Source organism: Juglans microcarpa x Juglans regia, chromosome 8D, assembly GCF_004785595.1.
Source record: "Juglans microcarpa x Juglans regia isolate MS1-56 chromosome 8D, Jm3101_v1.0, whole genome shotgun sequence".
In the NCBI taxonomy this organism is placed as follows: domain Eukaryota; kingdom Viridiplantae; phylum Streptophyta; class Magnoliopsida; order Fagales; family Juglandaceae; genus Juglans; species Juglans microcarpa x Juglans regia.
Genome location: NC_054608.1, coordinates 13,303,328 through 13,375,416, shown reverse-complemented (window position 1 = coordinate 13,375,416; position 72,089 = coordinate 13,303,328). Strand labels below are relative to the sequence as shown.

At 41.0% G+C, this 72,089-nt stretch overlaps 1 long non-coding RNA gene across 1 annotated transcript; it reads left to right on the top strand.

Annotated features, from left to right (window-relative positions):
- The first annotated feature begins 16,119 nt into the window (after positions 1-16,119).
- LOC121242483 lies at positions 16,120-50,931 on the top strand. The gene is made up of 3 exons (XR_005935902.1): positions 16,120-16,231; positions 17,125-17,235; positions 50,799-50,931. It is a non-coding gene; the product is annotated as an uncharacterized LOC121242483 (long non-coding RNA).
- The last annotated feature ends 21,158 nt before the right edge of the window (positions 50,932-72,089 follow it).

The window sequence follows — 72,089 nt, the reverse complement described above, 5'->3', positions numbered from 1 at the left end:
ATCAGCTTCCTCATGGACAAGTCTTGAAAAACACAAAATGGGGAACAAAAATAAAACAACACAATTGAGGGTTGCGGTGATTTTACTAATGGACAATAAATTAAATTTAAAAAAAAACATATAGAACATTATCTAAGGAAAGATTTGGGGACAAGTGAATGGTGCCAAGTTGTGTGATAGAAATGGTATCACCAGTGGATAGTTGAATGGGGCACGGAGTATTGAGTGGGCAGACATCCACAAGATTAGAAGTTTGGGAGGGCATATGATCCTCTGCACCTGTTTCATTGACCCAATCCAATTCATGTGGGGAAGAAACAAGGTTGCATGAAGATAAGATACCAACAAAGTTGAGGAAGGTGGAGGATGTAAACAAGAGCAGATCCATGAGTTTTTGATATTAGTCTACTATGAGGCCAGGGATAGCACTGTCCATTGAAGTACTTGGAAGACTACTGACACTATTCACCATAAGAGAGGACCTGGGTTGCTCATCTAAAGACGAGGATGAGTGCTGGCATGGTCTTTGTCGATTGGTGGGATAACCAAGGAGCTTGTCACAGGTGGATTTCCAATGTCTAAGAGCATCATAGTGATCGCACTTGGGACAACCATGAAGCTTGCCTTTGGAGTAAGAATGACAGTGTTCGTTCGGAGAGCGAGTTATGAACATCGTAGTAGTATCCGAAGGAGATGTAGGCAAATGGAGAAGGCGCTTTTTTATCTTCTTGGTGAAGGATGGAGTAAACCTTGCTCATGGAAGGAAGTAGGTCCATGGCTAAAATTTGATTTCGAATGGAGGCGTTTGGAATCATGAAGGTCCATAAAAAATTGGAAGACTTGCTCGGTGTCGTGTATTTGATGAAGAGCCGAGAAAGTACAACAAAATCATGGAGGAATGGATTGTAACATGTTTAATTCATCCCAGCTTGATTTGATTTTCATGTAGTAATTAGAGATGGACATGGAATCTTGACGTAACGTGGTGATGTCTCGCTTCAATTTAAAAATTTTGGGATTGCTACTTTGAGAGAAAGAAGCTTCAAGATTAGTCCAAACAACATGTGCATTTTCATGGTAGATAAGACTAGAGACCAAAGACTTATCAATGGAGTTGAGAAGCCAAGAAAGTACCATGTAGTTGGTTTGGTGAGTGATCCAGCAATGAAATCGAGTTTCTTTTTGGCCTTGACAGCCATCTTCATGGCACGCTTCCATGTGAGGTAACTATCATAGATAAGAGGAGTAGAAATAAGAAGGGAACCATGGTGATCTCCAAAGTGAAGGGAGTCTGGCAATGAAATGTTCGTGATGGATTTGGACGTGCGGTTGAGAAGAGACGAAGAAGCCACGTTAAAAAAAGAGATGGTGAGAATGTGGGTAGGAACATCAGATCGATGTGGGTTCTGATGCCATGTGAAGATGTAAGCAAAACAGAGGCAACACCATTGAAGAAAAACTTTCTGTATATTTTCATAAAGATGTATTGTTGCCTATATAATACAGAGGAAGGATTCAAATCCCTTATGCTATGGAACATGAAGGAAGGAAATAGTTGATTAAAGCTGTCAATATAAAATGAAGATATTATATAATAGAATATAATAAAGATGGGATCCATAAGATTCATAATACTTCATATCTACGAGTCCTTTCATCATCACCATGCTTCCTTCATTCAACTCCATTTCTAGGATTAAACTTGATGACACCAACTATCTTTGCTGGATCTCACAATTTCTTCCTATTCTTTGTAGCTATGATATGTTAGGGATAATTGATGGTACAAAACTCAGTTCCTTTAAATTTCTCTCAGAAACAAATCGTGATACTGGAATGTCAATCCAGCTTATGTCCTTTCATAGAAAAAGGAACAACATCTATTAAGATGAATCATTTGTTCTCTCTCATCAACAATAGTCTATCTATGTAAGTCATTAGTACTTAACATGGGATACACTTGCTAGTCAATATGCTACTGCATCTAGATCAAGGATCTCCCATTTCAAGCTACAGTTGGACAGTCATAATCAAGGCACTAAATCTTGTTGAGAAAGCTTGTTGTTGTAGGCAAACTTGTCCTAGATGAAGATTTAATCTCATTTGTTCTTGGAGGACTCAGCCCCACATATAACTCTTTCATAACTGCATTCACATTTTCAATTCGTGAGAATGACATGTTCTTTTGTGACTTCCTAGCTAAGGTACTAAATTATGAAATCCTCCTAGAGACCCAACATCAACATGTTGCTATTGTTGTTGGTAATGGATCCTTTGCCTTTTACACCACCAAACATTCTTCAATAACTCTACTCACCAACCCTTTCGCCACCCTAAATTCTCCTAAAATAAAAAAGGTAATAAAAAACGACAATCAAATACCTTTGGCTCCAACTCACTCAAACCTCAGAACCCCTCAGCTGGTAACTAGGCAATATATCACCTTGCCAAATATGTTAAAAGTTATTTTGTGTATATTGTTTATTTTCATATATGTATAATTTTTGTCTTATACACATAAGTATGTTTGTTAAAGTTTGTTAGGATTCTTTTTGTCCTTTTGCCTCACTGTCAGTATAGAGCAGAGGCCTTGTGTATATATTGGTCATGACAGGCACCTTTCCATTGTACTGTATTTTTGTATTGCCTCCTCAATTTCAGTAGAGAAGCTTCTTTACAGCTTTTTCTTCCATTCCTGTATTCTATTTTTGTCATGGTATCAGAGAACTCTTGAGAAAAGAGTTTTCGTGTTCCTGCTTTCCTTCCTTTTCTTCGTCACCAAACAAAATTCTCATGGCTCAACCTTCACCTACTGTGAACCCACCTACAGTGAACCCAGATCATCCTTCAAACCCTTATTACCACCATTATTCGGAGAGCCCAGGTGCAATGTTTGTCTCCCAACCCTTCTCTTTTTCAGGGGACAATTATCATTCTTGGCGTCAATCTATGCTCGTTGCTTTGGAAGCCAAAAGCAAGCATGTTTTCCTTGATGGAACTCTTGCTTGTCTTGATGAGAATAACTCTCTTTTTGGAGCTTGGTGTCGTTGCAACAAGATGATTTTCTCTTGGGTTTTAAATGTTGTTTGTAAAGAAATTGCCTAAAGTGTTTTATACATTACCAATGCTAAAGAAGTTTGGGATGACTTAAGAGATCATTTCTCTCAAGCTAATGGCCCACGAATATTTCAACTTTAGAGAAAAATTTATGTTCTCTCTCGAGCGGCTCTTTCTGTTTCTGCCTATTTCACTATTCTCAAAGAGTTGGGGGATGAACTCAGAAACTACAAACCCCTCCCTGTATGTTCATGTGGTGCCCTCAATGAAGTTGTTGCTGCTCAACACTTTGAATATGTCATTCAATTTCTAGTTGGTCTTAATGAATCCTTTTTAGCTATTAGAGCTTAGATCCTTCTTATGATGCCCCTCCCACCCATTAATCAAGTTTTTTCTCTAGTCCATCAAGAGGAAAGACAATGTGAGATTCTTCCCACCCCTCCTGTGGAACCTATAGCTCATTTATCTTGACAAGACTATACAAAGCCAATAGACAGCCTTTCTCTCGTGCCAAAGAAAGACCTTTGTGTAGCCATTGTGGTATTTTAGGCCACACTGTTGGTCGTTGCTACAAACTACATGGCTTCCCACTTGGTTTTAAATTCAAAAATAAATCATTTGCAGCAACTGCCTCAGATTCAACTCATGTTTCTTATGATTCTCTATCCCAATCTAATGTTTCTTCCCCTATGGCAGCATCCACTGTCTTTCACCACTGAGCAATACTAGCAGTTGATTTCTTTGCTGAATTCAAACTCTGTGAAGCCCATAGGTTCTACTACTCAATCTACCAATCAAGCATTTTCTCACAATATCTCATGTATAGCATGCTTCTCTTCCTCTCACCCTTTATCTTGTTCTTCTACAACCTGGATCATTGATACAGGTGCCTCGGATCATATGATAAATGGTCCTCCCTTTTTTACTTCTTCTATACCTTGTTCTTCACTTGTCAAACTCCCAAATAACACATCCATACATGTTTCTCACATAGGCACAGTTCAGCTTTCCTCTGACTTGATCTTGTTTAATGTCCTTTGTGTTCTGGCTTTCCATTTTAACTTGATTTCAGCTAGTAAACTCAGAATTGATTCTAACTATTCTATTATTTTCATGCCTAATTCTTGCTTGATTCAGGACCTTACTAGCAAGAGAACGATTGGAGTGGGTGAAGAGCAAGATGGCCTATATTTCTACAAACAAGCAGCCATGAATAACTCTATTTCTAGTACTACTATTACACCATGTATTTTTTATTTATGGCATTTCAGACTTGGTCACATTTCTGCTTCTAGAATCAGTTTGTAAAATTAGACTCCAATATTACTTACTCAAACTTCTTTCATTGTAATACTTGCCCTCTAGCAAAACAGAAACGTCTCCCTTTTAATGTTAGTGATTCTATTGCTTCTCATCCCTTTGATCTCATTCACTGTGATATTTGGGGGCCATTTTCTATGCCCACTTATTCTGGTTTCAAATACTTTCTCACTATTGTGGATGATTGCACTAGATGTACTTGGACTTACTTGATGAAGCATAAATCTCATACTAGGTCCATTCTCAAATCTTTCTTTAAGCTTGTTTGCACTCAGTTTCAATATGGTATTAAAAGTATTTGAACTGATAATGGCCTAGAATTCCTTATGATAGAATTTTATCATTCTAAAGGCTACATACATCAAAGATCTTGCATTGAACCACCACAACAAATGCTAGAGTTGAAAGAAAACATCAAACACTGTTAAACATTGCGGGATCCCTCAGATTCCAATCACGTGCTCCCTTCTCTTTTTGGGGTTATTTCATAATGACAGCTACTTACCTCATAAATAGGATTCCCTCTCCAGTTATAGGTAACATTTCACCCTATGCTGCTCTTTATAAAACCAGTCCATCCCTTGATCAATTTAGAGCTTTTAGGTGTTTATGCTATGTTACAACACCCATCAGTCATAGACACAAGTTTTCGCTCCGTGCTGGACAGTGTGTTTTTATTAATTATCCATATGCTTCAAAGGGGTACAAGCTTTTTGATCTTCCCACTAAAACAATTTTTATATCAAGGGATGTAGTATTCCATGAAATAATTTTTCCCTTTATTACTTCTGTTTTGCCAGCTCCACCTTCCAATGATACCTCTCCTCTTGTATTACCCTTATCATCGCCTGATTCTTCCCATGATTTCTCCTTTCATTCACCTCATGATTCAATTTTCACCACACCTTCTCCAGACTCAGGTAACTCTCATTCACCTCCAAATATAGACCTCCTTCTTCACCTCTTAATCCTCCCATTTTCCCTACTCATGCCTCTACTAGAATTAGAAGAGTTCCTGGCTACTTGTTTGATTTTCATCGCATGCTTCTTCCCTCTCAGACTCCACTTCAGTCTTCCTCTCTTGATGGTCCTCTACAAGTAGGTACTCCCCATTCACTAGCTTCTACACTTTCTTATCATCAACTCTCACCATCTCATAAAGCTTTCACTCTCAACTTATCTATTATTTCTAAACCAATATCCTTTAATGAGACTATTTGTTATCCTCACTGGAGAAAAGCCATGGAAACTAAAATAGCTGCACTAGAAGCAAATCATACATGGGAATTAACTACTTTACCTACTAGCAAATCTGCCATTGGATGTAGATGGGTTTACAAAGTTAAACTCAAGTTAGATGGGTCAATTAAGAGGTACAAGGCTAAATTAGTGGCCAGGGGTTATGCACAATTAAAAGGTTTTGATTATTATGAAACCTTTTCTCCAGTAGCTAAAATGGTAACTGTTAAGACAGTTTTGGCCCTTGCTTCCATTTTAGTTGGCATCTAACTCAATTAGATGTCAACAATGCATTCTTGCATGGTGAACTTCATGAAGAAGTTTATATGAGCTTACCACCAAGATTTGTTAAACAAGGGGAGAATCAACAAGTGTGTAACCTTCTTAAGCCTCTTTATGGCTTGAAACAAGCCTCGAGACAATGGTTTAGCAAATTGTCAGGAACTTTGATCACACATGGCTTCATACAATCAACTGCAGACTACTCACATTTCACTAAGGTCACGGGTTCATCCTTTATAGCTCTACTTATTTATGTAGATGACATTTTGATAGCTTCCAATGACATGAATGCTATTCAAGAACTCATTATTTTTCTAAACATCAAATTCAAATTAAAGGAATTAGGACCTTTAAAATGTTTTTTGGGTATTGAGATAACTACGTTAGCTAGTGGAATCATACTCAGTCAAAGAAGATATGCACTAGAGATTCTTGAATACAGTGGAATGCCGGGAAGTAAATTGCAGAATTTTCCAATAGAGCAGAATTTGAAACTCAGCAAAATAGAGGGAAATTTGCTTAATGATCCAACACCATACAGGAGGCTAATTGGTTGATTAATTTATTCAACCATTACAAGGCCTAACAATTCATATTTAGTGCAAGTTCTTTCTCAATTCATGGACAAACCCACTCATACACACATTGCAGCAGCAAATAGAGCACTTCAATACATCAAAGGTACTCCTGCCTCTTTCTATCCTCAAAATCAAAGTTACACTTAAAGGCCTTTGCAGATGCAGACTAGGCAGGCTGTGTATACACTAGGAGAAGTGTCACTAATTTCTTGAAAATCCAAGAAACAATCAACTGTCTCTAGAAGTTTTGCAGAGGCAGTTTATAGATCTATGGCCTCAACAGTTTGTGAATTGATGTGGCTGTTCTAGTTACTCAAAGACTTACATGTCCCTCACTCACATCCAGCCTTGTTATTTTCTGACAACCAAGCGGCATTGCATATAGCAGCTAGCCCTGTCTTCCGTGAGAGGACAAATATAATACCCTACTCCTTCCTTCTTACGTACATTCTCTCTTTATGATGTAAGCAAATCCCGAGGGCAAAGATTATGATTGTCTGTCCTTGCCATCTAGCGACTGCAAGCCTCATCAGGCATGCCGAACCTCGAAGGCGTGTTTCAAAAGATATTATGTGACTTCTAAGGCACACCGAGTGTTTTAAATGTACTGAAAATAATTATATGGGGTATTTCCAGTATTATTGAATTAAGTTTGATTTTAAATACGACAATTATAATATTCTTGAAGAGCTCCAAACATATTATAATTGTCAGAAATCATTTTCATATTATTATTAAAATGATTTTAACTATTTAAAATATTATGGGATTTAAATTATGTTGAAAGCTTTAATTAATTAAATGGTTTTATCCTTTTAAATATATTAAATAAGACTTCATCATTTATTAATGATGAATAATATTATTTTATAAACTAAAGTTAGTTTAAATAATATTCTACCTTAATTCCTCTAAGTGCTTTTAATTAAGTTAACGTTTACGCATTTTCAAATCAGTATTTTAATTCTCCGTTGTTATATCATTACGTAGACCCCAAGACGAAGGGACTGGATTAAATACCCAAACCCCCTCCCCCTTTCCCTCACTTTTCCCCAGCCCTCTCTCTCTCCTCCCTCTCCTTTGGCTTACGCAGCACGCGACTCCTCTCTTCCGCCCGATTCTTCTACTGCACAGCCTGGAGCCGCAGTGCGCTATTGAGCCTCACCTCCACCACCACTGGCACCACCTCATTCCGGTGAGCTTACCCCCATCGATCTCCCCCTCTCACGCTCCCTCTCTCTCTCCGCTGGCCATGTAGTGCTCGAATGGGCTTGGTAACCATTGCGCCGCCGCGCGCCACCCAACGGCGCCACCACTCCCACTGTAGCTTCTCCTCCTGCCGGCCATCATCCTCTAGCAAGCTCAGCCTCCCTCTCCCCCTCCGTTGCACACACGCACCATACCCATGAAAATGGGTTCACACGGCTTCAAGGCCACCGATGCTCCTAGCGCCGCCGTGCGCTGCCACCTTGGCCACCAGACACCACCACAGGCACCTCCTAGCCTCCCCCTTCTTCCTCCCTTGAACCCAGGGCTAGTAGCCCCTCCTCCATCTCACGGTTTCTCCCTCTCTCACGCACGGGCTTCACACCCTCCACCGCCGTGCGTCGCCACCCACGGCATGTAACTGCCATCGTCAGCCTCCTCAAGCCACCACCGATCCATCCCAACCACCCGCAGCCCCGATCTGCCACCCATGCAGGCACACTCTCTCTCACTCTCCCTCGGCTTCTCTCCACTTCACGGCTTCAATCTGCCACCTTGGCGCCACCTCAGTGCCACCACAAGCTCCACTAGCAACCCCTAAGTCCCTCCATGGCCAGCCATGACCAGCCAAGTCTTCCGCTTCCAATTTCCATGCTTTGAGACACAAGGGTTTCCAAGGGAAACCCATGGCTCCTCCGTGTTCCACCCCTCACTACCACCTCAAGGCCACCATGAGACCACCCTCAGCCTCCCTTGGTCTAACCCTAAGCCCAAACCACCACTTTATGGGGTGGGTAGTCACTACACGTGATGGACAGCCACTGCGCGTGGTTGACCTCTACTGTACACGGCCAGATCCACCGTGTTACACTCCTTGCCACCATCACAAGACCATCACGAGCCCTTCCAAGACCACACTTAGCTATCCAAAAAGCCACCGTGTGGGTTAGCCGCCACGTACAACCCTTCCAACATCATCGACCATGACAATCAGCGAACAACGCACGGGTTATCCCGTCGATGGTATAACCCTCTATCTCTCATTATCTATGTTAGATGTTGATTAGTTGATTACGTTGTGGACTGTGCTGTTAGTATGTGTGGAGTTCGTTGTGTGGTGATGTGTTGTGTAGTGAAGTGTTGGGCATTCTGTGTAGTGAAGTGTTGGGCCTTCTATGTAGTGAAGTGTTGGGCATATCTGTGTAGTGCATTGTGAAGTGTGGAGCGTAGTTAGAAATTATACTATGGAGTGTTGTGGACTATGCGGTGTCATATAGTTGTGGAGTATGTATTGTATTGGTGACGTGGCATGTGGAGTGGGAACAGTACACGCTGAGTGTACTCTGTGTGTGTGTGTGGTGTAATGTGGAATAAGGAGAGTATATGTAAAATATACCCTCCTAGCATAATGTGTGAAGAGAGTACACGTAGAGTGTACTCTATGTGATGGAGTGATGCACCGTATGACGGATATACCATAATGGTGATGTGGCATAGTGTATATGTGAAGAAGTACACGTGGAGTGTACTCCATATGGTGGAGTGATGCACCATATGGCGGGTATGCCGTAATGGTGATGGGTTGTAGTGTGTATGAATAGAGTACACAAGAAGTGTACTCCATGTGGTGGAGAGATGCACTATATGACGAGTATGTCATAATGGTGATGGGTCGTAGTATGTATGAATAGAGTACACGAGAAGTGTACTCTATGTGGTGGAGAGATGCACCATATGGCGAGTATGCCATAATGGTGATGGGTTGTAGTGTGTATGAAGGGAGTACACGAGAAGTGTACTCCATGTGGTAGAGTGATGTACCATATGGCAAGTATGTCATAATGGTGATGTGGCATAGTGTGTGATTGGAGTACACGTGAAGTATACTCCATGTGGTGGAATGACACACCCTATGGGAGGTATGCCATAATGGTGATGTGGTGTAGTGTGGAATAAGGAGAGTATATGTAGAATATACCCTCCTGGCGTATTGTGGAATGGGAAGAGTACACATGAAGTGTGCTCTGTGAGGCATGTTGTGTATGAAGAAAGTACACGTGGAGTGTACTCTATTTGGTGGAGTGATGCACCGTATGGCAGGTATGCCATAATGATGATAGATTGTAGCGTGTGAAAATGGAGTATAAGCGGAGTGTACTCCATATAGTGGAGCAATGCACCATACGGCGGGTACACCATAGTGGTGATGTGGCATAGTATGTGTGAAGGGAGTAAATGTGGAGTGTACTCCACAAGGTAGCGACACTCCGTATGGCTTGTCGTAGGGATAAGGATGGTTGTGTGATTGATGAGCTTGGAACGTGGGGAATAATGTCGAGAACTGTGGAACAGTGTCCCAAAGTAGTTATGGTGTAGTCTGTAGTCTGAGGTGACAAGTGTCACCATGATGGACTTATGGCTAGGAGTATCCATGAAGTAGCAGAACAAGTGTAAGAGTACGTAGCGAAAGCATGACTAGACAATGTCATGAAGTGACGTGGTTACTGATAGTCGTGCTTATGATGGGTGAGGAGTTAGTGTAGAAATGGTGTAGCAAGAATGTGATGAGATGTCACGATGTGACAGGATTACGTGAGGAACCATACTCGTGGTGAGTTAAGGGTTGATGTAAGAATGATGTAGTGGGATGTCAGGTGACGTAACAAGGTCATGGTGTAGCTTGGGTGTAATCTTGGGCTACATGAAGTGACATAAGGCATAATGGTGAATGAAGTATTGTCATGTTAAGTGTTAGGATGAACTGTCAAAAGTGGCGGGTTTCATGAAGAGTTATGCTAGCCGGGTTAAGAGAAGGTTGGTATCGGAGTATGGCCCTTGTCCCTTCGAGCAGGTGATCAACATGTTATATGTTGATCTTAGATGATAAAGGGGTAAGGTACATGTGTAATCTAGTTAGACACATGTGCCATACGGATTCACCATATGTAATGGGTAATCTGTCATGAACACAGTGCTTAAGCCTTAGAGTTGGCTTAAAGCCTTATAGCTTGTATGGATGAGAATGAGGATTTAGTGTGGGCTAAGGTACATGAAGGTAGTGACGGGTGTATTGTTAGGATTGGGATACGTGATTCCATCGGTCGGAATCATGTGTCGAATGTGGTTAGTAAGAAGAGTAAGACGAATGTCTTAGTGTCTTAATCATATGGTGAATCATGGGTTCAGTTTAGTGAATGAGCACTCCAGGCAAGACTTTGAGTTGGAAGATGTGGTGACCGTAAGTGGTCCCCGAAGGGTTTAACATAGAAAAGGGCACGTAAAAGCATGGGATAGAAGGAGAGTGTTCCAAGTGATGTGTAGTTCTATTTCTAGTTAAGTTGCTTATGCATTAGATAGAGAATGGCGTTAAGGTTATGTGTATGCATGTAGGTTGCCATCTGACATGCACATGAATGGACTGTATGATATGCAAGTAGCATGGAGTCCAGGTAAGTGTTACGTTCATACTCTTCTAGAGTCTTTCTAAAATATATAAAGAAACAGAAATGAAAACGAAACGTTTTTCCTCACGATGCCTTACGAAAAGACACGAAAGACATTTTTACGAAAGAAAATGCTAAGTGTTCAATGGGATACATATGTACGAACCTCCTTGGCAGCCCCTTTTTATGCAACGAAAGTATTAATTGTACGCATGTGAATGGATGACTACACATTGTATCTATTGTTTGTATTTTCTAAGAAAATGCACGAACTGCACGAAAGGCATGAAGACAGATGCTCTTATGGATCCTACGAACCAACGCTTTCATGTGCGCCATGAAGTGATGCTTATGGTGCTACGAAAGTCGACGTTCAAGGTGATGCTTATGGATGCCATGAAAGCCGACGTTTAAGATCATGTATGTTTTTAAATGACGTTTTCCATGAATGAACTGTTAAATGAAGGATAGAGCTGAAATGAACTGAAAAGGGAAAGACGATTTTCGAGTTTACGCCCCAAACGATGTTTTCTCATGAAAAGAAATGTTTTCTCAATATTTGTTTTCATGAAAGGACTGTTAAAGGAAAGAAAGAACTGAATGAAAGCTCCAGCTCTTTTTAGAGCTGGTATGAATGAATGAAATGCAAGAAAGATATGAAAGCATGAACTGTATGAAGACACGTAACGGCCACATGTATGAATGAAAAGGGTACCAATGAATGGGCAGATTGCAATGCCGGGTAAGTAGTACTGGAAGTGCACCCAGTGCTGCCCCTTATGAAAGAGATTCCCAACTCGTGGCCACGGGCGTAGTCGGGGTCCAAAGAAAGACCGCTAATCCCAACGCACGAGGCGTAACAGTGTGTACTGGCCTATGAAAGTGATAAGAAAGAATGTATGAACACATGAATGCATGTATCGCACGAACGTACTAAACTTTTAAGAAATGAAGGCACTGACGAGGGAAATGTTTTACGAAAAGAAAGTCCCTTTCCAAAGGAAAACCTCGTCCAGTGATGTTTTCGAATGAACACACGTTCGTAAGAATCTTGCACCCTAGGTATGCAAGTAAAAAGTTTTGTTAATCGAACGGTAATTCTCGTCGTCCTTTATAAAAACATTTTACAAAATGTCCCACCACATGGATGGGCATTACAACAAAGCACATTGATATAGACTGCCATATAGTGAGAAAGAAGCTTCAAGCTGGTTTGAACAAGGCATTGCATGTTAAAAGCAATATGCAATTGGCAGATGTCTTCACCAAGGCTCTGGGACAACAACAATTCAAGGCCTTAGTTTCCAAGATGACACTATTGAATATTCATGGTCCATCTTGAGAGGGAGTGTTAAAAGTTATTTCGTGTATATTGTCTATTTTCATATATGTATATTTTTAGTCTTATACATGTCAGTAAGTTTGTTAAAGTTTGTTAGGATTCTTTTTGTCCTTTTTGCCTCACTATCAATATAGAGCAGAGACCTTGTGTATATACTGGTCATGACAGGCACCTTTCCATTGTACTGTATTTTTGTATTGCCTCCTCAATTTCAATAGAGAAGCTTCTTTACAATTTTTTTTTTCCATTCCTCTATTCTATTTTTGTCAAAATATGTGGTATAAGCAATCATTGAGCTCTTCATTGCTTCCATCACATAGACTACCCCTACCAAGGATGTCACTCACTTGCACAGCTGGTAGCCATATCATCTTTGATCAACACTTAGTTCAATAATGTATATTGGTTTGCTGATAGCGGTGCAAATGTGATTACACCTGATGCAAACAACATCATCAACTTGTAGCCTAGGGATTGAGATAGTAGGGATAAGTAATAGCCTAGGTTAGCACATCTCTCTCATACATGACTTTCCCACATAAAATCCAAAACATCTAAACTTGTTTAAAAGATTGTTCCCCATAGTCCTACTATAAAAGCTAGTCTCTTATCAATTAATCAATTTTGTGTGGATAATAATTTTCAGTTTCAATCTCTTCTCCTACACTATTGAACAATTGAAATTTGATAATGGAGGTGAATACACTTCTACACAATTTGAAACCTTTCTAAATCAATGTGGCAATTAGTTTTACGTCAAACCTACTGGGCAGACTCATTTCTTACTGTAGTACATCTCATTAATAGATTACCATCTCCATTTTTGAACTTCGAAACACCATTCTTTAGGTTGTTTGGTAAATAACCAAACTAGACTCCCCTTTGTATGCTCGGCTTTTTTTGTTATCCCTCATTAAAACCTAATAAAGATCATAAGATAATCTATTGCAACAAACCTTGCATCCTTTTTTAGTATTGCTCTAACCAAAACGGTTATAAGTGCTTTGATCTAGAATCACTAAAGTTCTAATCCTCTTGGAGTGTTGTGTTCAATGAGCCTAAATTTCCAACAAATGATTCACCTATTCTACAGGGATCCTGCCAAGTCACCACCAGCTCAAGTAGTCCTTACTTTAAAATTCCAACTCAGTTATCCACCTTCTCTCGCCTAACAACACTTCCTGCTGAGACTCCTACTCAGCCCACCTCACCTTATACACAATCACCACTTTCTGACTTCAACTCTCCCTCCATTTCACTAGACCAGCATAGTCCATCCAATGAACCAAAGTCCTCAAGCAGCTCACCTTCCCAATTAAATATCCATATAGATTTACCATCACCTATTGATACAAACCTCTCCATCCAAGATAATTTCACCTGCTTTCAAATTGGTAATATTAAACCTGAAAAATTTCCAAATTTCCACCTTTACCATACCCAATACCCTCTCCTTGCCCTCCATACCGCATCTCTACTACTTGAGCCTCCAACCTATCACCAAGCTACCTCTAAATCAAAATGGGTTGCTGCCATGACAGCTGAGTATGAACCCTTTATCTCTAACCACACTTGGACTTCATGCCCTCGACCTCTCCATCATAATGTGGTAAAAAAAAAAACAGTGGGTTTTTAAGCTTAAACAAATGCTTGGTTAAGACATTGAAAGATACAAAGCTTGGTTGGTGGCTAAAGGCTTTGAGCAGCAAAGTGGTGTGGACTACCATGAGAGACTTTTAGCCCTGTGGTGAAAAAGTAACCACTATATGCTTGGTGATGGAAATTCTTTTGATGTATGATTGAAAAATAAAGCAACTGGATTCTCAAATGCATTTCTGTATAGTGTGTTAACAAAGGAAGTCTACATGGAACAACATAAGGGGTTTGAGGACAAACCATCTTGACTTTGTGTGCCATTTACACAAGTCCATTTATAGATTAAAACAAGCTCATCTAGCCTGGTTACTTAGACTTTCTCGAGGCCTACTTGACCTTAGTTTTTTTGGCTCTTAGGCGGATCACTCTCTCTTCCTTTATAATGTTGGTAACTCACATATTTTCTCACTTGTCCATGTAGGCGACATAGTACTCACTGGCTATGATGGCAGTGTTATTTCTTCGATTATGTTAAGACTCATGGCAGATGTTTCTATGGAAGACCTAAGTCCTCTTGGTTTCTTTTTTAGTATTTAGGTCTGTAGAGATTCTCATAGTCTCCATCTTCACCAAAGCAAATACATCATAGACATACTTGGCAAAGAAAAAATGGTTGAAGCTAAGCCATATAGATCCCCTTGTATTTCAGGGTCGAAAATGTCCAAATTTGATTGTGACTTACTCCTTGATCTTGCACCCTATCGCCAGATTGTTGGTGCTCTTTAGGCCTACTATGACTCAAACTGGACTGGGAACCCAAGTGATTGACATTCCACCACAAGTTACAATATTTGCCTTACCACAAGTGAGCTATTTTGAATTTGGATGGTACTTAAAGAACTTCAAGTCCCTCTTCTTACACCACTTGCTCTCTAATGTGATAATGCCGAAGCAATTCAGCAAGCATCTAACCTTGTATTTCATGGTCAAATCAAGCATATTGAAATCTACTTTCATTTGATCTGTGGGAAGGTGACCATTCGAGACATTCAGGTGCATTTCATCTCCACTGTTGACCAAGTTGCTGCGTACAAGTGTGTAATCCTGCGTACATATCATGTACTGCATACTTTCCTATACAACTCAATCACTTATGTAGCACTATAAATAAATTTGATTACATTTGTTTTGGTATCTTGAATATCATGATTTGTGCTGTGAGACTTTTGAATATTTTCAAATACTTGAGTTTTCTGCTCGAGTTTTTTGCCGAACTATCATATCTTGCACACAACATATCCATGTAGCCTTCCAAAATTCTAGGAAGAAGAACCTTGAATAGAATAACTTTTTGGAGGTTTCACAGCTGCTATGACGAAGGCAAGTGAGTTGCTTGCCTAGCACAAGTGCGTGTCCAAAAAGGTGTTGTAAGTGTGAACAACTTGTAATCAAAGTCTTCTATAGTGGATAAGTTTTCTATAGGTTGGTTGCAACTAACCCATAATTTTTTAGATTTTTTAGGTTGGTTGAAAGGAAGGCACACAAAGTTTGGATACAAAAATAGTTATATCTTATTTCATCATTACAATTTTCTTAAATCTCCACACAAAATATAATAAACAATTTAACATTTTTAAATTTTTAAATATTAACAATATTAAAAAATAATATTATAATAATATTTTATTCAACTTTCAATTTTTATCTAAAATTATCTCATCTCATCTCACTATCCAAACGGGACCTGAATTTTTTGGATTATTAAAATCTCACTTAAAACTTCCAATCGGAACAAGAAGTTGAAGAGAATTTAAGGAAAAAAAAAAAAATGGACAAAAGGGCTAAAAAAAATAATTAAGTCACCAAAGTATTGAAAAAGACATGAAAGCCCTCCAGAATTATATGCCGCACGGACCATCCGCCAGAAAATTCCCCAAAAACTCGAATTTAAAATGTTCGAATTTAAATCGGATAGACGGTTGCATTTCGCTTCCATACAACGGTCGGATTTTCTTGAAGAATTAGGACGTTGGAGTTTTTATATTTTTCTATATAAATGTGATAATATCCCTTGTTGACGAACACAAAACAAGAACAAGAGCAGCATTTGACAAAGAGAGCTGCCATTCCTCTGCAGAAGGAGCACTTTCCATTCTCTTTTTCTTCAGGTGTAAATCCATTTCTGTTTATTCACTGATGTATTAACTCTGTGATCTAGACATTGATTTCATTACCGTTTTGCTCTATTGGGCGTAATCAGCAACTTGGTGTTCCTTTTAATATACAATCTATTTGCCGAAATTGCAATTGGTTTTGGTTTTCTTGGGAACAGATTGAATCTGGAAATGGGTTTAAATAGGTGAAAACAACCCTTTAATAAGAAAGAAATAGAAAAAAACAGGGATTTTGCCTGCATAGATGCTGGGACCAAAACAATTTCCAGACCCTTGCGAGTTCGTCTTTGTTGGCTTCTTGCTTTTATTTAAAACTCTGAGAAACCCATGGGAGTGAGTCTTTCTTGGCTTCTTGGTTTGAGTTTAGAGATAATTGACGTTGTTTGAAATCAAGATAATCTATGAACTTTATTCATGACAACATTTTCTGCTTTGCATCCAACTTTCCATTTCTGCTATATTAAAATTTTCGAATTTTGAAATGTCTGTTTTTTTATTGTTAATGATTCTTTTTTTCTTTTGTATGCTTCTTGGTGATGAAATTTTCAGCTTCTTCGTATTTTGTAACAATCAAAAATCAACCCAAGTCGTGGGTTGAAAATTTTAAAAACAGATATTGTTTTTAATTTATTACAAACGACGACTTGGGTTGATAATGGGTATTGTTACGCAGCATAAAATGCTGATGAGTCTAAAAATATATAAGGGGCAATATCTGTGTATCCTTGATCGATGGGTTCGAAGGAAATGCAGACTATATTGAGAAGGTCGTTTGCTCAAAAGACTTTGAAGAAAAGGAAGAACATATAATTAGTTTTTTAAATTTCTGGTTTGACACTAAAACATTACAATCTGGTTTTCATTTCTGATTTTGCTTTTTTGTTTAGGGATTTGATTTTGTGTAGACGTGGGAAGAATATACAAACGAGTTGATCAAGAGCATTGAAGAAATAATGGTGTAGGCAGACGTACAGGAGGGCCTGGGAATCAGGAAATAGGTATGTCAGGAATTCAAGCAAAATATATGCAATTGGTATTGATGCAGCTTTTTTTCGGTGATTAAAATATTGAATTTTGAAGGCTACAATTGGTTTTATAAACTAGGTATGTCCTGGTTCATAAAATTACCCGTAATTTCTATCAGAGCAACTTTTCTTTCATCCTACTATGCTCTACTATGTTAGGCAACAATTTTTGGTTTCCATCTCACAGGGTGTGCAACACAAAAGCCCAAATCATATTTATGTTGTTTCCTCTCCAGTTGGTATTGTAAATAAACCTTTGTTTAACAAAGTGAAAACCTTCCACGGTGAGAGTGCAGAAGTTGTTGATGCATTTTTCGGCCTTGACAATGTGGTCGGATGACCCACTCCTCTCACGTGGTGGTTCTTGCTGGTAGTGTATTTGGGGTGTTTATTCATGGTTTATTGCAAGAAATAAAGATGACCCATATTTACATGGTTCGACACTAAAGCTTTCATCTATGGGTTTAGGGTGTAAAATCCACTATAAATAGAGCTCAAGGTTCCTGAGCATGCCTCGAGGAAGAGTGGCCAAGACCCACCCAACTTCCCAAGGATGCCTTGAGGGAAAGGGGGACAAAGATAACCTAGCTTCCAAAGCATGCCTCGAGAAAGGGGTGGTGAAGACTTCCCTAGCTTCCCGAGCATGCTTGGAGGAAAATGGGAGTGAGGGTGGCACTAGCCTGCCAGGAATTGCTCAAGGGAAGGTGTGGTGAAAGCCAGCCCAACTTCCCAACTGACCTCGAGGGAAGCTTGGAGGGTGATGCTAGCCCCAGATTCTGTCCCCCCAAGTTCCTAAGCATGCCTCGAGGAAGAGGAGGCGAAGACCCCACCTAGCTTCCCAAGGATGCCTCGAGGGAAAGGGGAATGAAGCTAACCCTAACTTAAAAATGAATTTTGAAGGCTACAATTGGTTTTATAAACTAGGTATGTCCCGGTTCATAAAATTACCCGTAATTTCTATCAGAGCAACTTTTCTTTCATCCTACTATGTTCTACTATGTTAGGCAATAATTTTTGGTTTCCATCTCATAGAGTGTGCAACACAAAAGCCCAAATCATATTTATGTTGTTTCCACTCCAGTTTGTATTGTAAATAAGCCTTTTTTTAACAAAGTGAAAACCTTACACGGTGAGAGTGCAGAAGTTGTTGATGCATTTTTAGGCCTCGACAAAGTAGTCAGATGACCCACTCCTCTCATGTGGTGGTTCTTACTGGTAGTGTATTGGGGTGTTTATTCATGGTTTATGGCAAGAAATAAAGATGACCCATATATTGGTTCAGCACTAAAACTTTCAGCTATGGGGTTTAGGGTATAAAATCCACTATGATTAAAGTTCGATACAAGCTAGCCGAGGATGCCTCAACTAGAGGGTGTAAAATCCACTATAAATAGACCTCGAGGTTCTTGACCATGCCTCGAGTAAGAGGTGGCGAAGAACCTCCCAGCTTCCCAAGGATGCCTCGAGGGAAAGGGGGACGAAGCTAAACTAGCTTCCAAAGCATGCCTCAAGAAAGGAGTGGTGAACATCGCCCTAGCTTCCCGAGCATGCTTGGAGGAAAATGGGAGGGAGGGTGGCACTAGCCTCCCAGGAATTGCTCATGGGAGGGTGTGGCGAAAATCGACCCCAACTTCCCAATTGAGCTCGAGGGAAGCTGGGGGCGAAGCTAGCCGTAGTTTTTCCACCCCCAAGTTCCTAAGCATGCCTCGAGGAAGAGGTGGTGGAGACCCACCCACCCAGCTTCCCAAGGATGCCTCAAAGGAAAAGGGAACGAAGCTAACCCTAGCTTCCTGAGCATGCCTCGAGAAAGAGGTGGTGAAGACTGCCCCAGCTTCCCAGGAATTGCTCAAGGGAGGGTGCAGCGAAAGCCAGCCCCAGCTTCCCTCCCGACCTCGACGGAAGGTGCAGCCTAACTTCCTAACCTACCTCGATGGAAAGAGGGTTTTGGGGGGGGGGGGGGGGAGGAGTGACAATGGCATCAGACTCTCGAGAATCGCTCAACGGAGGGAAAGGGACAGAAACTGCCACATCCTACCTAAGATGCCTCGAGGGATAAGGTGAAGATAGTCGCACCCTCTAGAGGATGTAGGATGGCACAACAAAATCAACAAAATCAACCCTTGGTTTTCAGGGATGCCTCAAGGGAAGGGTGAAGGCCCACAACCTCCCAATATGCCTCAAGGAAGGGGTGAACATGGCACTCAGAGGGACTGTCATAACCTTCAGTGGAAAGGATGAGGACGACATTCTCCACCCTCATGACGACGCTTTAGTAGTGACCACACAGATTGTCAAACTAGACGACAAGAAAGGTCCTGATCGACAACGACAGTTCTGCCTATATCTTATTATGGGAAGCCTTCGTTCGGATGGGGATCAGGCTAGATCGGTTGAGCCCAGCTTCGACACCCCTCAAAGCCTTCACTGGAGGTGTAGTCCAGTTGATTAGCTCTATCACCTTGTCCATCCTAGCAGGGAAAGGCCCCAAGAATGGCAACTACCATGGTGGATTTTCTCGTGGTAAAGGTCCCCTCATCCTGCAACGCAATCTTGGGGGGACCAACCCCAAACAACTTGAGGGTTGTAACCTTCACCTTCCACTTGAAGATGAAATTCTCAACTCTTGGGAGTGGGTGAGATCCATGGTGAGCAAGTCCTGGCAAGGGAATGCTATGCTCGGGAATTTAACAGGACGACAAGGAGGTCCGAGCTCTCGAAGGAGTGCGAGAGGGTACTGACCCGCCCCCACCATCGACCCTGACGGAGCTGGATGAAGAAGTGAGGGAACCAAAATGGCTTATGAGCTGAGAAGATCCGTAAAGCTACTCCTCATAGAGCACCAAGACGTGTTCGCCTAGAGCCACGAAGAAATGCCCGAAATTGATACAACAATCATCAAACATTGCCTAAGTGTGGATCCCAAGGCAAAGAATGTCAAGCAAAAATGTTGCAGCTTTAGTGCGGAGAAGTATGCAGCCATCGTCGAGGAGGTGGACGGTCTCCTAGCTGCAAGGTTCATCAGGTAAGCCCAGGGAGAATGGCTTTTTAATGTGGTCCTAGTTAAGAAGGCGAGTGGGAAGTGGAAGATGCGTATTGACTTCATCGACCTAAACAAGGCCTGCTTGAAGGATAACTTCCCACTACCGCACATAGACCTAATAGTGGATTTGATGGCCAGACACCCTTCTCATGGATGCGTACTCAGAGTACAATTAGATCAGGAGGAGCCCAGGAGACGAGGAGAAGACGGCCTTCATCAGTGACTGGGGACTCCACTGCTACAAAGCTATGCCGTTTGGTCTAAAGTGAGATGAAGGAGTATTTGGCCCACCCACGACCTCTCGGTCGGACCAAACCAGGGGAAAGCTTGACTGTATTCTTGGCCATGACCCCAAGCGCCATGTCTGTTGTACTAGTTCGCATCGAGGGAGGAGACTAGTGACCCATACTACACAAGCTGTAATTTTCGAGAAGCCCCCGAACGAAGATGCTATAGCGTTTGCATTAGAAATCGCAGCAAGGCGGCTAAGGCCATACTTCTAAGCCCACTCGATGAAGGTACTCATTGATGTTCCCTTCAGAAAAATATTGTAGAAGCCCGATGTGTCTGGCCGGATGACGAATTGGGTGATTGAATTGAGCGAGTTCGACATCGAGTACCTCCCTTGCATGGCAATAAAAGGGCAAGTGCTAGTAGATTTCATAGTTGAATTCTCAGACTTCCCTGAAGAGAGATGCCTATCACACCCCAAGGCAAGCTCTGGCTGGTCTACGTCAACGGCTCGTCTTACTAAGCTGGGGGTAGGGGTGTAGATCATCACAAAGCTTAGGGAGGAGCATAAGTACACAATCAAACTTAGTTTCAAAACTACCAACAACAAGGCCGAGTACCCACTGGCAGGAATGTCGGTAGCCAAGTCGTTGGTTGCCACCGAGGTTGAGGTGAGGGCCGACTCGCAGGTGGTAGTCAGCTAGGTAACAAGGAAGTTTGCCATCAAAGTGGGGGGAGGTGCAGGACCATTTCAAGTACTTCCATATCCAGCAAATCCCGAGGGGGAAAAACCACAAAGCGACTGCTTGGCAAAGGTCGCCTCAGGCCAAGAAGAGAGGCCCCTCTCTCGGATCATACGGTAGCCCAAACGGTTGACACACTAGTTATCAAAATCAACATATCTGTTATCCGGTCTGCACCGTCGGAGTTGGCCAACGATATCGTGAAGTGCCTCAAACGACCAAGAGGAAGCACGAAAGATTAGAAATAGAATGGTGCGTTTCACATTGTTGGAAGGAGTCCTATATAGGAGAGGTTTCTCCAAGGCCCTCTTGAGGTGCTTCTGGCCTAGGCAAGCCCAATACTTCCTGGTTGAGATACAAGAAGGGAACTGCAAAAATCACTCTAGTGGAAGAGCATTGGCCGCTAGGGTCAAGCATGCGAGGTACTACTGGCCCTACTCCCTCCGGGATGCAAAGGACTGTGAAGAAATGCCCTAGCTACTAAGAACATGTGCTTGTTCCCCACTGCCGACCAAAAGAACTAACATCCATCGTGTCTCCTTGACCCTTCGCACAATGGGGGCTCGACCTTATCGGCTCGTTTCCTTAGGGCAAGGGAGGGGTGAAGTTTGCAGTAGTAGCAATCGATTACTTCACAAAGTGAGTAGAAGCATGAGCACTGACAAGCATCACGGCCCAGGCGATCACAAGATTCCTCAGAGCCTCATATCAAACAATGGCAGACAGTTCGACTGCTCACATTACCGGGAGTGATGTGCTGAGCTCAGGATGAAGGCCAAGCACGCATCTCCGAGGCACCCACAAGCCAATAGACAGACATAGGTGACCAACAAAACCTTACTGAATATCCTAAAGAAGAAGCTGGGGGACCAGAATGGGAGATGGGCTGAGGAACTCTCGAGTGTATTGTGGGCCCATCGAACATCCATCAAGATCCCCACGGGAGAAATACCTTTCACGCTTGTCTATAGGACCGAAGTTGTGATCCCAGCTGAGGTGGGAATGCCCACATGCCAAGTTCAACACTTCAACCCACACCACAGCGACGAAGTATTGAAAGGAAACCTAGACCTTCTGGAAGAAAGGCTAGAAGAGTTAGAAAGTTGGACGGCAAATAACAAAAGGAAAGTCGAACAAGACTTTAACAAACGAGTTTGACCTCGGGTCATCAAGGTATGAAACTTGGTCCTTAGGCAGACAGGGGTCACCACCCAGGAAGAAGGAAAGCTAGGTCTTCGATGGGAAGGGCCCTTTGTGGTGACAACCCCAACTCTTTCTATCTCGGAGGAAAATATTATGCATTTGTTATTGTTGATGATTTCTCTAGACATACTTGGGTCATCTTTCTTGCTCATAAAGATGAGGCACATAATGCCTTTACCAATCTATGTAAGAGAATTCAAAATGAAAAGGGTTATACTATTTCAAGTATCCGAAGTGATAGGGGAAAAAGTTTGTTAATAAAGATACTGATGATTTTTGTGATGAAAATGGTTTTATGCATAATTTCTTTGCTCCTCGAACTCCTCAACGAAATGAGGTAGTAGAGAGAAAGAACAGATCTCTTCAAGAGATGGCAAGAACAATGCTCAATGAGAACAACTTGCCTAGTTATTTTTGGGCTAAAGCGGTAAGTACTGCTTGTTATGTCATAAATAGAGTTATGTTAAGATCTAAGTTAGATAAAACCCCCAATGAGCTTTGGAATGAGAAAAAATTCAACATTGGTTACTTTCATGTATTTGAATGCAAATACTTCATTTTGAATGATAGTGATAATTTAGGCAAATTTAATACAAAATCTAATGAAGACATCTTTCTCGGGTATTCTATTAATATTAAAGCTTATAGAGTTTTCAATAAAAAGACTTTGACTGTACAAGAATTTGTTGATGAAGAAAGAGAAGGTATAAATAAAACAGATAGTCTCAATCTCAACAAAGAGAACATAATAAAGTATGTAAAGATCATCAAAACTTGATGCAAGATGCAACCAAACAGTGAAAACTTGTGAAAGATCATCTATAGGAACAAATTCTAGGAGAACCTTCACGAGGTGTAAGTACTCGATCATCTCTTAGAAATATTTGCAATCATACTGCTTTTCTATCTCAAATTGAACCCAAAAATATTGATGAAGTACATCTTGATAAATCTTAGATTTTAGCTATGCAAGAATAGCTAAATCAATTTGAAATAAATGATGTTTGGACACTTGTCCCTAGACCTAAAAATCATACCGTTTACTGGAAGAAAATGACTTTCTAGAAACAAGAAAGATGAGTCCGGAGTCATCATTAGAAACAAGGCTTGACTTGTAGCCTAAGGTTTCAATCAAGAAGAAGGAATCAATTATGATAAATATGCACTGGTTGCAAGATTATAAGCTATTCGAATGCTACTTGCTTATGTTTGTTATAAAGATTTCACACTTTTTTGAATGGATGTCAAAAGTGCTTTTTTAAATGGTTTTATAGAGGTATATGTTGAGCGGCCTCCAGGTTTTGAAAATCACAGTTTTTCAAATCATGTTTTGTCACAAAAGTACAATATTGACTCAAACAAGCCCCTAGAGTTCGGTATGAGAGACTTAGTGGCTTCTTGACTGAAAAAGATTTGTTAAGAGGAAAAATCGATATAACTCTTTTCATCAAACATGAAAAATATAATATTCTTTTTATTCAGATTTATGTGGATGATATAATATTTGGTGTTACTAATGAAAATATATGCCAAGATTTTGCTAAGAGTATGCAGGAAGAATTTGAAATGAGCAAGATGAGAGAATTTAACTTCTTTCTCGTATTGCAAATCAAGCGAGCAAAAAAAAAAAAAAAAAAAACATTCATTAATCAATCAAAATATATCAAAAAATTACTCAAAAAGTTTGGGATGGAGGTACGAAGGAAATTGGAACACCAATGATCTACCAAACTTGACAAGGATGAAGCCGGAAAGCCAGTTGACTAAAAGGTATATCGAGTTATGATTGGTGGTCTATTATGTTTGACAGCCAGTAGACCAGATATTATGTTCAGTGTACGCTTATGTGCACGTTTTCAATCATCGCCAAAAGAATCTCACTTGACTGCAAGTAAGCACATTCTTAGATATCTTGCTAGTACAATTGACCTAGGGTTATGGTATCATAAGTATACTTATTTTGTTCCAATCATCTACTCAGATGCAGATTATGCTGTTTCATTTCTTAGGTCATGCACTTGTTTCAAGGTTTAGTAAAAAGTAAAATTCTGTTGCATTATCTATTTTGTGGCAGAATATGTTGTTGTGGGTAGTTGTTGCGCTCAAGTTCTTTACATAAAGCAACCAACTTGAGAATTTTGAGCTCATGCACAATCACATTCCAATAAAATGTGATAATACAAGTGCTATAAATATTTCAAAGAATCCAATACGACATTCTAGAACTAAGCATATTGAGATTAGATATCATTTTCTTCGAGATCATGTGCAGAAGGGTAATATTATACTAGAATTCAGAACCACACACGATCAATTGGCAGACATTTTCACAAAACCTCTACCAGAAGATAGACTATGCATGATTAGAAGGGAAATATGAATGATGCATGCCATGAATATCTATTTATTATCTCAAATGACTTACAAAAATTTGAGACTTTTAGTCTCATTTCTCAAGTGCTCTTCCTCTACATATATGAACATGACATCATTATCTAAAAGATTAGGTAGTCGAAATGAAGAAGTAAGCAAGGATTTTAAATCCTTATTCTCTTGCCTCAAGTCTCCTATTTTTTTGTTAGACTCATGAACAAATCGTTGAAGTACACAAATCTTCTCGTTAAGCTTTTCAACCTAATGAGTTTTGGACTGCAACTGTGGGAAAATGCGATAATGCACGATGACTATCGAGTATCAAGACTCACAAGTTCATAAATGACTTCTTCATCTGACTTGCTAGTCAAGTCACTCTCATCCTGCATCAGGGCACCCATGGTAGATGCAGAAATAACTAGTGGCAGGGGTGCAGTATACCCCACATAGTGTGAATAAGGGGATTGTTGGAAGAAGATTGCTGACCCATTAAAAAAATAGGGAATTGGATGTGAATGCAGATGGATTACAGAGAGCAAAGAAGACTTGATGCGAATTAAATGAAACTCAAGACTGATTTTATAGAGATGGAAATGAGAACAAGACAAGTTATTAGTTCTTCAAAACAAACTTAGTCAATATTACAAGATATGCTGGATGCATATTTTATTTAGCTAAGCCAGCGAGATTAACTGCAGACTATCCCTATTTTTCTCATAAACGCTGAACCTCTGCTGTTAACTGTTGATGTTGACTTTGAATTTGTACCCTCTCTCGTTCCAACTCCTCTATTCATGGTTGAAGGTCATGAGTGTTCTAGTCCACAAATTTCTTCAACTCATTGTTTTCTTGTTTTAATGTTTTACTCTTTCTACTTTTATTAGCAAGCCATTGATGCAACTCAAATATTTGATTGTTAAGCCGATCAATCTCACTCACCCTTGCCAGTAACCTCTGAGACATGGTCGTAATGATGCAGCATATTGAGCACTAGTATTCTTGATCCTGCAAGAACCCCAGTATCAGTCCTGCTTGAAAAATGCATCTCTGCTCCTATCATGGTCGTTGGTATCAATCCTGCTTTAAAAATGCATCTCTGCTCCTATCATGGCATTGACAGCCTCATAAGAGAAAATTAGCAGTTGAGGCATAAATTGTTCCTAATTCAAATCTAGAACATTATTGGAAGCATGTTGCTCAACCAAGCTATCGTGGTGAATAAACTGAAACTAGGTTAATAGGCAATGCGAGAATTTGTTCGGTGGGTAGTCAAAGGGTGAAATAGTCTTTTTACAAAAACCCAGAGCATTAAAATCTCTGCAAAAGGTGTTAGAGTTAATCCAGGTAGGACTCGGGTGGGGCTCGAGGCCTTGCAGCTTGCGTGAGGGACACAAACGGCCCCGTATTTTACAGTACTGGTCAGGGACCCAGGCGGCTCCAGGTTTTGCAGCACTTACCGGGACTCGGGTGGCTCCAATTATTCAACTCTCTATAGTTTCTACAAATACACTATTTTCATCAGTCCATTGGCATTGCTTACTACGGTTCCTTTTTAATGATGCCAAAAGTGGGTGAAATTTTAGACTAGAACATTAACATATTCTTTCCAATATTTTATTTGTTAACCTTATTATTTATGCTTGGAATTATGTTTATCTATTGCTTGAAAAACTAACACATATTCTCAAGGGGAGCTTAAATATTACTACAGGCTTCAAAGTTCTACTAAGTATTTGTCATCATCAACAATGGAGAGATTGTTTAACCTAAGGTTTCAATCCTCATATAATTACGTATCTACATATAAATTTTGATGATAACAAATGAATTCAAGTATAAAGGAATTTCAACCTCAAGTTGTCTATACAATAAAGTCAAACACATCAATGAACCAAGCATGAGCAAGAAAGGGAATAAGCTCGCAAATGAAGCTCTTAGAGTAATTTTGTACATCTCATGATAAAACTCGAAATTGAATTAAGGCTCAAAATTATTCTTTTATCATAAAACGTCAAATTACATTTTAAACATGTGCATGACATATTTAAAAATTAAAAGTCTGAAATTTGAATTTTTGAAAGATGATTGATTGTCATCTTTCACATGTGCATGTTTTGTTTGAAACGTTTCAAAAGTGAATTATGATGTTTTTTACAATTTCAAGAAGGAAAAACTTTGATTTGAATATTTTGAAAAGTGAATGATGTTGTCTTTGATAATTACGAAAAGCAAAACTTTGATTTGAATATTTTGAAAAGTGAATGATGTTGTCTTTGATAATTACGAAAAGCAAAACTTTGATTTGAATATTTTGAAAAGTGAATGATGTTGTCTTTGACAATTATAGAAAATTAAACTTTGATTTAAAAATTTTAAAAAGTGAATGATATTATTGTCTTTGACATTTGAATCATTTCAAACTTGAAAATGAAGTATCATATGCCTATAGATAGCTCATTCGAGATCTTCAAATTAACAACTACAACAACAAAGATCATACGCACATCATTGCAAGTTTTACAACATTCATTCAAAGCTTTCACTCTCTCTTCTCTAAGCATTGACCATTAATCCTTGTTCATTTCGAGAGAGATGTAGTTTGCGCTGTATTGTTTTTATTCCACTCATTGAGAAGTGCTTTCTGATAATTTACCCACTTTCAGTTCTTGTATCAGTAAAAGGGTGTGTATAACCTTTGTGCGTGTAGAAGGTGTTCTACACAGGGAATAAACGTTGAATCACCACTTGTAAGGTGATTACAAGTCTAGAGAGAGATCTACAAGGATTCTTTGTAGCGAACTGCTAAAAGGTGTAATAAGTTTCTATCTCCACCTGAAGGAGCTTGAATAGTGGATTTGGAAATTCTCAAGGGGTAGCTCGAGGCTAGGACATAGGCAATGGGGCTGAACCTCATTAAAATACTAAGTTTGCTTTGTCTTACCCTTACTCTTTATATTTATTATTGTTTCATTCATATTTTATATTGTGTATTTGATTTATAATTACAGATTTTAAAATACAACCCAATTCACCCCCTTTTGTGTTAGTCATCTGGGCAACACATTGTCTGGGGCCAAAGCCTTTTGAACTCTTCATGCTACAAACCAAGTCTCTGGACTTTTCGCGATGCATTGGCTAGGGCCAAAGCCTCCCAAGCTCTGCCCTGCACATAGCTAGTTTGACACAAGTCCCGTGACTTGCCGACTTTCTAGTTACATGTCAAGTCACTGGACTTGCTACTATGCACTGGTTAGGGCTAGAGCCTCCCTAGCTCTGCCCCACCCACAACCAATCGGACACAAGTCCTGTGACTTGTTGACCTTCATGCTACAAGCCAAATCTTAGCAGTTGTTGCGATGCATTGGCTAGGGCCAGAGCCTCCCGAGCTCTGCGCCACCCACAGCCAGTCGGACACAAGTCCCTTGACTTGCCGACCTTCGTGCTACAAGCCAAGTCTCCGTACTTGCCCCGATACATTGGCTAGGGCCAGAGCCTCTCGAGCTCTGCCCCTCCCACAGCCAGTAGGATAAATCCCTTGCGTTATCGACCTTCATGTTACAGGTCGAGCCCCCAGACTCGCCTCAGGTTTTGGTTGGGCTAGAGCATCTTGAACTCTGCCTACACGGCCCCTTGGAAAACAAGTCCCTAGGCTTGCCAATCCCTGTGGTCGACAAGGCTCAGCCCCGAGACTCGCCACAGGGTTGAGAGGCCTTGAGGTGAAGGCCAAGCTCGCCCCGTGGTTTACACATAACAGTGCAGACAGACCTATGTCTAAACAAAAATGAAAGGGAGAAAACACGAAAGAATAAGTACGAAGGGGCTCAAAGCCTGTACCCTATACAAAAGTAACTAAGAGGACGGAGGGATTCCTGGCTTCCTGGCTTCCTGAGGTTATTGACAAACCATAAGTCTAAGGGTTCGGTTCTAAGGATGCCAGACTCAAAGTATTGAGATCTGTCTTTGGATATTCCCCTAGATGGTTCCGTAGCCATTCAAGGCCCTTCTTGTAGCCATAACCCAAGCAGCGTTGTGTATGGCCCAAGTGCGCTGAATTTGGGACTTGATCTCCCCCCTGTACAGGGTGCTTGCCTCTTGGCTGGATTCCATGACCGAGATGTGTGTGTCCCAAGCGAAGATAGTGTTCGTCGCATGCAGCAACTTGGCTTTGAGCCCATCGATCAGAGCATCCTTTTGCCGTACCTCATCCTTCTGACGTCAGACTTCCTGGACAAGTGAGAAATGCTTGAACAGCAGTCGAGAACGTCTCCTAGTGGCTATGGCCTACTCCTGGGCCATCTAGTCCTTCTCATCCAAAAGCGTCAGGAGCCCCATCCAAAGCAATCGCAGCTCCTCCTCCCTTTTCTATAGGTCCTTCTGCACATCCTAGAGGCACCTACACTCCAAGGAAACTCGAGTGAGCTCCACTTTGTTCCTGGCCAGCTCCATCTTCAGCCTAGACTCCTTCCTCTTTAGCTTTTGTACCTTCTCCCATAGGAGCACATGGTGTTTCTTCATGGACTCGAGGTCCTTTATTAGCCCGTTGCGCTCTAAGGAGAGGGCTTTGATGTCGCAATTCACCTTGTGAACCTCCAAACGGGAAAGAAGGGCCAGGGGTCGAAGTGCCCGATTCTCCTCCTCAAGCTCCCCGCGCTTCTTGACGATGATGCCTACCAATTGGTCCGTGACCTACAAATGAAGAAGGTGTTAGAAGGAGAAAGGGGAATGCCCCACAAGAAGAGATAAGTAAAAGGCAAAGCGTAATTGGACAAAGAGGGGCCTCAGCTTCTGGGCTTCCTGCTCAATTGCCTTGGCCCGGGCCTGCTCAAAACCTGGGCACACGCCTCTGGTCCGGCATAGAAAGAAGAGGCTACACCCCAGCTGCCAAGAAGGTTGTGGCAAGTCTTTGATGGACTCTAAGGAGGGGCAACATCTTCTCGAATGTTATAGCCTCCCCCTGAAGGGGCAACATCTTCCTGATCGATAGCCACCAAGATGGAAAAAGAGATCGGGTACCTCGTCACAACCATGGGCAGAATGGTTAGAAGGGCCTCCCGAGCAAGTGTCTCCTCGAATGAGACAAAAGATTCCATGACCACGATCCCACGAGGGGCAGGTTGAGTGAAGGCAGTGAATAGGGCAGCCTAAAAGACTTTATCATCTTTCTCCTCTTTGACGATAAACACCAGTGGGACAGATGCCGACGGAATGGACGATGAGGCGAACGTCGAACGTTGTGCCTTGCTCCTAAAAGACCCCCAATTAGGTAGAATCGGGACCTCAGAGCACTCGGGACGCGTGCACTTTGATCGCCCGCCTCACTCCTAGTAAACCCTCGAGTAGGAGGAACTGGGACCTCATGGCTTATGGGATGCGCGCTCTGGGAGCCCTCAACCACTCTCCTTGAAGCCTTGTGGGGAAAGGGGGGTTTAGTTCCTTTGGCTCAGCTTTGGAACAAGCCTTCTCTGCTCTAGGACCCCTCTGACATCACCTCGGGGAGCCCTGCCTACCTCATCATGAACCACCTTTGGCCGTTTCCTTCTGTTGCCTGTCGCAGGAAAAGTTGAGTCGTGCTTCTGAACCCAAAGGGATGAGGGGTCCCCCTTGATGTCCAGCTCGAGCACGTACGAGCGGTCGAGAGCGGTCAAAATGCTCTAGATATTGACCTCGGATAGCACCACATTGGTCTCCACGTCATAAGGGTGGGCCGATACCCAGGATAGCGTCGTCACTAACATGGCCTCTTCCATCCGAGACAAGTCGAAGGATTGGCTCTTGGCAATAGGGACATATGCCCAGACGGCCTGAATGGGAAACTGCATGTGATCCTTTTCTCCCTGGGGGTACTCCTATGCCGAGCTCGAAATAGAGAAAAGCTTTCGATACCAATCCTTGATATGCGAGTGGCACGACTAAAGGCTGGCAATGCGCCTCCCAACTGTGCGTGCCTGAAAGCTGCACAAACTCCCATCGAGGCGCAACACATGGTACACTGACAATAACTTCCGAGCTGCAACTCGGGATACTCCTCCGAGCTGGCACTGAGCACCTTCCTACAAATGATGCAACTGGCCATTGGGAGTTGATAGGCATTCTGGTGAAGCTGCATAGGGGCCAACCCCAAGAAGTTAAGGACGTCGTGAACTGGAGCTGCAAAATGGAAGGGGAAACCTGATAGCGAACATGAGGGGATAGAGTGCCATGCGGCCTTCCATCCCTTCAGTATCCACGACGGCCACGTAGCGCCCTAGGACTTCTAGAACCACCGAAGCAAGGATATTGTATTTCGCCCTAAACACTTGGAGGCTGTCTTGGGAGATCGATGACTCCTAGCTCTTCCCGGCCAAGTATAGGGGCTTGGGCTTCATGGCCATCAAAGCAGTAAAACAAGATGGCCAAGGAAGTGCGTAGATGCACCCCCACAATCGGGAGACATAAGGACTGCATAAATCGATGCAATGCCCCCATTGGAGGCCCAACAGGTGCACAGTCCAATGAATGGCCCAAGACATGGGGTGACTTGCCCCACCCGATCCAACCATCGAGAGACGTGGGGATCGTAGAAATCGAGGCGAAGCCCACATTGAATGACGTGGGTAGGTGGCATCGAGAAGCTTAACCGGCGCGTGGAGAGCATAGGCTAATGAATAGCCCGAGGCGTGGGGAGAGGCACCCCTCCTGAATTCATCAGTTTGGGAAGATGAAAAGACAATGAGAGTCGAAGTGTCTTTATGTTAACGACGGGGGAATGACTGCGAGCAATATGCCCAAGGAAGGCAAGACAAGAATGTTTTGAATTCCCACATGTGTGCGAGGAATTGACGGGCCGGGCTGGGCCGGGAGAGTAGGCCAGGCCAATGAGGCTCGAAGAGTCTGGGGGCCAGAGGACGAGGACAAGGGCTGGGCTAGGTCAGCCCAAGAGGGGAAGCGACAAAGCATTGCATGCTAGCAAGAGGACAGAAGACAAGACTGTCTGATACCAATACTGGTCGACATTCAGGGACATCCCCTGTCCATAAACCCTAGCATCCAGACAGGTTAGAGGGATGGATGTACCTAACTGGAACCACGCTGCATTTAATGGGATGGAGACGGGCATGCCACAATAGGGAGCCACTCCACATTTCCACATTTAATGCATCTCGAGGCTCGTCACACAACAACATGCCTCTTGGGGTGTCAGTGATAGCTGCAGTCAGGTTTGGTAGAATTGTTGTATAGCAGGGAGTTGGCAAGAACACCCGACCATAGTATGGAGCGGCACACCCACCATCTCCACCCACGAAGCAACCCACGCGTTGCAAAATCGGACGGCAGGGGTAGATTAGACTCGCTGCCCTGACACCACCCTGATGACACCCTACCCTAGGGAACTTGCGCAAGCAGGTGGGCTGAAAATATAAAAACACTTGATCTCCTGACAGCAGGCATGGAATGGCTTAACTGGGAGCGTCCTCAAGGAAAAGTGAGTCTGAGAGCCACACCTTATTGATGGCGCCACTCCCTAGACTGTACGCCGCATTAATCACACCGCTCCAGAAGCCAAGCCGAATTAAAGAACTCCGACTAAGTGAACAGTTGAAGTGACATGGATTCCCCGAAGCCAGGTATGAGTCATCCCCACCCAAAAACCTAGGATAAAAGCCAAACCCTAAGTATGAAGAACTTTCTCTGATTCTATTAAGCTCATGCACGAACTACTAAGAAGATATACTAACTTTAGCATCGGAGACTCCCAGGCCTCCACCAAGATCCCCCTCATTCTTCATGTCTTCTCAATGGTGCTAAAGCAAGACTCAAGACCCAAGTTGTTGGAACCCAGCCCAGAGGCCTAAGAAATACCATGTTAACAATGTTGCCGTCTGTGGGACCTCTATAGACTACACGTGTCCTTCGTATACATGTGACAACCTGTTCTTAGACAACTCGGGGACAAGACGAAATGATGTCAACAAACATGGAAGTGAGGCTCATTGCAATGGAACAACATGAAGGAAAGCTCACTACCGAGGTGAAGACCCTCTGAAAAGAGAACGGGATGCTCAGAGTAGCCACCAACACACCAGAAAATGAAGCAGAACAAAGTAGCAGTGAGCACGTAGGATCCAGAAATGTAGGAGGAGGAGGTGACGCGGAGGAGGAAAGAGAAAACTTGCAGGACGAGTTGCAACATTAAAGGAAAATAAGAAGAAATAGCGAGAAAGATGGGCACATCGTCATCAGTAGACCAATTGCTCACCAATACGGGCCTACCCAACACCGAGGAGGTGATGGCTATGCCCCTACCAACAAAGTTCCTGGTTTCGCTCATGGACATGTACGATAGGGCTAGAGACCCCCTTGGCCTTGAACACTTAGAAACCTTCAAAACCCACATGGGCCAGCATAGTTTCTCTGAAGAAATGGCTTGCAGAGCTTTCCCGTAGACTTTGAGGGGCCGGTGAGAGTATGGTTTGGGTCTTTGGCACCCGGGTCCATAGACAGCTTTGGGGAGCTAGTCCGCTTATTCCTCACACAATTTATGGTGAGTCAAAGAATAAGATGCCCCACGACGCACCTCCTCACCATCAAGCAGGGAGAAGACGAAAGTCTGAAGACATACTTATCCAGGTTCAACAAAGAATGAATAACTAGGGATAACCTCAACGAGAAGATATCTTTGGCGGTGCTTTTAGGAGGAGTGAGGCCGCGATCCCAATTCATGGCAGAATTGGCAATGAGAACTCTTGCCACACTGCGAGAATTCATGGATCAAGCCGACAACTTTATTAATGCCGAGGACACACTTTTAGCCTTAACCGAGTCAAGGAGGAAAAAATTGGAACAAGCAAAATAGGAAGGGAAAGCACTGACCAAAGGCAAGGTTTACGAGAAGACAAAGAAATGGCCATGCGACAACAGAAGAGAAGAAGCCCTACGAAGGAACTGGGGCTTTGATTTGACCTGCCGACGCTCGCCATCCAAAAACATGACAGCCAACCAACCAAAAAAGACGATTGCAAGAGAACTAGCTGCCGTTATTGCACCTACCATCAGTCCAACACTCATAACAATGAAGATTAAGTTCGCCATGAGCAGGTGGGTGTCCTCTATCTGCACAACGATGCCCTAGTCGTGACTATGCTGGTCGCCAACTTCACCATTTGGAGGATCCTTATAGACAACGATCGCTCTATAGATATCTTATTATGGGAATCCTTTACCTGGATGGGGGTAGATGCCACCTGACTCCAACCAGCCCCCATGCCACTAAAGGGTTTCTCCAGGCATATGGTTCATCCGATCGGAACATCCACATTGTCCATCTTGGCGGGCAGCACCCCCTTGATAGCCTTTGTCGTGGTCAACTTCCTGGTAGTAAAAGCTCCATCATCATACAACGCCATAATCGACAGACCCACTCTTAACAGTCTAGGGTCGGTAACATCGACTTTCCACTTGAAGATGAAGTTCTCGACCTCTTAGGGGGTGGAAGAAATTCAAGGAAAATAGGTCCTGACACAAGAGTGTTACACGCAGGAACTGAAGCGAAAGGATGGCGGGATGCACATGATCCACGCCTATATGAAGTCGAGCATCAATGGAAGTTTTGTGGCAAAAGAACTTGATGACTTGTAATTTATATTTCCATCTCAATAGTGTAAATTATATTAATGAAAATGTGAGTTTTCAGGGATAAAATACGTCTCACCTATCTCGACTTGTTACTCCAACAATGATATCCACCAACATAATCTCCATGAACGAAATCTCCATCAACGTATCTTCATCAACGAAATCTCCATCGACGACTACTTACCTCCCGTGAGGCATCAAATGGGTGAGTTACGCCTAAGACTACTTTATCCCTCTCACGGTGGAGAACGGGCCAGCCCATGGCTACCCAACATTTACCTTCCTCGTGAACCTCAAAAGGCAAGAGTGGGTCCAGTCCCAAACTGTCCAGTAACTTATCTCACCGTTGGAGGTGAAGGGCGACATGCGCCTTAAGGCCATCTCTTCCCTCCCGCGACGGAGAGTGGGTCTAGCCCCTCGACTGCCCAACAACATACCCCGACCTCTGCCACGACGAAGAGTGGGATCAGCACCAGCCTAACCCAACACTTACCTTCCCCTTGGTATCAATGAGTCAGAGAGGGTCCAGTCTCAAACTACCCATGTGGGTTAAAAAGTGGGCCGGCGGCCCCATCTCCCTCACATGAAGAACAGGTCCAGCTTCATAGTTGTCCAACAACTTACCCAGCCCCCATCACGATAAAAAGCAGATTGGCTAGTCAGCTGTCCAACACATACCTCCTCGCGAGGTACCAAAGGGATGAGTTATGCCCAAAAGCTGCTTTATCCCTCTCACGGTGGAGAGCTCAGCTAGCTCTCAGCTACCCAATACTTAGCTTCCTTGTGAGCGTCCAGAGGCAATTGGACTAGTAACTTACCTCCCCGTGGGAGGTAAAGGGCGAGATGCGCCTTAAGGCCATCTCGTCCCTCCTACGACAGAGAGTGGATCCAACCCCTCGGCTGCCCAGCAACTTACCCCAACCTCCGCTACAATGAAAAGTGGAATCAACGTCAGTCTGACCCAATACTTAACACTCTTAGCCCAGTGCACTCCCCAAAGCGTGGGAATGAAAAGCTAAAAGCAAAGCAAAGAAAGAAGAACCCAAGAAGAGAGAAAAAAACATGTACGAGAGGAACTCCATTAACATTATTGCAAAGTACTTCCAGGAGTCACTAGGCTTCACATACTTCTCCTCCATCCTCTTCAACCCCCTATGAGCAACCTCATGCTGAGTTTCGAGACTCTCAATTTCACCCTTTGAGCAACCTCATGCTGAGTCTTGAGACTCTCCATTACACCCAAAAGGCTAAGTTGGACAAGATCTCTCCGCTTGGTCCAACTTAGCCACATATCCCTAACAGTGCTTCTTGGTCTCCTCCAGTTCCACCTTCAAGGAGCCAACTGATCCTAACCACTGTCCCTCTCTTCCTCCAATAGCTTGGCCTTGAGGTAATAGTGGGCTATCTCCTACTTCATTTTCGTCATATCACTTTGAAGGTAGGTTGGATCCTCATGATAAGCAAAGACACTCTTCTCTAATGAGCAGGAGTAAGTGTCCATGTGGGCAAAGGCAGCCTCTACCTTATTCCTCTTAACCCTCACCTTGATGACCACTTAGTGGGCTTGAATTGCAAAGACCACAACACTCATACCTCTTCTTCTAGCTCAGCCCTCCCATCAACAATCTAGGCAAACAATGAGTCAACTCTCTTATGTACCAATGAAAGTCGATTAATAGAAGGATGATACAAGAAACTAGACCAAAGAAGAGCACTAAGAAAGCTTATCAAGGTTAGGAATTTTCTAAACTTGTCGGTTGTATTGCGAACATACTTAGCCCTAGTGTTATTAATACTCGGACAGGACTCAGAAGGACGGAACTTGAAAGGATGAGATCCGGAGGATCTGGGCAATTTGAGGAGCCATGCCTTCCTCTCGGAGAGGTCGGACTCAAGCTTTATAGTTGCCCATGCTGGTAGGAAGGAAGGGGAGAAGGAACTCGAGGTGAGAGATCCAAACCCCCAGGCGCATTTGTTATCTGCTCACCTAGATCTATTGCATCACCCATGGGAGGAGTTGATGGCATAGTTTCCTCCTTTGCCATCGGCGAAGCAACCTTAGGCTTAGAGGAACTGCTAAAGAGGGAGGAATGTATCAAGACCCTATCCTTACTCAGATCCACGACCAAGGGATTATTTTGGGACAAACCCCTAGGGATAAAGGGAAGAGTTGGCTTCTTACCACCAGAAATTGTGGAGGGAATAGAGCTAGAAGTGGAGGCACTACCATCAACACCATCTAGTGAGCGTCCATAGTCGGGCCAAGGAGTACCTCGGAGGTGGTCGTGCATGCCCTAGCATCATCATCCAAGGAATCAGGCACCTCTCCAACGTCTTCAAAGGGCACACCAAGAACAGGTTCGTGAGAACCCCTTGAAACAAGTTTGAGGAAGGTTGACAAAATGACCATCTCAAGTTCTTTCTCATCCCAACTAGAGGCATCAGCTAGCCCCTGATCACCTAGTGGGGTAAAGTGACCAATGAGGGTGGCGGAGCAGACTGGACGAAGAACAGTAAAACACATCTTTAATATTTTATTCTTCATTTTAATTTTTTTTTTTGTCTTTTTTCTACTTGTTGAGATAGGCCAAAAATGCAAGCTAGGAAGACGTTGAGCAACACACGAAGACACGAGGCTACTACAGGGAACATAAAAGAGAAATACATAGGGGACGAACGCACGTAGCTTGAAGAACCTCGAGGGGTCCAACTTCCGCTGCCCACCCTCCCTCCACTGTCTGGCACCTCCATCTCCAGCCATCTAGCTTGCTCTTTATTCCCGAGTTTTTTATTTATTTTTAGCTTAAAGTTTATGGTGGATTTTTGAGATCTTAGGCTTAGAACCATTCAATTTGGGCATTTTAATTTCCTGCTTGTTTAAGTTGATGTTAATTTTTTTTTGTTGCTCTTTTAAACTTCCAATAGAGAGGTATTACAATGGTTATGGATTGATTTTGTAAATTTTCTGATTTGAATACAAGGATGAACCCTAGAATCTTGATTTTGGGGCTTTTCAATTTCCAGCTCGTGTTACATCAATTATTTTCTAATCTATCTTAGTTCTTGGCTTAGTTTTGTTAATCTCTTAGTTCCAATAGACATTAGATTGATTAAGGTTTAATTAGATCTTAATTAATTTTGGTTCTACTAATTAATTTTTTGTTAATTAAGATTGCTTGGTTTAGTTGGTTTTTTTATTGTTTAATTTCAATTGTTTAGATTTAGTTGTTAATTTTGAGTCTTACAATTAGTTTGGCAATTTTTGTTGGTTAGTAGGGAGGTAACTTAGATTTAATTTTTTTTTTCCTCATTAGTTGGTTAATGTTTGATTAGTTAGCTTGCTTTATAATTTGGTGTTTAAGTAGTTCTAGATTGAATGTTTAATGTGCTGTTAATTTAATTAGTCTATTAATTTGCTTCTTGGTTAATTAATTTTAGCGAATTTAGTTTAGTTATTAGTTTACTGCTTTGTATCTTGGTCCTTTACTTTTCGTTGTAACAGTCAAAAATCCAAAAATATGAATCTACTTCACGACTAGTGCCCTTTTTATTTCTATTGCACTTTTTCATTCATTGCACATATCACCACTTTTATTTTCTCTTTGTGAATATTTTCACTATTTTACAAGAATCTGATTTTAAGTTTTGGATATGCACAAGGTCAGCTCTCCTGAGCCCACGGTCACCACCTTCAAGGAATGGATCAATGCTATATCAACATCACCTGTCGATATAACTAGTACAAGCGCACCTCTAATAACCAATACTGATACACCTGTGATTGATTTACCTTTACAACAACCCATCGTCCTTTCTGACATGATGCAGGAATCCACGCCTATAAACTCATCTCCAATTTGCATTGTCTCTACCTACAATGCTCATGAAATCAAGGACTTCAATCCACGCCTCCAACAATCTTCCATCACATGTGTACTCGAGCTCAGGCTAGAATCCGAAAATCAAATCCAAAGTATGCTTTACTTCATTCTTATGATTCCATTCCCAAAGAACCTCGCACAATTCATACCGCATTGTCTCACCCTAGATGGAAGAAGGCTATAGAGGATGAGCTTACTGCCATATCTCAAAATGAAACCTGGATATTAGTTCCACGTAAAGATCCCATGCATGTCGTTGGCTTTCTCTGGGTGTTTAAGACAAAGCTATAAAAAGATGGTATGTTGGGTCGTCTGAAGGCACGCTTTGTGGCCAAGGGATATCTTCAAATTATTTATTGGAAACACATTCTTCTGTTGTCAAACCTGGTACAATTAGGTTGGTTCTCTCTATTGCTGTGGTTAAAGGATGTAGCATTCGACAACTCGACGTGAAGAATGCATTTTGCATTCTTCACGTTTCCTCAATAAGCATGTTTATATGGAGCAACCTCCAGGATTTGAAGATTCGAATTTTCCCAACCATATATGCTTGTTGAACAAAGCCATCTATGGCCTAAAGCAAGCCCCAAGGGTGTGGTTTGACAAGTTCAACACTTATCTTCTTGCAACTGGTTTCCAATGCAGGTCAGTTGACCCAAGTCTCTTTATCAACAAATCTGAGCAAGGTATCTTGGTGTTACTTCTTTGTGTAGATGACATTATTCTTACTGGCTCAAGTACTTCTTTAATTCAGACTTTCACGGCAACTCTACATACTAAATTTGTCATGAAAAATCTTGGCAAGCTCCATTATTTTTTGGTCTCACATGTTTCTCGTAGTCTTCTTCTTCACCAAACAAAGTATGTGATTGACTTGTTGGAAAGAGATTCCATGCATGAAGCCAAGCCAATCAACAATCCCAAGTGCCAGAAAAATAAACCTGATTCACCTTCTTCCCCTTACAAGGATCCTCGGCCATTATTGATCCTTGGTTGGAGCTCTACAATACCTCATGCTGACTCGGCCCGACATTTCTTACAGTGTCAATTACGTCGCTTAGTTCATGCAAGCACCAACTAATAATCATTTCACCATGGTTCATCGCATTCTACTATACATCAAGGGAACTATCGATCTCGGCCTCCATATTCAATCCTCCAGCACTTTTGAGATTGTATGCCTTCTTCCATGTGGATTGGGCAGGTTGTCCCTTAACTCATCGCTCCACCATTGGGTACTGTACCCATCTGGTGGTAATATAATTTCTTGGTGTTCAAAAAAGCAACCAACTGTATAAAAGATCAAGCTCCGAAGTAGAATATAGAGCTATGGCTCAAGCAATTGCAGAGTTAACATTGTTAACTTTCCTTCTTCGTAACTTGGATATTCCTCTTGATCGTGCTTCTACCTTGTTTTGTGATAATTTGAGTTCTTTATTCATGACTGTGAATCCAGTTTTTCATGCTCAAAGCAAACATATTGAACTAGATTATCACTATGTCCGTGAAAGGGTCTCACTTGGTTTGTTGGTTACTCAACATGTCTCCGATGTAACTGGTGCCTCCAATGATCAAAATCCTTCCTTTCATAGTCATATATACCAAAGTTTTGGAAGAAATTAAGAGAAATTTCCAACTGTCTAGGAAGTGACCATGGAAATTTGGTAGGGGAAAAGGTGGAGGGCTGATCTTATTATGATTTATGAAGCTTTGGGGAGAAATATATATAGATAAGAAGATTGGGGTTCTGGTGGGAGACCAAATTGATTGATTCATCGAATGATGAATCATGTTTGTATTAGCGGATTCTCCAATTACAAGTGCTACAGCTATAAAAAGATTTCATAAAAATAAATTTACTAACTAACACGACTTCATATGATACCTAAATATCAATAGTATGTGTTCACAACTAAATTGATCGGAAGTGCCTTGTGTTGTACTTTGCTCTCCACACTGCATTGCCTCTTGCCCGATCTATACCATCAATATTTCTTTTGAATAATATGTGTAGTTCTAATTTTTTTTTTTAAGAAATTATACTTTAACTTCCTCGAAGCACCATTAGTACTTTTGCAACTTTACCATATCAAATTACCTAAGTTGTTAAAATATTAGATGATGTATATAGAATTTATATTCGAATTATGGTATCAACAACAACTTCAATAGATTAAAAGTTACATTGTTCTTTAACATCGTACACATATATATAATTTCCTATACTGAAATAAAAGAATGGAAATTACTCCTAAGGTTTTGATTGGCCATCAACTATATGCAGGTTAGATCGATAAGACTGTTCATCTCAGTCGGGTTATTTCCTAGCCCGGTCCAAAACTTGGATAATTGGGTTTCAGTTACAGGTTGTGACTTGGAACAAACTCGGGCTGGTATATGGTTTTTTTTTTTTTTTCCATTCCGGATTCAACTTCTTCTTGTTCAAATTTTTGTGTGATCATGCCACAGTATTACAGTATTCCCCTGCATTAACGTAATCCTCAAAGCCCTAGAAGAACCTTCCAAAAGTTATACTCCACAAATATTACATAATCTTTTTCTTGAGAACCGCACAAATTCTTCAAAGTATAGAGAAAGCAATACATTTTTGTTCTACCATAGCCGTCTTTGCAGTGTGGGAAAGCAAAGAGGGCTTACAAGACGCTCTTAGGGGTCTTGTCTTCTCAGACCAGCTTTTACTTTTCTTATAAGTTATAAAAAGCCTTGACCTACTCCCTGAGCACTGGTAGAGATGTACGTTTTATAGGGTCATGTATTGTAACAACTCCTTTTGGTAGGCTAGGAGTGTCACATATTTTTTATAAAATTTTATCCGGCAAGAGATATCATATTTAATAACTTGAAATTAGCATTTATTTTAGAAAATATTTGTCTAATAAAGAAGTCTTCCAAAAACTTAAATGAATAAACTGAATAAATTTATGTCATAAAAGCAATTTTATTCTAGAAAGTCTGAAACTAAATCAAGTGCTCCTTCTAATCCTGGCCTACCTGCTCGTGTTTATCATCTTCACCTGGGTGGTTAAAAGACATGAAATAAACTAAAATGAGTCAAAGACTCGAAAAGAAATCCATCACAACGTAAACATAAGGTTTTCATAAAAGTTTTCATGCTGAGAGCTTAAATTCATGAATGTTCATGCCGATGTTCAAGATATGCATGACTGATTTATCTGAATTAATTAACTGATCTGACTTAACTGATTGATCTGATTGGTCAACACACTTAACCATGTATGCAAGGTTGTGCACTAACCTCACGTCCCGCAGCCGCAAGGCGAGCCGCTGATAGTATTTTGGCATACTATGGTGGACCACGGTTGAGTTCGTGGCTTGCACATCCAACCTGAAATGCATTGGAACCATGCATCTGAATGACCATATGATTAATTGATCTGATCTTATTTTATATTTTAATTTAAGATAGCTTACGTGTCTTATACACATGAGATGCATGACATAATACATACATAATTATAATTTCTAAATTTGGACATGATGTGGAATGACATGATCGTATGCTATGCTGGATGACATGTTTGCATATGACATGAGTGGTGCATAAATAATGGTTGTCAATGAGTTGGCTTGAATAATACTTATATATAAGCTGAACTGTGATGATCCTAATTTGTGATCAAATTACTTACCTTGCGGTGCTATTTCTTGAATCTCACTTCGTAGTTCATCACCTATATGAACTATTAAAGGTCACAAAATCTGTTTAAGAATACATGTCCTAAAATCTCACTTAATTTAAAATTCATAATGTATAACTATAATGAATAAATATTCTGTTTAATATAAAATCAATGAATGTTTATATCTTAAATTATTTAAATACTAATAACATATTTTAATTTAGTAGAAAATCGTATTGTATTTAAATATATTAAATAAGAGTGAAAACTCATTTCATAAAAATAGATTTACTCCATTTAAGGCATCCAAAGTAAATTTAAACTCTTTATTATAAAATTTAATGAACTTTCACTATAAAATATAATAATTAATAACATATATAATTTTATGTAAATCATAGGATTTTTGGATTAAAATAATTATTCAAATAACACCGACCCATTAAATATTAACCCAGTCCAATTAAAAAATATCAACTCAACCTAACTTAAAAAATATCATTGAAGTAGGTAGATCAGCACTTTGTAAAAAAATAAAAAAAAGGCCAGAATACTGTGGCAGGAGATAAGTTTTAAACCCAACGTTGGCTGCCATGTGTTAAAGGATACGCATGTAATTAAAATTAAAGATTACCCTTATGTAATAATAAGGTTGCAAAGTAACAACTCGCAATGAGAGAAAAAGAAGCTTTAAATGGCAATCTTGTAATTATAGGAACATAGGTGTGTACTTTTTTGGAGACTTGAAAGCATCTTGTAATTATAGGAACTTACTTTTCTGAAAACTGAAGACAAATAAAACAATTTTAAGCATTCTAGAACCAGTGCGGCAATACTTACCGAGCAAAAGAGGCACCGTCAAAATGAAGGCACGGTGCGGTGGATTTGAGTATTAACAGTGGGTGCCACGGCTGAAGAGCATTGTGAGAGAGAGACCATTGGATGCTGTCAAATGAGAAATGGAGTTTTGGAACAAAGAACTTACGGGGAGAAAGAGACATAATTGGTGGAGCACTGAGGGTAAAAATGATGAATGTCGGTTCTGAGTAAGATGGAGAGCAAATCAGACTTGCATGAGTAGTTGTGTGGTACTTAATACAGATGGGGAATGAATAAATAGAGAAACCATCTTGAATGTGTCCCATGCACTTTAGAAAGTTTGCTGGAGGAAGACTCGATTTGATCACCGAAAATAGAGGGATAATGAAGGGGGGTGATGTGAAGTGTAGAGAGGTTTAATTGAAATGGGTTTCGGTGTAGATAAAATTGACTAGGAAAATCTGGTAAATCACTAGAGATTCAGTCCACATCCGATAAGACTTATTATAGACTTTGGGTTTAAAAAAATTATAATAATTATCAATAAATGAAACCTTAATATTGATAAAAATAATAATCATAGCAATAAAAAAATAACTAAATGATTTATTTATAAATCCCAAATATAAGTTTAGTATGTTACATGTATAGTCGTGAGTAATTTGAAAAAATTACATTTTCTAACAGCCCAACCTCTCGTAAATGAGATAAAACTACAACTACATTTTTTTGTATTTTTTTTTGTGAATTCTAATATTTAAAAAAATAAAAAATAAAAAACCGGGTTGAACCCGAAACCTAGAACCCTGGTTTTAAAAAACTTGAATTCATTCGGATTCTGGTCTAGATTTAAAACCCAAGTTTTGGTCTGAGTATACCCGGGTTCTCGGGCCGGAACTCGGATGAACAGTCCTAACGTTAAATGTGTAGTCAAACACAACTTTCTCTTCCTTGTTCATTAACCCACTATCTGGATTCCTCTCCAAGCATCTTGGCCCTATCCTCCATGTTAAGAAGTAAGCAAAATAGAGGCGACACCATTGAAGGAAAAATTTCTATAGATTTTCATAATAGATGTACAGTGGCCTATATTAATACAGAGGAGGGTTCAAATACCTTATGCTATGAAACACAAAAGGAAGGAAATAGTTTACTAAAGTTGTCAATATGAAAAGAAGATATTATACAATAAAATATAATAAAGATGGGATCCACAAGATCAATAATACTCCTCAAGTTAGAGCATGAAGGTCCATGAGACCCAACATGTGTGACAAGATTTGAAAGCATTCACGACCCAAGGCTTTGGTGAAAATGTCAACAACTTAATTGGTGGTCGAGATATGGGAGGTGCAAATAAGGAGAGATCATAACTTTCCACGAACAATATGACAGTCGATCTTGATGTGCTTGGTACATTCTTGAAAAACTGGACTTTGAGTGATGTGGAAAGCAGCTTGACTATCACAATAAAGTAACATAGGCCGAGGATGAGGGACAATAATATCATTAAGGAGTGTCTTGATCCTAACAAGTTCATAGGTAATGTAGGTTAAGGCATGATACTTAGCTTTAAGAGAAGAACGAGAAACTGTGGATTGTTTCTTCCTATGTCAGGAGATAGGAATAGTGCCAAGTTGGATAAAGAAACTAGCCCAATGTGAGAGGACAATTGGCCCAATCTAAGTCTAAATAAGCAGAGACTTGCAGTGAGTTATCAAAAAAGAATAAAGGCCTTGACCATGAGATGATTTGATGTAATGTAGCACAAGAACGAAAACATCATAATGTGGTTGGTGTGGTTGATGCAAGAATTGACTCAAAATGTTGACAGGGAAAATAATGTCCGACCTTGTAATGGTGAGATAGATTTATCTACCTCCCAAATGATGATATGAGCTCAGATCAAAGAGAAGGGCACCATCTGTGTCAATGAGCCTAAGGTTCTATTCCATGTGAAATTGAGATGGGCAAGTGCCTAAATGACCAATATCAGTGAGAATATCCAAGGAATATTTGTTCTGATTGAGAAAAATACCAGTAGGACATCAGGCAACTTCTAATTCACGAAAGTATTTTAAAGAGCCAAGATCCTTGATTTTGAATTTTTGAGCAAGGAAGCTCTTGATTGCATTGGCAGAGGGATTATTGCCTACTACAAGAAGATCATCAACATAAAGAAGGATGAGAATAAAGATGAACCATGGGAAAGAGTGGAGAGGGAATGATCAACCTGAGAATGTCGAGATCCAGTAGTAATAAAAATAGAGGAGAGCTTAGAGAACCAATTGCGAGAAGCTTGTTTTAGGCCATAGAGAGATTTCTGAAGATGACAAGCATGGGACTAGTTCCAGGCAGTAGCTATAGCAAGAACACATTGCACTGTGACCAACTTGGCAACAAGGGCAAATGTGTTATGGTAGTCAAGACCTTCAACCTGAGTGTATCCCCTGGCCATCAGACGAACTTTATGATGCTCAATGAATCCATCTACTTTAAGTTTAGTTTTGAACACCCACTTGCAACCAATGGGACTATTAGTAGGAGGAAGGAGTCCAAGGGTCCAAGAGTGATTGGATCAAGGGTCCATGAGGATGGTTAGAAAAACAATGATAAGAAAGAAAATAAGATAAAGAATGGACTATACCTGAGTTGACTCTTTGAGCGGGTGAAGTCGTGGATGTCGAAGAGGGCAATGGGGGATAGATGTAATCTTGAAGATAAGCAGGCCATGTGAGGGTATGTCAAGGATGAGTGTGAGTGGATGGAGATGGAGAAGGTGGGGAGGGCATGGATTCGGACAATGGGGGTGTGGGAGGAGTTGGAGGTGTAGGCTCAGGAATAGAAGAGGGAGTAACAGAGGTTTGAGAGGGAGAACGAGGTAGATGTTAAAGGGGAAATACATTTTCAATGAAGGTGACATCACGAGAGATAAAGCAAATGATGGTTCTCTAAATCGTAGACCTGATATGCTTTGTGATGGAAAGGATAACCAAGAAAAACAACAAATAGCACGGGCGGAAAATTTGTCACTGTGAGAGAGAAGGGTGTGGGCATAACATAAGCAACCAAAAATGCAAACTTGGTTGTAGGAAGGAGATTTGTTGAAGAGGAGTTCATAGGGTGATTTGTGGTCAAGATAAGGAGAGGTGGTGCTATTGATGAGATAGGTGGCGGTTAAAATGTATTCACCCCAAAAGGAGATGGCAAGTTGTGCTTGAAAGTGTAAACAATGAGCGACACTAAGTAGGTGACGATGTTTGCGTTCAACAATCCCATTTTGTTGACGGGTTTCGAGACACGTAGGCTCATGAAAAATGCCATTATTGTGAACAAAAGATTGCATTTGAGTAGAAAAAAATTATTGGCCAATGTCGGTGCAAATATTAAGAATGGGCCATTGAAAATGAGTTTTAATTTGGGCATGAAAATAGGTGAGGTATGTATATGTTTAAGATTTTATATGCATCAAATAAACCCATGTGGCTTGAAAATAATCATCAACTATGGTTAAAAAAATTGTGAGCACCAGATTTACAAGTAGTAGAATAACCACCCCATATATCATAATAAATTCAATGGAAAATAAAAGAGCTTTTATTAGGATTTAATGAAAAAAGAAGACGAGTGCGTCTCGCTTGTGCACAAACATCACATGGGAAATTAAAAGGAAAAATTGACAAAGTTTTGGGAATACAAGATGAGAATGGGTGACCAAGACGTTGAGAGTGTAAGGCCATGTAAAGGAGTGGTTTGTAGTGGTAGAGACCATCACGTACTTCACTCAGTCCAATCAGCTTCCTCATGGACAAGTCCTGAAAAACACAAAATGGGGAACAAAAATAAAACAACACAATTGAGGGTTGCGGTGATTTTACTAATGGACAATAAATTAAATTTTAAAAATAGAACATATAGAACATTATCTAAGGAAAGATTTGGGGACAAGTTAATGGTGCCAAGTTGTCTGATAGAAATGGTATCACCAATGGGTAGTTGAATGGGGCACTGAGTATTGAGTGGGCAGACATCCACAAGATTAGAAGATTGGGAGGGCATATGATCCTCTGCACCTGTATCATTGACCCAATCCAATTCATGTGGGGAAGAAACAAGGTTGCATGAAGATAAGTACCAACAAAGTTGAGGAAGGTAGAGGATGTAAACAAGAGCAGATCCATGAGTTTTCGATATTGGTCCACTGTGAGGCCAGAGATAGCACTGTCCATTGAAGAACTTCGAAGACTACTGACACTGTTCACCATAAGAGAGGACCTGGGTTGCTCATCTAAAGACGAGGATGAGTGTTGGCATGGTCTTTGTCGATTGGTGGGATAACCAAGGAGCTTGTCACAGGTGGATTTCCAATGTCTAAGAGCATCATAATGATCGCACTTGGGACAACCATGAACCTTGCCTTTGGAGTCCATATGACAGTTTTGGTTCGGAGAGCGAGTTATGAACATCGTAGTAGTATCCGAAGGAGATGTAGGCAAATGGAGAAGGCGCTTTTTTATCTTCTTGGTGAAGGATGGAGTAAACCTTGCTCGTGGAAGGAAGTAGGTCCATGGCTAAAATTTGATTTTGAATGGAGGTGTTTGGAATCATGAAGGTCCATAAAAAATTGGAAGACTTGCTCGGTGTCGTGTATTTGATGAAGAGCCGAGAAAGCACAACAAGATCATGGAGGAATGGATTGTAACATGTTTAATTCATCCCAACTTGATTTGATTTTCGTGTAGTAATTAGAGATGGACCTGGAATCTTGACGTAACGTGGTGATGTCTCGCTTCAATTTAAAACTTTTGGGATTGCTACTTTGAGAGAATCAAGCTTCAAGATTAGTCCAAACAACATGAGCATTTTCATGGTAGATATGACTAGAGACCAAAGACTTATCAATGGAGTTGAGAAGCCATGAAAGTACCATGTAGTTGGTTTGGTGAGTGATCCAGCAATGAAATTGAGTTTCTTTTTGGCCTTGAGAGCCATCTTCATGGCACGCTTCCATGTGAGGTAACTATCATAGATAAGAGGAGTAGAAACAAGAAGGGAACCAGGGTGATCTCCAAAGTGAAGGGAGTCTGGCAATGAAATGTTCGTGATGGATTGGGACGTGCGGTTGAGAAGAGACGAAGAAGCCATGTTAAAAAAAGAGACGGTGAGAATGTGGGTAGGAACATCAGGTCGATGTGGGTTCTGATGCCATGTGAAGGTGTAAGCAAAACAGAGGCAACACCATTGAAGAAAAACTTTCTGTATATTTTCATAAAGATGTACTGTTGCCTATATAATATAGAGGAAGGATTCAAATCCCTTATGCTATGGAACATGAAGGAAGGAAATAGTTGATTAAAGTTGTCAATATAAAATGAAGATATTATATAATAGAGTATAATAAAGATAGGATCCATAAGATTCATAATACTCCATATCTACGACTCCTTTCATCATCACCATGCTTCCTTCATTCAACTCCATTTCTAGGATTAAACTTGATGACACCAACTATCTTTGCTGGATCTCACAATTTCTTCCTATTCTTTCTAGCTATGATATGTTAGGGATAGTTGATGGTACAAAACTCAGTTCCTTTAAATTTCTCTCAGAAACAAATCGTGATACTGGAATGTCAATCCAGCTTATGTCCTTTCATACAAAATGGACCAACATCTACTAAGATGAATCATTTGTTCTCTCTCATCAACAATAGTCTATCTATGTAAGTCATTAGTACTTAACATGGGATACACTTGCTAGTCAATATGCTACTGCATCTAGATCAAGGATCTCCCATTTCAAGCTACAGTTGGACAGTCATAATCAAGGCACTAAATCTTGTTGACAAAGCTTGTTGTTGTAGGCAAACTTGTCCTAGATGAAGATTTAATCTCATTTGTTCTTGGAGGACTCAGCCCCACATATAACTCTTTCATAACTGCATTCACATTTTCAATTCGTGAGAATGACATGTTCATTTAAGACTTCCTAGCTAAGCTACTAAATTATGAAATCCTCCTAGAGACCCAACATCAACAAGTTGCTATTGTTGTTGGTAATGGATCCTTTGCCTTTTACACGACCAAACATTCTTCAAATAACTTTACTCACCAACCCTTCCGCCACCTTAAATTCTCCTAAAATAAAAAAGGCAATAAAAAACGACAATCAAATGCCTTTGGCTCCAACTCACTCAAACCTCAGAACCCCTCAGCTGGTAACTAGGCAATATATCACCTTGCCAAATATGTTAAAAGTTATTGTGTATATTGTTTATTTTCATATATGTATACTTTTAGTCTTATACACATAAGTATGTTTGTTAAAGTTTGTTAGGATTCTTTTTGTCCTTTTGCCTCATTGTCAGTATAGAGCAGAGGCCTTGTGTATATATTGGTCATGACAGGCACCTTTCCATTGTACTGTATTTTTGTATTGCCTCCTCAATTTCAGTAGAGAAGCTTTTTTACAGCTTTTTTCTTCCATTCCTCTATTCTATTTTTGTCATGGTATCAGAGAACTCTTGAGAAAAGAGTTTTCGTGTTCCTGCTTTCCTTCCTTTTCTTGGTCACCATACAAAATTCTCATGGCTCAACCTCCACCTACTGTGAACCCATATCATCCTTCAAACCCTTATTACCTCCATTATTCGGAGAGCCTAGGTGCAATGTTTGTTTCCCAACCCTTCTCTTTTTTAGGGGACAATTATCATTCTTGGCGTCAATCTTTGCTCATTGCTTTGGAAGCCAAAAGCAAGCATGTTTTCCTTGATGGAACTCTTGCTTGTCTTGATGAGAATAACTCTCTTTTTGGAGCTTGGTGTCGTTGCAACAAGATGATTTTCTCTTGGCTTTTAAATGTTGTTTGTAAAGAAATTGCCTAAAGTGTTTTATACATTACCAATGCCAAAGAAGTTTGGGATGACTTAAGAGATCGTTTCTCTCAAGCTAATGGCCCACGAATATTTCAACTTTAGAGAAAAATTTATGTTCTCTCTCGAGGGGCTCTTTCTGTTTCTGTCTATTTCACAATTCTCAAAGGGTTGGGGGATGAACTCAGTAACTACAAACCCCTCCCTGTATGTTCATGTGGTGCCCTCAAAGAAGTTGTTGCTGCTCAACACTTTGAATATGTCATTCAATTTCTAGTTGGTCTTAATGTATCCTTTTCAGCTATTAGAGCTTAGATCCTTCTTATGATGCCCCTCCCACCCATTAATCAAGTTTTTTCTCTAGTCCATCATGAGGAAAGACAACGTGAGATTCTTCCCACCCCTCCTGTGGAACCTATAGCTCTTTTATCTCGACAAGACTATACAAAGCCAATAGACAGCCTTTCTCTCGTGCCAAAGAAAGACCTTTGTGTAGCCATTGTGGTATTTTAGGCCACACTGTTGGTCGTTGCTACAAACTACATGGCTTCCCACCTAGTTTTAAATTCAAAAATAAATCATTTGCAGCAACTGCCTCAGATTCAACTCATGTTTCTTATGATTCTCTATCCCAATCTAATGTTTCTTCCCCTATGGCAGCATCCACTGTCTTTCACCACTGAGCAATACTAGCAGTTGATTTCTTTGCTGAATTCAAACTCTGTGAAGCCCATAGGTTCTACTACTCAGTCTACCAATCTAGCATTTTCTCACAATATCTCATGTATAGCATGCTTCTCTTCCTCTCACCCTTTATCTTGTTCTTCTACAACCTGGATCATTGATACAGGTGCCTTGGATCATATGATAAATGATCCTCCCTTTTTTACTTCTTCTATACCTTGTTCTTCACTTGTCACACTCGCAAATAACACATCCATATATGTTTCTCACATAGGCACAGTTTAGCTTTCCTCTGACTTGATCTTGTGTAATGTCCTTTGTGTTCTGGCTTTCCATTTTAACTTGATTTCAGCTAGTAAACTCTGAATTGATTCTAACTATTCTATTATTTTCATGCCTAATTCTTGCTTGATTCAGGACCTTACCTGCAAGAGAATGATTGGAGTGGGTGAAGAGCAAGATGGCCTATATTTCTACAAACAAGCAGCCATGAATAACTCTATTTCTAGTACTACTATTACACCATGTCTTTTTGATTTATGGCATTTCAAACTTGGTCACATTTCTGCTTCTAGAATCAGTTTGTAAAATTAGACTCCAATATTACTTACTCAAACTTCTTTCATTGTAATACTTGCCCTCTAGCAAAACAAAAACGTCTCCCTTTTAATATTAGTGATTCTATTGCTTCTCATCCCTTTGATCTCATCCACTGTGATATTTGGGGGCCATTTTCTGTGCCCACTTATTCTGGTTTCAAATATTTTCTCACTATTGTGGATGATTGCACTAGATGTACTTGGCCTTACTTCATGAAGCATAAATCTCATACTAGGTCCATTCTCAAATCTTTCTTTAAGCTTGTTTGCACTCAGTTTCAATATGGCATTAAAAGTATTTGAACTGATAATGGCCTAAAATTCCTTATGATAGAATTTTATCATTCTAAAGGCTACATATATCAAAGATCTTGCATTGAAACACCACAACAAAATGCTAGAGTTGAAAGAAAACATCAAACACTGTTAAACATTGCAGGATCCCTCAGATTCCAATCACGTGCTCCTTTTTGGGTGATTTCATAATGACAGCTACTTACCTCATAAATAGGATTCCCTCTCCAGTTATAGGTAACATTTCACCCTATGTTGCTCTTTATAAAACGAGTCCATCCCTTGATCAGTTTAGAGCTTTTAGGTGTTTATGCTATGTTACAACACCCTTTAGTCATAGACACAAGTTTTCGCTCCGTGCTAGACAGTGTGTTTTTATTAATTATCCATATGCTTCAAAGGGGTACAAGCTTTTTGATCTTCCCACTAAGACAATTTTTATATTAAGGGATGTAGTATTCCATGAAACAATTTTTCCCTTTATTACTTCTGTTTTGCCAGCTCCACCTTGCAATGATACCTCTCCTCTTGTATTACCCTTATCATCACCTGATTCTTCCCATGATTTCCCCTTTCATTCATCTCATGATTCTTTTTTCACCACACCTTCTCCAGACTCAGATAACTCTCATTCACCTCCAAATATAGACCTCCTTCTTCACCTCTTAATCCTCCCATTTTCCCTACACATGCCTCTACTAGAATTAGAAGAGTTCCTGGCTACTTGTCTGATTTTCATCGCATGCTTCTTCCCTCTCAGACTCCACTTTAGTCTTCCTCTCCTGATGGTCCTCTTCAAGTAGGTACTCCCCATTCACTAGCTTCTACACTTTCTTATCATCAACTCTCACCATCTCATAAAGCTTTCACTCTCAACTTATCTATTATTTTTAAACCAATATCCTTTAATGAGACTGTTTGTTATCCTCATTGGAGAAAAGCCATGGAAACTAAAATAGCTGCACTAGAAGCAAATCATACATGGGAATTAACTACTTTACCGGCTGGTAAATCTGCCATTGGATGTAGATGGGTTTACAAAGTTAAACTCAAGCTAGATGGGTCAATTAAGAGGTACAAGGCTAAATTAGTGGCCAGGGATTATGCACAATTAAAAGGTTTTAATTATTATGAAACATTTTCTCCAGTAGCTAAAATGGTAACTGTTAAGACAGTTTTGGCCCTTGCTTCCATTTTAGTTGGCATCTAACTCAATTAGATGTCAACAATGCATTCATGCATGGTGAACTTCATGAAGAAGTTTATATGAGCTTACCTCCAAGATTTGTTAAACAAGGGAGAATCAACAAGTGTGTAACCTTCTTAAGCCTCTTTATGGCTTGAAACAAGCCTTGAGACAATGGTTTAGCAAATTGTCAGGAACTTTGATCACACATGGCTTCATACAATCAACTGCAGACTACTCACATTTCACTAAGGTCACGGGTTCATCCTTTATAGCTCTACTTATTTATGTAGATGACATTTTGATAGCTTCCAATGACATGAATCCTATTCAAGAACTCATTATTTTTCTAAACATCAAATTCAAATAAAAGGAATTAAGATCTTTAAAATGTTTTTTGGGTATTGAGATAGCTAGGTTAGCTAGTGGAATCATACTCAGTCAAAGAAAATATGCACTAGAGATTCTTGAATACAGTGGAATGCTGGGAAGTAAATTGCAGAATTTTCCAATAGAGCAGAATTTGAAACTCAGCAAAATAGAGGGAAATTTGCTTAATGATCCAACACCATACAGGAGGCTAATTGGTTGATTAATTTATTCAACCATTACAACGCCTAACAATTCATATTTAGTGCAAGTTCTTTCTCAATTCATGGACAAACCCACTCATACACACCTTACAGCAGCAAATAGAGTACTTCAATACATCAAAGGTACTCCTGCCTCTTTCTATCCTCAAAATCAAAGTTACACTTAAAGGCCTTTGCAGATGCAGACTGGGCAGGCTGTGTAGACACTAGGAGAAGTGTCACTGATTTCTTGAAAATCCAAAAAACAATCAACTGTCTCTAGAAGTTTTGCAGAGGCCGTTTATAGATCTATGGCCTCAACAGTTTGTAAATTGATGTGGCTGTTCTAGTTACTCAAAGACTTACATATCCCTCACTCACATCCAGCCTTGTTATTTTGTGACAACCAAGCGGCATTGTATATAGCAGCTAGCCTTGTCTTCCGTGAGAGGAAAAATATAATACCCTACTCCTTCCTTCTTACGTACTCTTCTCTCTTTTTGACGTACGTTCCCTATTTATGATGTAAGCAAATCCCGAGGGCAAAGATTTTGTGATTGTCTGCCCTTCCCATCTAGCGACTGCGAGCCTCATCAGGCTTGCCGAACCTCGAAGGCATGTTTCAAAAGATATTATGTGACGTCTAAGGCACACCCAATGTTTTAAATGTACTGGAAATAATTATATGAGGTATTTCTAGTATTATTGAATTAAGATTGATTTTAAATATGACAATTATAATATTCTTGAAGAGCTACAAAAATATTATAATTGTCAGAAATTATTTTAATATTATTATTAAAATGATTTCAACTATTTAAAATATTATGGGATTTAAATTATGTTGAAAGCTTTAATTAATTAAATGGTTTTATCCTTTTAAATATATTAAATAAGACTTCATCATTTATTAATGATGAATAATATTATTTTATAAACTAAAGTTAGTTTAAATAATATTCTACCTTAATTCCTCTAAGTGCTTTTAATTAAGTTAATGTTTATGCATTTTCAAATCAGTATTTTAATTCCCCGTCGTTATATCGTTACGTAGACCCCAAGACGAAGGGACTGGATTAAATACCCAGACCCCCTCCCTCTTTCCCTCACTTTTCCCCAGCCCTCTCTCTCTCCTCCCTCTCCTTCGGCTTACGTAGCACGCGACTCCTCTCTTCCGCCCGATTCTTCTACTGCACAGCCCGAAGCTACAGTGCGCCGGTGAGCCTCATCTCCACCACCACTAGCACCACCTCACTCCGGTGAGCTTACCCCCATCGATCTCCCCCTCTCACGCTCCCTCTCTCTCTCCGCTGGCGATGCAGTGCCCGAATGGGCTTGGTAACCGTAGCGCCGCCGTGCGCCACCCAACGGCGCCACCACTTCCACTGTAGTTTCTCCTCTTGCTGGCCATCATCCTCTAGCAAGCTCAGCCTCCCTCTCCCCCTCCATTGTGCACACGTACCATACCCATGAAAATGGGTTCACACGGCTTCAAGGCCACCGATGCTCCTAAAGCTGCCGTGCGCTGCCACCTTGGCCACCTGACACCACCACAGGCACTTCCTAGCCTCCCCCTTCTTCCTCCCTTGAACCCATGGCTAGTAGCCCCTCCTCCATCTCACGGTTTCTCCCTCTCTCACACACGGGCTTCACACCCTCCACTGCCGAGCGTCGCCACCCACGGCATGTACCTCCTCAAGCCACCACCGATCCATCCCAACCACCCGCAGCCCCGATCTGCCACCCATGCACGCACACTCTCTCTCACTCTCCCTCGGCTTCTCTCCACTTCACGGCTTCAATCTACCTCTTTGGCGCCACCTTAGTGCCACCGCAAGCTCCACTAGCAACCCCTAAGTCCCTCCATGGCCAGCCACGACTAGCCAAGTCTTCCCCTTCCAATTTCCATGCTTTGAGACACACGGGTTTCCAAGGGAAACCCACGGCTCCACTGTGTTCCGCCCCTCACTGCCACCTCAAGGCCACAATGAGACCACCTTCAGCCTCCCTTAGCCTCCCTTGGTCTAACCCTAAGCCCGAACTACCACTTTATGTGGTGGGTAGTCACTACACGTGATGGACAGCCACTGCGCGTGGTTGACCGCTACTGTACATGGCCAGATCCACCGTGTTACACTCCTTGCCACCATCACAAGACCATCACTAGCCCTTTTAAGACCACACTTAGCTATCCAAAAAGTCACCGTACGTAGGTTAGCCGCCACGTATGACTATTCCGACATCATCGACCATGATGATCAGCGAGCAACGCACGGGTTATCTTGTCGATGGTATAACCTTCTATCTCTCATTATCTATGTTAGATGTTGATTAGTTGATTACGTTGTGGACTGTGCTGTTAGTATGTGTGGAGTTCGTTGTGTGGTGATGTGTTGTGTAGTGAAGTGTTAGGCATTCTGTGTAGTGAACTGTTGGGCCTTCTGTGTAGTGAAGTGTTGGGCATATCTGTGTAGAGCGCTGTGAAGTGTGGAGCATAGTTGGGAATTGTGTTGTGCAGTGTTGTGGACTATGCGGTGTTGTATGGTTGTGGAGTATGTGCTGTATTGGTGACGTGGCATGTGGAGTGGGAACAGTACACGCTGAGTGTACTCTGTGTGTGTGTGTGGCGCAATGTAGAATAAGGAGAGTATATGTAAAATATACCCTCCTGGCATAATGTGTGAAGAGAGTACACGTGGAGTGTACTCTATGTGATGGAGTGATGCACCGTATGACGGATATACCATAATGGTGATGTGGCGTAGTGTATGTGTAAAGAATGTACACATGGAGTGTACTCTATGTGATGGAGTGATGCACCGTATGACGGATATACCATAATGGTGATGTGGCGTAGTGTATGTGTAAAGAAAGTACACATGGAGTGTACTCCATGTGGTGGAGTGATGCACCATATGACGAGTATGCCGTAATGGTGATGGGTCGTAGTTTGTATGAAGGGAGTACATGAGAAGTGTACTCCATGTGGTAGAGTGATGTACTATATGGCAAGTATGCCATAATAGTTATGTGGCATAGTGTGTGATTGGAGTACATGTGAAGTATACTCCATGTTGTGTAATGACGCACCATATGGCAGGTATGCCATAATGGTGATGTGGCGTAGTGTGGAATAAGGAGAGTATATGTAGAATATACCCTCCTGGGGTATTGTGGAATGGGAAGAGCACACATGGAGTGTGCTCTGTGAGGCATGGTGTGTATGAAGAAAGTACATGTGGAGTGTACTGTATGTGGTGGAGTGATGCACCGTATGGCGGGATGCCATAATGATGATAGGTTGTAGCATGTGAAAATGGAGTGTACCATGAGTGTTCTCCATATAGTGGAGCAATGCACTATATGGTGGGTACACCATAGTGGTGATGTGGCATAGTATGTGTGAAGGGAGTAAATGTGGAGTGTACTCCACGAGGCAGCGACACTGTATGGCGTATCATAGGGATAAGGATGGTTGTGTGATTGATGAGCTTGGAACGTGGGGAATAGTGTCGAGAACTGTGGAACAATGTCCCAAAGTAGTTATGGTGTAGCCTGTAGTCTGAGGTGACAAGTGTCACCGTGATGGACTTATGGCTAGGAGTATGCATGAAGTAGCAAAACAAATGTAAGAGTACGCAACGAAAGCATGACTGGGCAATGTCACGAAGTGACGTGGTTACTGACAGTCGTGCTTATGATGGGTGAGGAGTTAGTGTAGAAATGATGTAGCAAGAACGTGATGAGATGTCACGATGTGACAAGAGTATGTGAGGAACCATACTCGTGGTGAGTTAAGGGTTGATGTAAGAATGACATAGCGAGAAGTCAGGTGATGTAACAAGGTCATGGTGTAGCTTGGGTGTAATCTTGAGCTACATGACGTGACATAAGGCGTAATGGTGAATGAAGTATTGTCATGTCAAGTGTTGGGATGAACTGTCAAAAGTGGCGGGTTTCATGAAGAGTCATGCTAGCCGGGTTAAGAGAAGGCTGGTATCGGAGTATGGCCCTTGTCCCTTCGAGCAGGTGATCAACATGTTATATGTTGATCTTAGATGATAAAGGGGTAAGGTACATGTGTAATCTAATTAGACACATGTGCCAGACGGATTCACCATATATAATGGGTAATCCGTCATGAACACAGTTACACAGTGCTTAAGCCTCAGAGTTGGCTTAGAGCCTTGTGGCTTGTATGGATGGGAATGAGGATTTAGTGTGGGCTAAGGTGCATGAAGGTAGTGATGGGTGTATTGTTAGGATTAGTATACGTGATTCCATCGGTCGGAATCATGCGTCGAATGTGGTTAGTAAGAAGAGTAAGACGAATGTCTTAGTGTCTTAATCATATGGTGAATCATGGGTTCACTTTAGTCGATGAGTACTCTAGGCAAGACTTTGAGTTGGAAGATGTGGTGACCGTAAGTGGTCCCCAAAGGATTTAACATAATAAAGGGCACGTAAGAGCATGGGATAGAAGGAGAGTGTTCCAAGTGATGTGTAGTTCTATTTCTAGTTAAGTTGCTTATGCATTAGATAGAGAATGATGTTAAGGTTATGTGTATGCATGTAGGTTGCCATCTGACATGCACATGAATAGACTGTATGATATGCAAGTAGCATGGAGTCCAAGTAAGTATTATGTTCATACTCTTCTAGAGTCTTTGTAAAATATATAAAGAAACATAAACGAAAACGAAACGCTTCTCCTCACGATGCCTTACGAAAAGACACGAAAGACATTTTTACAAAAGAAAATGCTAAGTGTTCAATGGTATACGTATGTATGGCAGCCCCTTTTTACGCAACAAAAGTATTAATTATACGCATGTGAATAGATGACTATACACTGTATCTATTGTATGTATTTTCTAAGAAAATGCACGAACTGCACGAAAGGCATGAAGACAGATGTTCTTATGGATCCTACGAACCAACGCTTTCGTGTGCACCATGAGGTGATGCTTATGGATACTACGAAAGCCGACGTTCAAGGTGATGCTTATGGATGCCATGAAATTCGACGTTTAAGATCATGTATGTTTTTAAATGACGTTTTCCATGAATGAACTGTTAAATGAAGGATAGAGCTTAAATGAACTGAAAAGGGAAAGACAATTTTCGAGCTTACGCCACAAACGATGTTTTCCTCATGAAATGATGTTTTCTCAATATTTATTTTCATGAAATGACTGTTAAAGGAAAGAAAGAACTGAATGAAAGCTCCAGCACTTTTTAGAGCTGGTATGAATGAATGAAATGCAAGAAGACATGAAAGCATGAACTGTATGAAGACACGTAACGGCCACATGTATGAATGAAAAGGGTACCAATGAATGGGCAGATTGCAATGCCGGGTAAGTAGTACTGGAAGTGCACCTAGTGCTGCCCCCTATGAAAGAGATTCCCAACTCGTGGCCAGGGGCAGAGTCCGGGTCCATAGAAAGACCGCTAATCCCAACACACGGGGCGTAACAATGTGTACTGGCCTATGAAAGTAATAAGAAAGAATGTATGAATGTATGAATGCATGTATCGCACGAACATACAAACTTTTAAGAAATGAAGGCACTGACGAGGGAAATGTTTTACGAAAAGAAAGTCCCTTTCCAAAGGAAAACCCCATCCAGTGATGTTTTCGAATGAACGCACGTATGTAAGAATGCACCACATTCTTGCAGAAATGAAGACACTGATGGAGGAAACGTTTTAAGAAAAGAAAATCCATTTTCAAAGGAAAACCCCGTCCAATGAACGCACGTATGCACACACGCGTGTACATATAGTATGTATGAGGTAATACTTACGAGTCATCGACTCATTTTAGTTTTTATGCATTTCCCTCCCCTGCATAGGAACTGATCGATCAGGATGGACGTGGCCCATGGGGAAGAGCACGGAAGTCTAGACACGAGTTTTAATCGTACGAGGGACCCTTTTATTGTAAGATTAATATTTTCCGCTATAAACATCTTTTATTCTAAAAGCACATTTTTATGTGATAAACGTAGAGTCTTGCACCCTGGGTATGCAACTAAAAAGTTTTGCTAATCGAACGGTAATTCCCGTTGTCCTTTATAAAAACATTTTACAAAAAGTCCCACCACATGGATGGGCATTACAACAAAGCACATTGATATAGATTGCCATATAGTGAGAAAGAAGCTTCAAGCTGGTTTGAACAAGACATTGCATGTTAAAAGAAATAAGCAATTGGCAGATGTCTTCACCAAGGCTCTGGGACAACAACAATTCAAGGCCTTAGTTTCCAAGATGACACTATTGAATATTCATGGTCCATCTTGAGGGGGAGTGTTAAAAGTTATTTTGTGTATATTGTCTATTTTCATATATGTATATTTTTAGTCTTATACATGTCAGTAAGTTTGTTAAAGTTTGTTAGGATTCTTTTTGTCCTTTTTGCCTCACTATCAATATAGAGCAGAGACCTTGTGTATATACTTGTCATGATAGGCACCTTTCCATTGTACTGTATTTTTGTATTGCCTCCTCAATTTCAATAGAGAAGCTTCTTTACAGTTTTTTTTTCCATTCCTCTATTCTATTTTTGTCAAAATATGTGGTAGAAGCAATCATTGAGCTCTTCATTGCTTTCATCACATAGACTACTCCTACCAAGGATGTCACTGACTTGCACAGCTGGTAGCCATAGCATCTTTGATCAACACTTAGTTCAATAATGTAGATCGGTTTGCTGATAGCGGTGCAAATGTGATTACACCTGATGCAAACAACATCATCAACTTGTAGCCTAGGGATTGAGATAGTAGGGATAAGTAATAGCCTAGGTTAGCACGTCTCTCTCATACATGACTTTCCCACATAAAATCCAAAACATCTAAACTTGTTTAAAAGATTGTTCCCCATAGTCCTACTACAAAAGCTAGTCTCTTATCAATTAATCAATTTTGTGTGGATAATAATTTTCAGTTTCAATTAACTACGTTTGATTACACTATGAAGGACAATGATAGGTGTGGTACTCCTCCAGGGTCCCAGTAAAAATGTTTTATATCCTATTCATCTTTCTGCAAATAAAGGAAAGGGTCTCATAGTTTTCCTTGGTGTCAAAGCCTCTACTACCACTTTGCATATGCAATTGGGACATCCTTCAGAGTCAATTCTCTATCGTTTCCTTCATGGTCAATTCTCTATCGTTTACTTCAAAGTCATCAACTTTCCTTAAGTGCTCATGTGTCAAAAGGGAATGTTTGTGAACCTTGGCAAGGCCAAACAACAAACCATTCAACTAGAATTTCTAAGTCACCCTTATAGTTAATTCGTGGGTTAGATTCTATATATTCTTTATAAATGACTTTAGTAGCTACGTTCACATAGTTGTATCCTATTTCAAATAAAGCTGAGGTTTTCAATTGCTTTCTTAAACTCAAATTTGTAGTAGAAAATCTCTTCTCCTACACTATTGAACAATTGAAATTTGATAATGGAGGTGAATACACTTCTACACAATTTGAAACCATTCTAAATCAATGTGGCGTACTTCCTAGATTAACATATCCTCACCTCTCAACAAAATTGTATTACTGAGAGGAAGCACTGATATTTTCGAAATAGGACTAACTCTTTTGGCTCAATTAGTTTTACGTCAAACCTACTGGGCAGACTCATTTCTTACTGTAGTACATCTCATTAATAGATTACCATCTCCATTTTTGATCTTCGAAACACCATTCTTTAGGTTGTTTGGTAAATAACCAAACTAGACTCTCCTTTGTATGCTTGGCTTTTTTTGTTATCCCTCGTTAAAACCTTATACAGATCATAAGGTAATCTATTGCAACAAACCTTGCATCCTTTTTTAGTATTGCTCTAACCAAAACGGTTATAAGTGCTTTGATCTAGAATCACTAAAGTTCTAATCCTCTTGGAGTGTTGTGTTCAATGAGTCTAAATTTCCAACAAATGATTCACCTATTCTACAAGGATCCTGCCAAGTTACCACCAGCTCAAGTAGTCCTTACTTTAAAATTCCAACTTAGTTATCCACCTTCTCTCGCCTAACAACACTTCTTGCTGAGACTCCTACTTAGCCCACCTCACCTTATGCACAATCACCACTTTCTGACTTCAACTCTCCCTCCATTTCACTAGACCAGCATAGTCCATCCAATGAACCAAAGTCCTCAAGCAGCTCACCTTCCCAATTTAATATCCATATAGATTTACCATCACCTATTGATACAAACCTCTCCCTCCAAGATAATTTCACCTGCTTTCAAATTGGTAATCTTAAACCTGAAAAATTCCCAAATTTCCACCTTTACCATACCCAATACCCTCTCCTTGCCCTCCATACTGCATCTCTACCACTTGAGCCTCCAACCTATCACCAAGCTACCTCTAAATCAAAATGGGTTGCTGCCATGACAGCTGAGTATGAAACCTTTATCTCTAACCACACTTGGACTTCATGCCCTCGACCTCTCCATCATAATGTGGTAAAAAAAAAACAAATAGTGGGTTTTTAAGCTTAAACAAATGCTTGGTCAAGACATTGAAAGATACAAAGCTTGGTTGGTGGCTAAAGGCTTTGAGCAGCAAAGTGGTGTGGACTACCATGAAAGACTTTTAGCCCTGTGGTGAAAAAGTAACCACTATATGCTTGGTGATGGAAATTCTTTTGATGTATGATTGAAAAATAAAACAACTGGATTCTCAAATGCATTTCTGTATAGTGTGTTTACAAAGGAAGTCTACATGGAACAACATAGGGGCTTTGAGGACAAACCATCTTGACTTTGTGTGCCATTTACACAAGTCCATTTATAGATTAAAACAAGCTCATCTAGCCTAGTTACTTAAACCTTCTCAAGGCCTACTTGACCTTAGTTTTTTTGGCTCTTAGGCGGATCACTCTCTCTTCCTTTATAATGTTGGTAACTCACATATTTTCTCACTTGTCCACGTAGACGACATAGTACTCACTGGCAATGATGGCAGTGTTATTTCTTCGATTATGTTAAGACTCATGGCAGATGTTTCTATGGAAGACCTAAGTCCTCTTGGTTTCTTTTTTAGTATTTACGTCTGTAGAGATTCTCATAGTCTCCATCTTCACCAAAGCAAATACATCATAGACCTACTTGGCAAAGAAAAAATGGTTGAAGCTAAGCCATATAGATCCCCTTGTATTTCAGGGTCCAAAATGTCCAAATTTGATTGTGACTTACTCCTTGATCTTGCACCCTATCGCCAAATTGTTGGTGGTCTTCAGGCCTACTATGACTCAAACTGGGCTGGGAACCCAAGTGATTGACATTCCACCACAAGTTACAATATTTACCTTACCACAAGTGAGCTATTTTGAATTTGGATGGTACTTAAAGAACTTCAAGTCCCTCTTCTTACACCACTTACTCTCTAATGTGATAATGCCGAAGCAATTTAGCAAGCATCTAACCTTGTATTTCATGCTCAAATCAAGCATATTGAAATCTACTTTCATTTGATCTATGGGAAGGTGACCATTCGAGGCATTCAGGTGCATTTCATCTCCATTGTTGACCAAGTTGCTTACCTTTTCACTAAAGGTCACTCTGCTAATTGTTTCCATTTTCTCAAGAGTAAACTGTAGGTAATTCCTCCCTTCAGTTTGAGGGGGGTGTTAAGGGTAGTCAAGATCATCCAAGTCACCAATACCCAGAGCTAGATGATAAGAATTATCAAGAACAAGATTAGGGCTTGCACATCACTAGAAGATCAACACTTACATGCTATTCACGCATTGAAGCTAATCCTTTTTTATACTTATCTTTTGTGATAAACATATGTAACAACATAATTTTGCTAGTATACATGATCAAGTGTGTAATCCTGCGTACATATCATGTACTGCATACTTTCCTATACAACTCAATCACTTATGTAGCACTATAAATAAATTTGATTACATTTGTTTTGGTATCTTGAATATCATGATTTGTGCTGTGAGACTTTTGAATATTTTCAAATACTTGAGTTTTCTGCTCGAGTTTTTTGCTGAACTATCATATCTTGCATACAACATATCCATGTAGCCTTCCAAAATTCTAGGAAGAAGAACCTTGAATAGAAGAACTTTTTGGAGGTTTCACAGCTGCTATGACGAAGGCAAGTGAGTTGCTTGCCTAGCACAAGTGCGTGTCCAAAAAGGTGTTGTAAGTGTGAACAACTTGTAATCAAAGTCTTCTATAGTGGATAAGTTTTCTATAGGTTGGTTGCAACTAACCCATAATTTTTTAGATTTTTGTCGAAGTTTATGTTTTTTTAAATAAAGAATCTTCAAATTATTGTCTAAATATGAGGGTATTAAGTGAAAGGAAGGCACACAAAGTTTGGATACAAAAATAGTTCTATCTTATTTCATCATCATAATTTTTTCAAATCTACACACAAAATATAATAAACAATTTAACATTTTTAAATTTTTAAATATTAATAATATTAAAAAATAATATTATAATAATATTTTATTCAACTTTCAACTTTCATCTAAAATCATCTCATCTCATCTCACTACCCAAACGGGACCTAAATTTTTTGGATTATTAAAATCTCACTTAAAACTTCCAATCTGAACAAAAAGTTGAAGAGAATTTAAGGAAAAAAAAATGGACAAAAGGTCTAAAAAAGAATAATTAAGTCACCAAAGTATTAAAAAAGATATGAAAGCCCTCCCGAAAACATGGTCTATCCGAATTATATGCCGTACGGACCATCCGCCAGAAAATTCCCCAAAAACTCGAATTTAAAATGTTGGAATTTAAATCGGATAGCCGGTTGCATTTCGCTTCCATACAACGGTCGGATTTTCATAAAGAATTAGGACGTTGGAGTTTTATATTTTTCTATATAAATGTGATAATATCCCTTGTTCACGAACACAAAACAAGAACAAGAGCAGCATTTGACAAAGAGAGCTGTCATTCCTCTGCAGAAGGAGCACTTTCCATTCTCTTTTTCTTCAGGTGTAAATCCATTTCTGCTTATTCACTGATGTATTAACTCTGTGAACTAGACATTGATTTCATTACTGTTTTGCTCTATTGGGCGTAATCAGCAACTTGGTGTTCCTCTTAATATACAATCTATTTGCCGAAATTGCAATTAGTTTTGGTTTTCTTGGGAACAGATTGAATCTGGAAATGGGTTTAAATAGGTGAAAACAACCCTTTAATAAGAAAGAAATATAAAAAAAAAAGGGATTTTGCCTGCATAGATGCTGGGACCAAAACAATTTCCAGACCCTTGCGAGTTCGTCTTTGTTGGCTTCTTGCTTTTATTTAAAACTCTGAGAAATTCAAGCACCTCTTCCTCTGAGAAACCCATGGGAGTGAGTCTTTCTTGGCTTCTTGGTTTGAGTTTAGAGATAATTGACGTTGTTTGAAATCAAGATAATCTATGAACTTTATTCATGACAACATTTTCTGCTTTGCATCCAACTTTCCATTTCTGCTATCTTAAAATTTTCGAATTTTGAAATGTCTGTTTTTTTATTGTTAATGATTCTTTTTTTCTTTTGTATGCTTCTTGGTGATGAAATTTTCAGCTTCTTCGTATTTTGTAACAATCAAAAATCAACCCAAGTCGTGGGTTGAAAATTTTAAAAACAGATATTGTTTTTAATTTATTACAAACGACGACTTGGGTTGATAATGGGTATTGTTACGCAGCATAAAATGCTGATGAGTCTAAAAATATATAAGGGGCAATATCTGTGTATCCTTGATCGATGGGTTAGAAGGAAATGCAGACTATATTGAGAAGGTCGTTTGCTCAAAAGACTTTGAAGAAAAGGAAGAACATATAATTAGTTTTTTAAATTTCTGGTTTGACACTAAAACATTACAATCTGGTTTTCATTTCTGATTTTGCTTTTTTGTTTAGGGATTTGATTTTGTGTAGACGTGGGAAGAATATACAAACGAGTTGATCAAGAGCATTGAAGAAATAATGGTGTAGGCAGACGTACAGGAGGGCCTGGGAATCAGGAAAGAGGTATGTCAGGAATTCAAGCAAAATATATGCAATTGGTATTGATGCAGCTTTTTTTCGGTGATTAAAATATTGAATTTTGAAGGCTACAATTGGTTTTATAAACTAGGTATGTCCTGGTTCATAAAATTACCGTAATTTCTATCAGAGCAACTTTTCTTTCATCCTATTATGTTCTACTATGTTAGGCAACAATTTTTGGTTTCCATCTCATAGGGTGTGCAACACAAAAGCCCAAATCATATTTATGTTGTTTCCTCTCCAGTTTGTATTGTAAATAAACCTTTGTTTAACAAAGTGAAAACCTTCCACGGTGAGAGTGCAGAAGTTGTTGATGCATTTTTCAGCCTTGACAATGTAGTCGGATGACCCACTCCTCTCACGTGGTGGTTCTTGCTGGTAGTGTATTTGGGGTGTTTATTCATGGTTTATGGCAAGAAATAAAGATGACATATATTTACATGGTTCGACACTAAAGCTTTCATCTATGGATTTAGGGTGTAAAATCCACTATAAATAAAGCTCAAGGTTCCAGAGCATGCCTCGAGGAAGAGTGGCCAAGACCCACCCAACTTCCCAAGGATGCCTTGAGGGAAAGGGGGACAAAGATAACCTAGCTTCCAAAGCATGCCTCGAGAAAGGCGTGGTGAAGACTTCCCTAGCTTCCCAAGCATGCTTGGAGGAAAATGGGAGTGAGGGTGGCACTAGCCTGCCAGGAATTGCTCAAGGGAAGGTGTGGTGAAAGCCAGCCCCAACTTCCCAACCGACCTCGAGGGAAGTTTGGAGGATGATGCTAGCCCCAGATTCTGTCCCCCCAAGTTCCTAAGCATGCCTCGAGGAAGAGGTGGCGAAGACCCCGCCTAACTTCCCAAGGATGCCTCGAGGGAAAGGGGAACGAAGCTAACCCTAGCTTAAAATGGGAGCGAGGGTGGCACTAGCCTCCCAGGAATTGCTCAAGGGAGGGTGCGGTAAAAGCCTACCCCAACTTCCCAATCGACCTTAACGGAAGGTGCAACCCAACTTCCTGACCTACCTCGATGGAAAGAAGGGGGTAGGGAAGGAGTGCAGATGGCACTAGACTCTCGAGAAGTGCTCAAGGAATGAAAGCCGGCCACCCATTCCGACAATAGACCCAAGGGAAGGACAAGAAAGATGGCCTCAGCCTCCCAATGATGCCACGAGGGAGGGAGACAAAGATTGGCGCAACCTCTTGAGGAATTCTCAAGGGAGGAGGGTGCAACAAAGCGGGCACTAGCTTCTCGTGGTAGCTAAAGGGAAGTGGGGGAAGACCGTCGTAACTTCCTGAGGATGCCTTGACGAAGGGGGGGCCAAGACTGTCACTACCTTCTGAGGATGTGTTAAGGGAGGGTGCAACAAAAATGAGCAAGCTTTTCAAGGATCCCTCGAGGGTGAAAATAGCCGCATTTCTTGAGGATGCCTCGAGGGGTAGGGTAAACACAACCCCAGCCTTCGAGGGGGGAACGCCCCAGCTTCCCGATGCCTTTAGGAAAAGGGGAGTGAGGATGGCACTAGACTCTCGAGAATTTGCTCAAGGGAGGGTCAAGTGAAAGCCAGCCCCCATTCCCAAGGGAAGGACAGCAAAGACGGCCTCAACCTCCTAATGATGCCACGAGGGAGGGAGACAAAGATTGGTGCAACCTCCTCAGGACTTCCTCAAGGGAGGAGGGTGCGGCAAAACAGGCACTAGCTTCTCATGGTAGCTCAAGGGAAGTGGGGAAGACCATCGTAACTTCTCGAGGATGCCTTAATGGAGGGGGCTACCTTTTGAGGATGTGTTGAGGGAGGGTGTAGCAAAAACGGCCCAAGCTTTTCAAGGATCCCTCAAGAGTGAAAATATCCACATTTCTTTAGGATGCCTCGAGAGCTGGGGTGAACACGACCTCAGTCTTTTGAGGATATCAAGTACCTCATGGGAATCTACAGTCTGCCCCATCTTCTAGAGGATGCCATGAGGGAAGGAGTGAAGACAACCCTAGCCTCCCAAAGATACCTCGAAGGAGGGCTGAACATGGCACTCAGGGGGACTATCATAACCTCGAAGGAGGGAAGGAGTGAAGATAGCCCCCAGCCTCCCAAAGATACCTCGAAGGAGGGGTGAACATGGCACTCATGGGGATTGTCATAACCTAAGATGCCTCAAGGGAAAAGGTGAAGATAGTCGCACCCTTCAAAGGATGTAGGATGGCCTGACAAAATCAACCCAGTGGGTTTTCGAGGATGCCTCAAGGGAAGGGTGAAGGCCCACAAACAACCTCTCAATATGCCTCAAGGAGGGGGTGAGCATGACACTCAAGGGGACTATCATAACCTTCAACGAAAAGGATGAGGACGACATTCTCCACTCTCACGATGACACTTTAGTAGTGACAGCGCAAATTGCCAACTACACGACGAGAAAGGTCTTGACAATGGTAGTTTTGCCAAAATCCTATTATGGGAAGCGTTCGGATGGCGATCACACCTGATCAGTTTCACCAGGCTCCGACGCCCCTCCTAGGTTTCACTGGAGACGCAGTCCAGCCGATTGGTTCTATCACCTTGTCCATCCTAGTAGGGAAGGCCCCAAGAACGACAACTACCATGGTGGATTTTCTCGTGGTAAAGGTGCCCATCCTCCTGTAATGCAATCTTGGGGGCACCAATCCTGAACACCTTGAGGGCGGTAACCTCCACCCTCCACCTGAAGATGAAATTCTTAACTCCTACAGGAGTGAGCGAGATCAGTGGTGAGCAGGACCTGGTATGGGAATGCTATGCTCAAGAACTAAAACAAGAGGCCAAAGGGGTTCGAGCTCTCAAAGGAGTGCGAGAGAGGGTGCTGACCCGCCCCCACCTTTGACCCTGACGGACCTGGATGACGAAGAGGGAACCAAAATGGCTCCTGAGCTGAGAAGATCCATAAAGCTACTCCTCATAGAGCGCCCAGACGTGTTCGTCTAGAGCCATGAAGAAATGCCCAGAATCGACACATCAGTCGTCAAACTGAGTGTGGATCCCAAGGCAAAGAAGGTCAAGCAAAAGTGTCATAACTTTAGTGCAAAGAAGTTCGTAGCCATCGTCAAGGAGGTGGACCGTCTCCTAGTTGCAGGGTTCATCAGGGAAGCCCACTATCCCGAATGGCCTTTTAACGTAGTCCTAGTGAAAAAGGCGAGTGGGAAATGGAAGATGGCTAGACACCCCCTACTCAGTTTCATGGATGCGTACACGGAGTACAATCAGATCAGGATGAGCCCAGGTGATGAGGAGAAGACGACCTTCATTAGTGACTGGGGACTCTACTGCTACAAAGTTGTCGTTTGGTCTAGCAAGCCGAAAGAGTATTTGGCCCACCCGCCACTTCTCGTTTAAACCAAGCTAGGGGAAAGCTTGACTGTATACTTGGCCATGACCTCGAGCGCTATGTCTGCTGAACTAGTCCGCAGCGAGGGAGGAGACCACCGAACGAAGATGCTGCTAGCATTTGCATTAGTCATCGTTGCCTTTCCAAGCCCCTCAAAAAAATACTGCAGAAGCCCATTGTGTCTGGCCGGATGATGAATTGGGAGATTGAATTGAGCGAGTTGGACATCGAGTACCTCCTTCACACGATAATCAAGGGGCAAGTGCTGGTAGATTTCATAGCCGAATTCTTGGACTTCCCCAATAGACGCTTATCGCATCCCAAGGCAAGCTCTGGTAGGTCTATGTCAATGGCTCGTCCTACCGGGCTGGGGATGGGTGCAGATCATCACGAAGCTTAGGGAAGAGCATAACTACGCACTCAAACTCAATTTAAAAACTACCAACAACGAGGCCGAGTACAAGGCACTACTGGTAGCCAGGTCATTGGGAGCCACCGAGGATGAGGTGAGGGCCGACTCGCAAGTGGTAGTCGGCCAAGTAACAGGGAAGTTTTAGTTGGCCAAGTAGCAGGGAAGTTTGCCACCAAAGTAGGGGAGGCACACAACCGTTTCAAGTACATCCATATCCAGCAAATCTAAGGGTGGAGAACCACAAAGCGACCGCTTGGCAAAGGCCGCCTCGGGCCAGGAAGAGGCCTCTCTCCTAGGTCATATGGTAGTCCAAATGGTTGACACATTAGCTATCAAAATCAACATATATGTTATCCAGCCAGCACTGCCGGAGTGAGCCAATGATATCGTGAAGTACCTCAACGGAGGCCTGGTCCCGAATGACCAAGAGGAAGCACGAAAGATTAGAAACAGAGCGGTGCGTTTCATGTTGTTGGAATGAGTCTTGTATAGGAGAGGTTTCTCCGAGCCCCCTCCTGAAGTGGGTCTGGCTTGGGGTAGCCCGGTACGTCCTGGTAGAGATACACGAAAGGATCTACAGAAATCACTCTGGTGGAAGAGCGCTGGCCACCAGGGTCATGCGTGCAGGGGACTACTTGCCCCAATCCCTCCAGGATGCAAAGGACTTCGTGAAGAAATGCCCTAGTTGCCAAGAACATGTGCCCCTTCCCCACTGCCCGCCAGAAGAACTGACATCCATCATGTCCCCTTGGCCCTTCGCACAATGGGGGCTCGACCTTATAGGCCCGTTTCCCAGGGGCATGGGAGGAGTGAAGTTTGTAGTAGTAGCAATTGATTACTTCACAAAGTGGGTAGAAGCAGAAGCACTGACAACCATCATGGCCCAGGCCATCACAAGATTCCTTTGGAAATCCATAGTCTGTCGGTTCAGAATTCCTCAGAGCCTCATACCAAACAACGACGGATAGTTCGACCGCTCGCATTACCAGGAGTGGTGTGTTGAGCTCAGGATCAAGGCCAAGTATGCATCTCTGGGGCACCCACAAGCCAATGTACAGACATAGGTGACCAACAAAACCTTGCTAAATATCATGAAGAAGAAGTTAGGGGACCAGAATGGGAGATGGGTTGAGGAACTCCCCAATACCATTTGCGCTTGTCTACGGGACCCCAGCAAAGGTGGGAATGCCCACGTACCGAGTTCAACACTTCAACCCAGACCACAATGACGAAGGATTGAAAGGAAACCTAGACCTCCTACAAGAAAGGCAAGAACAATCAGCAAGTTGGACGGCGAATAACAAAAGGAAAGTCGAAAAATACTTTAACAAACGAGTCTGACGTTGGGCCTTCAAGGTATGAGACTCGATCCTGAAGCAGACGGGATCACCACCTAGAAAGAAGGAAAGCCAGGTTCTTGATGGGAAAGGCCCTTTGTGGTGACAACAAGCTGAATGCCTGACTATTTCTGTCTGAAGGACCAGGAAGGTCGTGAACTGCCCCACCCATGGAATGCCGAGCTCTTGAGAAAGTATTTTATGTAAGGGCCACAATTTTGCCCCAACAATGTAATCAACGACTCATGAATGGGAAAACACTTATGAGATTGCATCTCCATTTGCCTTTATCTAAAAGCTCCAATCATACAAGCCAAGTCTCTAAACTTGTCACGATGCATTCTGTTGAACCCAAGGTTTCAATTCTCATATAATTACATATCTACATATGGATTTTGATGATAACAAATGAATTCAAGCAGAAAGAATTTTCAAACTCAAGTTGTCTACACAATGAAGTCAAGCATGAGCAAGAAAGGATTTTCAAGCTCTTGGATTAATTTTGTATATCTCTTGATAAAATTTGAAATTAGATTAAGACTCAAGATTAATCTTTTATCATAAAGTATCAAATTGTATTTTCCACATGTGCATGGCAAATTTAAAAATTAAAAGTTTGAAATTTAAATTTTTAAAAGATGATTTGATTGCCATCTTTCACATTTGCATGTTTTGTTTGAAACTTTTCAAAAGTGAATGATGGTCTTTAACAATTACGAAAAGTAAAACTTTGATTTGAATATTTTGAAAAGTGAATAATGTCTTTGACAAATTTTGATTTGAATATTTGACTATTTTGAAAAGTGAATGATATTGTCTTTTAACATGTATAAATCCTTTTAAATTTGAAAATGAAGTCACATATGCCTCTATAAATAGCTCATTTGAGATCTTCAAATTACAACTACAACAACAAGAGCATATGCGTATTTACGACATTCATTCAAAACTTTTCGCTCTCTCTTCTCTAATCATTGAACTTTAATCCTTGTTTATTTTGAGAGAGATATAGTTTGTACTGTATTATTTTTATTCCACTTATTGAGGAGTGTTTTCTGATAATCTACCCACTATCAGTTCTTGTATCAGCAAAATGGTGTGTTTATCTCTTGTGCGTGTAAAAGATGTTCTACACAGGGATTAGACGTTGAATCATCACGTGTAAGGTGATTGCAAGTCTAGAGGGTGTTCTACACGGATTCTTTGTAGCGATAGTGCTAAAAGGTATAATAGGTTTCTAACTCCACCTAAAGGAGGTTAAATAGTGAATTTGAGAATCTTTAAGGGGTAGCTTGAGGCGAGGATGCAGTGGGACTGAACCTCGTTAAAATACTGAGTTTGTTTTCTCTTACCTTTACTCTTTATATTTATTATTGCTTCGTATTTTGTTCATATTTTATATTGTGTATTTGATTTATAATTGCAGATTTTTAAATACAACCCAATTCACCCCCTCTCTTGTGTTAGTCATCTGGGCAAAAAGTGGTATCAGAGCGAGGTCTCCCTTTACAAGATTAGCTATCTTTTGAGTTAAAATCTTATGGCTAACATTGCAGCTACATTTGGTGAAGGCCAATCTAGCAGTCGGCCTCCACTATTTTGTGGAGACAATTACACATTTTGGAAAAGTTAGAATGAAAATTTTCCTTCAATCTCAAGGTAAAAAATTTTGGAGATGCGTTATAAATGGATCTTATATCCCAACAAAAGTTGTTGATGGAGTAAAAGTCAAAAAGGAAGAAGAAGAGTTCGATCATGAAGACGATAGAATTACAACATTGAATTCAACGGCTATAAACCTCCTTATATAATTCTCTCAATGGGAATGAATTCAATAGAATAATGACTTGAAAGTTACTTATGAAAGAACTTTGCAAGTCAAGGAATTGAAAATTTATATTCTTATTTATGATTATGAAATGTTTAAAA